We start from the raw sequence: 71304 nt of genomic DNA, 5'->3' as shown, positions 1-71304 counted from the left end.
TCTCTTACTTCCTCTGCCACAAAGGTAAAGCCATGATGTAATATTTCTTCTCGACCAGTCAAATATATTTAATTTTATTGGCTTAAAAAAGGAAATTGTGTATATATATATAGCAATAGAAAAAGAAGTGTATATCATCAATGTAATGATCATCATATATGACCATTTTTTTATCCCCTCTTTAAATGGAATTTACTGTGAAACAGGCTGCAAAAATGGAAAATCAAAGCTTGGTGTACTCGATGATTGTGTATTTGCTGACCTTCCAAGTTTTGATGAGAAGACAAAATTAAGCAAATGGATCAAGTTGATCATGATATATATTGTAAATACGTACCCCTTTTTTATTTTTTGGTAAGAAAAAATTAGGGCTTTCTTGCTATGGGTCTTTTTGCATTACTACCTCTAGTACTTGCAAAATAGAATCTCAACTATAAACACCAGCTTAAGTATCATTAATATTATTAAAGGTAATCAATTAACCTGTTTCGAGCAACTTGCCAAAATTGAAATGTATATCGAAAATAGGCCTAACAAGAAGTGATCATGATCTTAAGGTAATCAATTAACCTGTTTCACATCCTGATTAGGACTAACAAGAAGTGATCATCTTGATCTTATGTGTACGTGGTGGATATGGCCGGATCAGTGGGACAAACCGGCCATCCTATCTTAATTTATTGTCATATATTGTGGAATATCGATCATGTATATGATGATCTAGACTTATTCTTCAACTTTTGTCATTTTACTACGATATTTGTACGTGCATGTACAAATTATAATAGCAAATTGAGAAAAATCGTAATATATCATATACAAGGGATTCACCTCTCGATCTTCTTTGTCATCATATGTGTGTGAATATTTCTTGAGTTTTGCTTAATTTTCCTCTTCTCTCTCTTTCGAGAAAATCAAATAGCATACATACACACACACACACACATATATATATATACGTATGCATGTATGTATGAATGGGAAAGGTGAAGCTAGCTTTCTTGGTTTGTTTTTATTATCCGCAAGCGGACAATGCAGCTAGGGGCCGGGGTGGCACATACAGCTTTATTCCCCTGGCCGAAATAACCGTCAGCATTAGTCATTGCCAAGTTGCCAACCTTTTTGTAAAGGAGCTTTAATTATTAGCTTTTCTTTTCTGTATATTTGACATATGCATGTGTGTCTATATATATATATACACATATATAATATAAAACATCGATCAGACACTGTACGTACGTAAGCTCGGCCTTAGAAGTTAGAACTGGATCGATGATCATGAGAATTGTTCTACATGTTTGATATCAGGCAATGTGGTAGTGATGCACATGCTGCCCGGGAATTATACGGGACTACCCCACTCAAGAAATTAATTAAAGAATCAACTTTGAGGGAAATCAGGGTCATTATAAGAAAATGACTGCTTATTTGTGACCAGTTATTTTTAACGAAAATGATTATTTCTTATCAAAATGAGTCTGTTTTTATCGTAAATAGTCGTTATCATCTTAAATAATCCGCATCACACTTATTTTTCTTGTAGTGTACATATATATATACATATATATATTATATATATCGAATTATCGATCGTCTCCTAATTGATCTGAACCATCTACTGGAAATTAAGCAACGTATACGCCAAATAATGCTTGTGACTAAGCATGACTAGATATAAAATAAAGTGACATTCCCACTTGTATGAGTTGGGCAACGAAGAGAGACCAGCATGCATGACTTTTGGTAGCTTCATCATGAACTTGACATATACATATATATATATAAATATATATATCATGTGTCTCTTTGTTTGTGCTAGCTAGAGTCATGAGTTATGTTAGCTAGGTTTCATTTGTGTATGTAACTAGACATGAAATTCATTTGTCAAAACATGTCTTTGGGTTGTAAAGAAGTTTAGTACCAAGGGTTAAGACGTTAGTGATGAATTGGCCGACAAGATCTAGAAAATTCATTTGCGTTCAAATGATGCTTAGAATGATCAGTGACAAATCTAGGAGATCGAGGTCAATTATAAGGGTGCTTGAAATTTTAGAAATTTTAGAAATATTTAATATATATATATATATATCTATAAACAGAAATTCAAAGGGTTATTAATTTTTTTCCTATTTTCTTAAAAAAATGACTTCAATTTAAGTTTCGTTCATGCATGCTTTGAAGTTTGAGGGACTAGAAAGCTAGCACAGATCAGATTAATATTGCGTACTTTTCCCTGAATTTATAAAGTGGAAAAAATTAATACTTTGGCCCTTTGAGATCTAATCATGACATGGATATATATATATATATATACGGCTTTTTTTAATTAATTATATAATGATTTTACTGTAATAAATCCTTATATTATAAATACCGAATATCCCTGCATGCACCATCGAATTGAAGCCTTGAAGTTCACGTAAATGGGGTGGAAAGGAGAGGGTGGGGGCTGTTTCTATATATCTTTGATTACCCTGTATATATATTTAGAGGCAGACATGTTAACCAACATATATCATATAAAGTAGTAGTTGTGGGTTCTCTGCCGCAGGTTTTCGTCCATTAATTTTCAACGTCATCCTAAATAATATTGGTCTGTTCCATCCTCTAATGTTACATATATTGTTTGCTAGATCTTGCCATACACGAATTAAGTCACTGATCAGCTCACTCCATACACCCAAATATGTGGTCAAAAAGAGAGAGAAAAGGACAATATATATAAAAGTTTCTAGGATCTAAATATTGCTTATAAGGGAAAAGAATAAAGGTTATCTTTAGGATTTGTTTTTGGCCGGTGAGACGTACTTTAGAATATATCTTTTGAATCAATCTGTTATTTCACATGGTATCACAATAAATATTAATGTGTTAAACAGATTTTACAAGAGTAGCGAGAAAAACTTGGAGCACTAGCATTGGATTCATCAAATGAGTCCAATCTTTAAAATTTGATGATTTTAGCTTTAAAATCCTGGTATTGGATTCACCATATGCTCAAATATTAAGCTTTTAACTACAGTACATTTCTCTTCATCTTTAAATTTAAAGACTCACTATTCACACTCTATAACCATTATTTTATTTACTTAAATTATTGTTTCCTAATTTTGAGCCACAATATATTTAAGTTGGAAAATAATCATTTAAGTATCAAATTAAATTATTAATTAACATATAGTTAGTGTAATTGTAAAATATGAAAAAAATAAATTAAAATATTATTATTAACAAAATAATATTATATTATTATTTTGATAAATCTAATAGCTAATCCAATGTAGGGTTATAGATAGAAAAATTTTAGATTTATAAAAAATATATATTTTTCATTAAATTTTAAAGATAAAAATGATGAATCAATACTAATGTTTAAAGATATGACTATTAATACTTTTTATATGATGAGCCTTATAAGATGCTGACTTGGCAACGAACACCTCATCAAGTTAATAATTGCCTTAAAAAGTTGGGAAAAAAGTTTATTATAAAAAAAATAAATATTTGTGATGAATTATTTATGAATAATTAAAATGATTATTCACGATAAAAATATATTTATTTTAATAAAAAATAAATATTTTCGTAAGAAATAATTAACTATAAATAATTAATTTTTTTTGTAACGAGAGAACTAAATAATTCTTTTACATCATTATGTATAATGCGCTTAATTAATAAATAAAAATGATTTCCTAGGTGTGCGATTTGACACAGAGAATATTATGGCACTGGGAACATGATTGTCATCATCCTTGTTGAATTATTATCGGATTAATTGAGAGGTTGGCAATGGCAGCTTAGAATTATTGAAAGCGGGGGCGCCGAATTATTGGTCATGATCATGACAAGAAATTCTTTCCTTCAAAATGACTTGGATGTATGTATTCTTATGTTTGTTTATAGCATTTAAATATATATATATATATATATATATATATATTTTCCCACCAAAGCAACATGAGAGGGTGCTTTTCCATATAACTAATCATTCTTAGAGTTACATTGTATTTCCATCCCACTTTCATAATTATATATATATATATATATATATATATATACAATAATAAATTTGACTTTTAGGAACCAAATTATTGGACGAACTTTTTTGAGGTAAAATTTAAATTTTGTCTAAAAAAATTGATGACTTTATAAAATCGTTTGACCGGATAAATATCCATTCGAACATGATTTTCTGTGACGAATTAAATCATCTAAAAAAGTTTTGTCGATTCAGACAGACAAATATCCATTCGAATAGTAAAATCTTGGCGGGAAAGTAATTTATTATATCGGGAAAAGTTTAAAACCGTTCGAACGGAAAATTTTGTTGTTCGAACAAAAAAGATTTGATGGCAAAACTAGGTGTGAAGGTTTCAGACCATTTGAACGGAACATATTTAGTTCGAACATATTCAAACACCACATTTATACATTCGAACGTATAATATTAATCTCAGTACATAATTCAAAATATAAAAAATATATATCATATATATGAATTCATAAATTAATTTTATGTAATTAATTTAAAAATATTTTAATGATTTCTTTTATGTTAAATAAGATTTTTAGTTAAATAAATATTATTAGCCATACACCACATAATATAAATCAATAATTACTCTAGAAAAGATAAAATATTTAATTTATAACTAAAACAAATTATTAAAACACCGTATATACTGTCCATAACTATAACAAAAAAAAACTATAAATAAAAAATAGAAACTACTGTGATGTGAGGTTTCTGCACACATCTTCTACTGCAGCTAATTGTCTTTCTACCTGTGTCAGTCAAGTACTGAGCGTGACCTAAGTTGCATTACTAGCATGAATCTATGTACGTAATTCAGAGATACTAGCATTAATCTGTGTACGTAACTCAGAGGTGCTAGCAGTAATCTCTGTATGCAACTCAGCACGCAGTATGTTGGCCATCTCCTCGCAAGTAGATGTGCGTGATGCCTCATCTCTCGACTGTACATCTCTTAAAATATCAACCATGTCAGGAACAGGTCCACGAAAATGAAGTACTACTGCCAAGTACTACTGTCATTGTGTTAGAGAATGCGAATTCTAGGATCAAAAAATTGATTGTAAAACAGTATGAATTAGAGTCTCAATTGATGAAACAAGCAGATATAAAAATGATCATAAAATAACAAGAAGATCAACAAAGAAATATGTAACTCCAAATGCAAGATCAACAAAGACACAACTCCAAATACAGATGTTTATGCAACAATTCAGGCCTCCAAGCAATTGATTTTCGTGTTTTGCATATTAAAAAATTATGTACTGATAATATTATTAGTATTATTACTATGTTATTTATTTATTTCTAACTTATTAGATTAGTTTTATTTATATTGAACAATTTGTAATGTATTTTTGAAATATAAATATCTTTTTGGTTTTAAATTAGTATTCTTCATGAAAATACTAACCGTTCGAAAGATCATCAACCGTTTGAACATATATACATCGGACATAACCATTCGAACCTCACAAGTTAGAGTTCGAACGGTAAAACAAAGTTGCGCTTCATTCGAACACGTTCAAACAGACAATTCACTCTTTCCGTCTCAAACACGTTCAAACGGCTCAATTTACGTTCGATCATCAATTTGTTTGTTCGAATGTTTCTTCATGTGTATTTGGTCGAACGGACTGGTATCGGTTGACCAGCTATGAAGTACCCGTTTGAACAGACATATTGTTTAAACGTTTTTTTGGCCGTTTGAACTACTTTCTGAGACGAATTTCAATAAAAAAATTCCGTTCGACCGTGATTGAACGGTCTAGCTAAATTTCATCCCAAAAGATATCTCTTGGGACGAATTTGTAATTTTCGTCCCAAAATACCTTTTGAGACGGTTTTATTGGGACGATCTTGGAACTTTTTTTTTGTCTTAAAATATATTTTGGGACAAAATTTCAGTCTTTTGGAACAAAAATTTTCGTCCCAAAAGACTTATTTGTTGTAGTGATATATATATCGCATCCTTGACCACTTTTAGATAATCTTTTAATTTTTTTAAAAAATAATTTAAAAATTGATGAGCAATATCACCTCATCATTGACTTACTGATACTCTTATTAAAAACATTATTTCTTCTCTGTTATATCACCGAAGTGAACGATGGATACAAGTGTGGACACAAAACAGAAAGAAAAAAAAAAGGACAAAGAAATACCAAGTTGTCAAAGGTTGCATCGACAAAAGTATAAGATAGGATAGGATAGGATACACTTGAATACCCCTTTCACCTATTAAATGATTAATGGTGATGATAACCAAATTGCTTTTCTTCATGCTATAGAGCTAGAATACAATTATTTGGTTTTAAATGCAAAGGCAAAGCCGCAAAGGCATGCATGTGGAAATTGCAATTTTGAGATTTGTGATTTTAATATAAGGTTATGATGATGGGCTGATTAGCTTCCCACTATATCAAGGTAGGAATCATGATGACTGGGTTTTCTTTCTAAAGGTTACCTTTGGTTAGCATAATTTGAGGAACATGCTTCTCTCTCTCTATATATATTACCTTTGGTTAGAATAATTTGAGGAGCATGCTTCTCTCTCTCTCTCTCTATATATATATATATATATATTGGTTAGAAAGGAAAGATGATATGCTGATGAAGTGAGACCAGATGAAGGAGGACCAGATAACTGGAGTGATATTGTAGGTAGATAAATATTTACTAATAAAGGCAAAACCAGATAACTAGATTCAAATGGAAATAAAAGTAGGATCAGATAACTGGAATCAAATGGAATTAATAATAAAGAGAATGCCGAAAGTAAGTAGAAATAATAAATGCAAATGGAAATATGGATTCAAAATAACTTATAAAATTTTCCACCGGAACCAAATGGAGGTAAGGAACAAGTGGTATTCAAGAAAGATGGGAGGAAAAGATGAAGAAGAAGAAAGTGATGCTCCTTCTGGATCTAACATCCAAGTAGTTTATAAGTAAGTTTATAAACACTTATTGAAGTTTATAAGTAGTTTCAAGTAGCTAAAATTGTGTACTTTGTACTTTTGGACTATCAACCCAAACATGGCTAATGCTTTCCATAAAATTGCTACAATTTTAGATCTAAAACCCACTTTTTGGCTAGTCCCCTAAGAGCACTCCCAACAATTTATGTAAAACTCTTGTTTCTGTATAATTTGAAGAAAATGATAAAAAAGTGGCATCCAATGGATTATCTATTTCATCTTTAATTTCCAGTTCACTATACTATTACCGCTACATCTAGCGGTAACTATTCACAGTTGTAAATAATTTTTTAAACATTTCTCTCTCATCTACTCATCTTCCACGCAATCTGCACCTTTAAATATACTTGCGTGTCTCATTGTCTCCTATACTCTTCTCAGCAACTTTAATTTTAATATCAAATATATATATATATATATATATTCATATTAGAATTGCTACAGATTATATAAAAATATCAAATACTATATACTGTCATCTGGAAAGAAAGGACCCTCTAATTTGAATTAATTTCATTATAAAATTTCTTCTTCTTTTTAATTAATTTATATTTTGGTTTAACTTATAAATTTATATTAATTTAAAATAGAACCTAATTATATGACATTGTATATGAGGATATATTACAAATATTAAAAGATATGAGGATACTATTGATAGTTCAGAGAAAATATTTGAAATGAATAAAAAATATTAAAAAATATAATATTTAAATAATATGAAGAAAAAATAGATAAGTTGATGTATGATATATTGTAAAAGTCATTACGTAAAATAGAAAAAATGAGTTTTGATGATGTATTTTAAATGATAGAATGAAGAATCCATTGATAGTGCTCTAACAACAATCTCTTAGATCCTTTGAAAAGCTTTTCTATGTGTCTTAAGCCAAACTTGTGATCTCCAATCTAAGCTATCTCATCAGGAAATGTCAATAAAAGACTTTTGTTGCCTCAACAACCATCTATTGAGGTTTTAAGCAAAAGTCTCCCTAGTTTCCTCGCGACTCTAGAGTTCTCTAGTGAGGACGAAGAAAATCCTTCACCCTAGTGGAACGTTTTTTTGCCAAGGGCAAAGTTTGAGATCAGAGGTGCAGTGTTTGAGTCTTAAGTTACATACTTGAATTGACAAACAGAGACGGTTTCAAGATGACTAAGGAATTAGCTGAGTTATGGAACAAGTTTTCATTGACAGAGGAAGAAAAAGATGAAATTGTTATAATTGGAAATGATATCAAGGAAACCATGGAAAGAGGAAAGCTGTGTTTAGTGGGGAAACTCATAACAGATAAGAAAATTAATCGAGAGGCCTTCAAGAATACTATGAGTAAGATATGGAAATTTTGTACAGGTATTAAGATCATAGAAGTGGGCGAGAATTTGTATATTTTTGAATTCCAATCTGAATCTGACTTAAAAAGATTATGAGAAGGTCAGCCATGGATGTTTGATATGAACTTACTTTGTTTGAGAAAATTCGATGGCTATACACCACCTACTAAACTATCCTTCACTCATACTAATCTATGGGTCCAATTACACAATTTACCTTTGGGATGCATGAACAAAGAAGTTGGGAGTAGAATTGGATCTTCGATTGGTATTGATTTAAAGGTGGATTTTGATTTAAATGAGAATTGTTGGGGAAGATGGTTGAGGGTTCTGGTTGAAGTGGACTTAATGAGGCCTTTGGCAAGAGGGAAACTGATGGACTTGCTTGGTCATAAGGGTTATGTGCAGTTTAAATATGAAAAACTTTCTAAGTTCTATTTCACTTGTGGTGTAATTAAGCATGACTCGAGTGGCTGTGTAGGTCAAAATAATCAAAGAGATACATCCAAGATGACTGGTACTAATCAATATGGAGTATGGCTCAGGGCTACTAATTTTGGAACAAGTCCAACTAATTTTGGGACCAGTTCAAGTTATGGTAGCAGCTCAGGCAGACATCTTATTAGTGCTAATCAATCCAGGTCTGAAGAGAAGGATAAAGGGGAACAGAAGTTGACACAGTTTGGGGAAACTATTTATAAGGATGGTGAAAAGTTTGAGATGCAGATAGCAGCAAATGAAGATATACAAGAAAGCAGAACATAAATTCAAGCACAACATGATGCACGTAAGCTGGCTCTGGAGAAGGAAAACAATCTAATGAACAAATCTGTTATGGAATTGATACCAAAATTAACAACTAGCCAGTTGGAGACCACTTCAATTTCAGAAATGACTCCAAGTAATCCTAGTAATTCAAGTCAGTTGGTTGAGGTGATTGTTAATAAATGGAAAAGGAGGGCTAGGGGATAGATTAATAGTGAGATGGGGACCATGACTCCTTATGCTACAAGTAAAAGAAAAACAGAAAGAGAGAACACTTTTTTGAAAATAATCAAGAGGCTAGGGGCAAAAAACCAGCTTTGAGAGCTGTAGTGAATGAATCGGCAGAGGCTATTAATCATCCCTGTCGGGAGCAATGAAGCTTTTAAGTTGGAACTATCGAGGGCTTGGCAACCCTCGGACAGTTTGAGACCTTAGCCTTATGGTTAAGGCTTATAACCTAGCATCTTGTTTCTCATGAAAACCAAGATGCACAAAAATAAGTTAGAGGCTGTTAGAAACAAGTTGGGTTTTAAGAATGTTTTTTCAGTTGAGGGGATAGGAAAAAGTGGTGGTTTGGCTTTGTTTTGGGAGGATGATATAAAACTCAGGATTCAAAATTACACACAAAGACATATCAATTCCTGGGTTGATGAAAAGGACTTCTCTTGGATGCTAACATGCTTCTATGGCCATCCTGAAACAGAACATAGGCACAAGGGATGGAGTATCTTGAGACATCTTAAAATGCAGTATCCCAGAAGATGGCTTTGCATATGAGACTTTAATGAAATCCTCTATCAAGGTGAAAAGTTTGGAGGGGCAAGAAGAGATGAAAAGGGGATGGAGACTTTTAGAACAGTGCTGCAAGATTGTATGCTTACTGATTTGGGCTCGACAAAAGGTAAGTATACAAGGACTAATAATAGATTAGATCAAACCTTTACTAAAAAAAGGCTGGATAGAGCAACTGCAACTGCTGGATGGTGTGCAACATTTGGTGGTGGAGAGGTGCAAGTGTTAGCTAATTCTACCTCAGACCATAGTCCTATCATTATGTCAATAGGTTTGAACAATAACAAGATAAACAAAATCTCACAAGTGAGAAAATATGAAGACAGTTGGTCCACCTTTCCTGACTATGAAAATGTGATTAAAAAGGCATGGCAGAACGGAACAGGCAATTCTTGTGAGCTGTAGAAAATAAAAGATAAGCTAGCAAGGTGCATGAGAGAGTTAAGGTGGTGGAGCTGTAAAAAAGATTATGAAGCAAATGAAAGTTTAATGCAGAAGACAAACAGGTTGCAACAAATGCAACAATTTCTTACTCAGATACAATTCAACAGACAAAAAAACTTCAACAAGAAAGAAATGAGATGCTTGAGAGAGACCACCTGAAATGGAACAAAGAGCCAAGGTGACATGGCTACAACATGGGGATCGAAATACAAGTTATTACCGTCTGAGTGCAAGTCAAAAAAAGAAGAGAAATACAATAGAGCAAGTTATGGATGGCAATGGAGTATGTATAACAGAATCTGACCAAATTGGGAAGGCATTTACTCAGTTTTATAAAGAATTGTTCACATCCTCAAGGCCTACCAACATTGACAATTTTCTCAGTACAACAAGAACAAGAGTCATCCAACAAATGAATGACAGGTTGCTCACCTTTCAGCAAAGAGGAAATACAAGCGGCTGTTTTTCAAATGGGTCCCTATAAGGCTCTTGGCCCAGATGAATATGGAGCTTATTTTTATCAAAGGTTTTGGCCAGTGGTGGGGGAGGAGGTATGTGAGGCAATCTTAGCTTGTTTAAATTCTGAGCAAGATATGTCTAGCATAAACCACACTTATTTAGTGATGATTCCTAAGCATAATAGTCCAAAGAGTATCACAAAATACAGACCGATAAGCCTATGTAATGTGCTATACAAAATTATTACAAAGATGTTGGCCAATTGAATGAAGGATATTCTGCCTGCTATTATCTCTCAAAACCAATGTGCATTTGTCCTAGGAAGGTTAATTACAGACAACATATTGGCTGCATATGAGACTATTTACACAATGAAGACAAAATTGCATGGAAAAAATGGTTATATGACATTGAAACTACATATGAGCAAGGCTTATGATAGAGTTGAGTGGTGTTTTCTTAAGGAGGCAATGCTCAAGATGGGGTTTGATACAAAGTGGACTGATTTGATTCAAAGATGTATTTCTTCATCTACTTTCTCAGTTTTAATCAATGGACTGGCTCAGGAACTGTTTAAACCCTCTAGAGGGTTAAGACAAGGCTTTCATTGATCCCCTTTTCTTTTTATTATATGTGCTTAGGCTTTGACAACTAAGTTATATCAAGCAGAACATATGGGGCTTATTTCACGAGTACCAATAGCTAGGGGAAAGATTAAAATGAACCATGTTTTCTTTGTTGATGACAACCTACTGTTTTGCATGGCTTCTATGCAATAATGGGCTGAAATAAATCAAATCCTCCATAGTTATGAGCAGGCATCTAGACAGCTATTAAATAGAGAGAAAACTTCACTGTTTTTAAGCAAAAACACCAAGCAAATTACAAGAGACTATATCATGAAGATAGCAGGTTTAAGAGCTTCTTCTAACCTGGAAAAATACTTGGGATTGTCATCCCTAATGGGAAGATCAAAAGTAAGGAGATTTCATGGTATAGTGGAAAGGGTCAGCAAAAGATTAGAAAACTGGAAAAACAAGTTCATTTCACAGACTGGCAAAGAGTTTTGATCAAGACAGTTGTTCAAGCTATCCCAACATATAGTATGGGTGTGTTCTCTTTACCAAAAACGTTGTGTAACAAACATAATGCTTTAATGGAAAATTTTTGGTGGGGAGATCAAGAGAACCAATCGAAGATTCATTGAAAAAATTGGAATAGTTTGAGCTAAGCAAAACAAATGGGAGAATGAGTTTCAGAAATCTAGTTAGTTTCAACTTAGCTCTTCTAGCAAAACAAGTTTGGAGAATTCTTAAGTCTCCATCATCTCTGGCAGCTAGGATTTTGAAAGTAACTTATTTCTCCAACTCCTCTATTTTACAAGCCAAGATAAGTTCAAGACCCTCTTTTGCTTGGAGAAGCATATATTCAGCTATTGATCTAGTAAAAGAAGGAAGTATGTAGAGGGTGGGAAATGGGGAAAATATTAGTGTGTGGAAAGATAAGTGGATCCTAAGATCTGGACTGAGCAACATTCAATCACCAATACAAGTTTTATTAGAAAATGCAAAGGTAGCAGTTTTGATAGATTAGTCCAGTGGATGGTGGAACACACAATTGCTCAGAAATACTTTTTGTCAGGAAAAGGTTAAACAAATATTGAATATACCTGTCTCACAGTGTTCTACTGAGGATAAGATAATGTGGAAAGGCCCATCAAATGGGGACTTTTCAGTCAGAAGTGCATACCACTTGCATAATCAATAGCAAAGATGTAGTATGGGGGAGTGCTCATCAATAGAGGATCAAAGTAAACTTGGAAATTGGTATGGAATTTGCACACAAAGAATTCTGTTAAAGTGTTCATTTGTAGAGCATGTAAAGATGCATTACCTACAAAGTAGAACCTGTTCAAGAGGAAGGTCATTGTAGATCCACTTTGTCCCATTTGTCAAAGATCGAGTGAAACCCCAACTCATATTCTATGGTCTTGTCCATCTGCACATGATGTATGGAATTTGGGAAACAGAAAAATTTAAAAAGCAGCAATAACTGAGGAAGATTTTGGCTTTATGTTTCTCTCTATGTATAACAGAATTGGCAAGGAGGAAATATGTTTTTTTGCAGAAACAACAAGGGCATGGTGGTTTAGGAGAAACCATTGGATTTTTTAAGGGGATATTTTATCACCAGAATGTGTATTCACCAGATCCCAACATACACAACAAGAGTTCAAACAAGCACAACAGTTGGATTGAGTCCCACAAGGAGCACAACAGCAACATGTTAGAATATCATGGGAAGCTCCTCCTTCAGATTGGTTAAAAATAAATTGGGATGTAGCAGTCAGAGAAGCTGATCATAGAATTGGTATTGGAGTGGTGATCCGAGACAATGAAGGGGATGTTCTATTCACTCTAAGGCAACCACTTTATTTTTGTTCTCAACCATCTACTGCAGAAGCAATGGGTTTAGTAACTGCTGCATTGTTGTGTATGGAGCTAGAGCTGGAGCTGAAACAAGTCATCTTAGAGTCAAGCCAGGTTATTAATGCTATGAGACAATGTAAGGTACACAATGGGATGCTGAGTTGCTTGGCGGAGGATGCTAAGGCTGCCTTGAAGAAAACAAAATGGGAAATTCAACTTCTCAAAAGAGAAGCAAATAAGGTGGCACATTACTTGGCTCAGTCTCATTGGATTGAGAAATGCTTGATATTGATTATGTAATTCCAAACATTTTCTCTCTTGTAATGGCTGATGGCCAACATACAGTTTGATGAAATGGAAATCAAAAGTTAAGTTAAAAAAAAAAAAAAACCAACCATCTATCTTAATACCAGTCTTGGCATTCGAAAACAAAAAGTACGGTAGACTCGAGTATAGTGTAAGCTCAATAATGTGGACAATGGCTATTAGCGGTTATATATAGAAGTCAGAGAAATCATAATTTTCACTAAAGTTAGGTTTAGATAGTAAGTTGAGATGAAAATTGAAAGTTATATAAAATATTATTAGAATAATATTTTTTGATATTATTATTATTTTAGGATTTAAAAAGTTAAATTATTTATTATATTTTGTATGAAAATTTAAACAAGTTGTAATGATTAATTGACATGAGTTGAGATTAACTCTGAATCTAAACAGGACCTAAATATAACTATTTCCTTTTTTAGAAATTACAGGAAGGGATTCGGGCGCTTATACAAATTTGTGCATCAATAAATTGCACAAATTGACATGGCAGTCACATCACATTTATCATTTTTGCTATAAGTTCTTCTATGGAGTCACACATTGCACATCCTAAGTGATTTATTTTTATTTTTTATTTTTTATTTTTTATTTTTTATTTTTTATTTTTTTTTACCAAAACATGCATTTTGATTCAAAACAAAAGGTCAATTTTGAATGAGTAGTGCTACGGATTAGTCACTATACACGGCTGATCCATAGCACACGTGACGTGTCTATATATATATTATTGCAAAACACCAGTCTCTTTCCTCTCTCTCTCTCTCTCTCTCTCTCTCTCTCTCACACCCGATTCTCCTTCAGCCCAGCTCTGTGCCACCGTGCGCTGTGCGCCGCCCAGCCTCACCACCAACACCCACGACTTCCCTTCACGCAGGCGACCAAACCAGCCACCACTGATCTCCCTCATGCGCAACTCTCTCTCTCTCCCCCCTGTGGTAGCCCAACCGAAATGGGTTTCACCCATTTCTCTCTACTTGCGCCATCGTACGTGGCCACCCAGGCCACCGCACCTCCACCACCTCACACCGACGACCACCTCTCGCAGACCCAGCCACCACGAACCTCCCTTTCCCTTTCATTCGCACACACACAAACTACCCATAAAAGGTTTCACACGAGCTCGAGGCCACTGACTGCCCTATTGCCGCCGTGCGTCGGTTCTAGCCCCACCGAGCACCTCCCCTGACCACCGTGACTCCTCTAAGCCAGCCAAGCCCTTCACTTCTCTCTTGGTCTCTCTGTCTCGCCCTCGACCTCTCTCTCGCTCTTCACCTCTCATCCATCAACTCTCTCACTCCTTCATTAGCTCTCTCACTTCTTCATCAGCTCTCTCTTATAGCCTGCCTGGTAGTATTTTAAATTGGGGTGGGTGGGTGGGGAGGGAGGACGGGCGACGGGGGAGAAGAGAGAGGAAGTAAACATTTCAAGATGAAATGTGTGAAATGAGAGGGAAGTGGGTTTTGTTGTGAGAATATTTTTGTTATTTTACTTTAGTGTGTTTTGGATGACAAACAGCTTATGCCACTATTATTTCAATATATATATATATATCCCAAATTTCAAATTCTCTCAGCCTTTCATAGCATCTCGCTCGGCAATGGCGCTTTCCTCTGCATTCCGCGAACGGCTTGAGCACATGGAACACAGCAGAAACCAACGTATCTCTCTGCTTCAGGTCCCCAATGCAAACCCTAATCTTTCTCTCCTCCGTTTCGATTCCTAGAATCGCGGGAAACAAAATAAATCTAACGACGTTGTAGAATCTCGCCATCTTTCTTTCATGTTCCTTCAATTTCGTATATATTCCCCGAAACCTAGAACAGAGAGCAAAGCCTCGTTATGTCTCTATAGAAATCCCTAATTCTGGAAATTTCTGTTTACTGTGACGAAAATGCTTGCAGGCCGAGAAAGAATGGCAAGCGAACAAGTCCCAGGTCTTGGAGTGGAAGCACGCAAACATCAGGGCCATGGAACAAAGGTGCTTGGTGTTTGATCAAAAGATAGCGGCAGATAACTTCAAGATCTCGACACTCAAGTCCGAGATCGAGAGTCTCGATGCCAAAGACTGTACCGACTCGCAACAATTGAGGTAAAAACAAAAAAACAAAAATCGCTAACGTCTTCGTGCGGTCTAGCTCTTTGTGAACTGAATGTAATATTTTTCTAGATATATTGTTGGATTGTTTAGGATTTTGAGGTGGGAGGTAGAGGAGCTTGGGGAGTTGGAGAAGGAGAGGGATAAGTTTTACGAATTGAAGATTTGTGAGATGAAGGAATTCAGTGAAAGTGTGAAGAAGTTCGTCGTGGAATGTCGAATGTGTATTGAGGAATTGAGGAATTGCAAAAAAGAGGTAATAATTAGGGTAGCTCTGTCTGATCGTCTTGAATATTCCTCCCCGGAAGAATTGTGGAATACAGCGATTGTGAATTCATGCGAGTATAAATACAATTTAAGTGAAGAAAGTGTCAGTATCGAACAGTCTTAGTAGAAGAGCCGTCGTCTGTTTTTATGAATAAAAAGTTTCTAGGGTTTTTTTTTTCTCGGTTGAGAAGCTCATTGTTGTTTGTCTCTACTATTTGTGATCACTTAGCATCTCATATATATACGATTATTGCTTTCATGGCTCCTTCAAAGCTTGCAATTACCTGTCAAGGCGAGAAAGCAACACCGCCTTCTCAGTCTCTCTAGAAAGTTCTTCTTCACTGCCTCTATCATCTCTCTCTCCAGAAAACTCCTTACCCTGGCGAGAAATACTCCAGCCTCCTAAAAGCCGACTTGAACAAGTGGCTTTCTTAGCTTTGTTCCACCAATTATTTTGCCTATAAATGGCTATATGATCTCTTCCTTTGTGTGTCATGCTTCCATGACCAAAGTGTTTCATGTCCTTCAATATTTTCTATGTTTCTCAAAAAACAAAAAAAAAATGCATTGATTTCACGACATGGATCTCGATAATTTCACTCTAGGCACCATAAGAAATGATGTTGAACCAAACTACCGCCATGTCCATGGAGTTCTCAGATAGTCCTGAAGACTGGCACAATGGTGTGAAGGTCTTGAATAAATATATATTAACATGATTCTTACCAGGATAATATTAAGAGATAAATCTCTATTGTACAAGTTATTAATGGATTATTTAGAGGAAACTAAGACCACACCTTGCAGCAGCAGTCAACTATCACCAATCTCCAAGGAAACAATAAATACTTTAGCAATTCAGAGATAGCTGCAGCTGAAATGAGGAAGTCTGAGCTCATGGCTGTGAAAGAGAGTTTGGATAAAAGCATGGCTTCTAGTTACCGATTGAGAGCACAGTTGCAAAAGCAGCTCCAGAATATGTAGTTGTCCTAACTGCACCAAATCAAGAGAGAAGGAAAGCGTCTCAGTTGCTGGGAACAATGGAGTCAAATAGCTAGTTTTCTCCTCTGAAATGATGCGTGAGTATCAGAATTACACTACTTTTCTTTCAATTACGCCTTTGGTATGTGCAGTCTTTCCGTCTTGCTTATACTGAACAATTATTAGGTGACACTGGATCAAAGGGGGATTAGCCTTGAAACATTTGACTTGGACATTTGTTGCTATCAAAGGTGGAAATTTGCCCTGTTCTGAGAATTTATGACTTTGTATCATCTCCCATGATAATTGATTGAATCTTATCACACTTTGATGATATTTTAGTACGAGTAAGGTGCAAGTCCAAAAAATTGACAATTTTTTTTTTAAAAAAAATAGGCAGCCCATTAATTTAATCACTGGAGCTGAACAATTACTTAGTAATTTGGAAACAGGTCCGCTTTGGACCGGTCGGGCTGTCTTCATGGCCTTAACAGCCTTCAGTTAAAATTAAGACACATAAGCAAGTCTACCAAACTAGCTTGAAGCTTATTACACCAGATTGTTTGGATCCCTATTCACACCCGAAATACCTATCATTCAAGCTGCTGCAGGAGTGCACTTCAGCAGCCTTATCATCGTTGTCCGTCGCTGCTGTCTCTTCAGCCACTTTCATCGTAATTTTCAATTTGGGTTTTTTCCTATGGTTCTCGGGTAGGTGATGTGTTCGTAGATGCAGAAATCTCCCTCTCCATCTCTTTCTCATCAGTTGCAATCTATTATTTTTCTATTATGAAACCAAACACAAGACCATTAGAATATTAGAAGTCAATGGAATTTGTTCAAAGCCATGTTCTTTCAGTTTGTTGCCGATATTTTAGTTTTCAATTTATTTTCAGTTTTCAGTTTTCAATCATTTTCTTCTCCTGCCGATATTTCTTTTTTCAATTTAATTTCAGTTTTCTCCTGATTTTCTTCAAGCAATAAATTTGTTACTAGGAATTTTTCTGTTTGAATTTGTTGCTGCGAATTTTTCTTCAGGCCGATATCATGGTGCCGCTTTTGAGACTTTTTGAGTCTTATGCACAAAAAACATTTGTTGAAAGTTTGTCTAGTAGTCAAATGAATTTGGGAATAAAAGGGTAGGCACAAAGACAATTTCAAGTCTTATGCACAAAAAGCATTTGTTGAAAGCAGTAGTACGTAGAGGCTGAAAACTTGCTTGTTTGGATGAGAAATTCCTTATCTTTTAGATTAAATTGTTATTATCTAGTTTTTCTTTACAACTTTTCATTTCATAATGTAAATATCTTGTATATCATTACAGATGTATGGAGATTGTCAAGAAGTTGAGAATGTAGGACTTGAGGCTGAAAGTGTAGAAAAATAATGTAATGTGAATGGGGAAGAGGGATTGAATTTGGAAGATGGAGTGAATGTTGAAGATGGAGTGAGTATGGATAATGGAGTCAATGTGTTAAACCCATGTTCGAGTAGTGGGGTCCTATGGAGCCATTAATTGGTATGGTATTTGACCACGTGGAAGATGCCCAAACATTTTACAAGGCATATACAAGACGAAAAGGTTTTGCAATTCGGACCAACCATACTCGCTTGTCAAAATATGAGAAAAAACTAGTTGCAGTCGACTATGTTTGTTCAAGGGAATGATACTGGCGGGAAAGTTAGAAACAAAAAAAGCGAATAATTCCTGAACCTGCTGAGACAAAGATTGGATGTAAAACTTTAATGAGAATAAAAAAAAAATGGTGAAAAATGGATAGTTAACAAGTTTATACTTGAACATAACCATATTCTACTTACACCAAGAAGTACGAGTTTGCTCCGTGGACATAGGGGAGTTACTAAAATAAAAAAAAAAAAAAAACTTATTATGATTTTGAATGAGTTCGGTGTACCGACAAGGAAGATAATATTGGTGTTAAGTAAAGAATTAGGTGGAGACTTTAATATTGGTTGTATTGGCAAGGATGTTGAAAATTATTTGGGAAACAAAAGGAGAAAATTATATGAGGAAGGGGATGCACAAATGTTATATGCCTACTTCTTGATCGACAATGCAAAGAATCCAACTTTGTGTACTCCATGCAAGTTGATAATGATGGGTGCATGAGAAGCTGTTTTTGGGCAGATGCTCGATCTAAAGCTATATACCAATATTTTGGAGATGTTGTCACATTTGATGCCACCTACCTGACCAATATTTATAAGATACCATTTGTGCCATTTTTTGGAGTTAACCATCATCATCAAACCATAATGTTTGGTTGTGTTTTGTTAAGTAATGAAGCAGCCAAATCATATATATGGTTATTGAGAATATGACAAGAGACAATGTTTGGGCGTGCTCCTTCAACCATAATTACTGATAATAAAAAACCATGGTCAAAGACATTGCAAAGGTACTTCCAAATACAACTTACCAGTTGTGCTTGTGGCATATTTTACAGAAATTTTCAGAATACTTGTCTCATGTGTATAACAAGTTTCCAGACTTTCAAAAAGATTTTCGTCATTGTATACATGAGACAATTACAACTGATGAGTTTGAGGAGGAATGAAGTTCGATATTAGTGAAATATAGGCTAGGAGAAAATAATTGGCTGCAAAATCTTTACAATCGACTTGATAAGTGGGTTTCGGCCTACTTGCGTTCAACATTCTGTGCGAGTATGTCAAAAACTTAAAGAAGTGAAAGCATGTACAAGTTTTTCAAGGATTATGTTCGATCAAGTACTATGGTTAGTGACTTTGTACATCAATATGAGAAAGCTATATATGCACGTTATTTTAAAGAGAAAGAGAAGAATGTATAGACAAAATCTACACGGGCGATATTGAAAACATGTCATAAAATTGAAAAAGAGGCGGCTATAGTTTATACAAGAAAGTCTTTCGTGATATTCCAAGATGAGCTTTTTAATAGTCAATGGTACAAATCAACAAAAATTTTCAAAGAGGGTGGAAGAAAGACATATAGAGTGGCACCTCATGGCAAAAAAATACCATTTTATTATGTGACATTCGAGAGTGCATGTCACATGTTTGAGTTTATGGGGATTCTCTATAGCCATATCCTATATGTCCTTGCCACAAAATCGAAATTAGATAGACTGTCACATCAGTATGTTCTAAAAAAATGGACAGTTAATGCTAAGAGTCGACCTATTCCAGACATACCATATTTTGAAGGGTAAGTCCTAACATAAGATGATCAGCTTTTGAGAAAAAGCAAGTTGATGATGCAATTTTATGATATTGCAGAACTTGGGTCGCAGTCAACAAAAAAACTAGACCACCTTTCTCTTGCATTAGAGAAGGTTCACAAAGAGTTACTTCTAATGGAAGATCATGGAGACATTGAGGAAACAAATTTTCCATGTCGAGAGGTGTCAACCAATGATTCTCAGATGTTAAGAAGTCAAGTTATATTGACATTTTCACAGACGGTTCAAGATCCTCTACGAGTGCCAACAAAAGGACGACCAAAGTCTTTGAGAGCAAAAAATCTAAAAGAAACTCAAACAACAAAGAAAAGACGTTGTAGCATTTGCAAGAATGAGGGACATGTGAGGAACAATTGTCCTTCAGTGAGGTATAATACCTTATTAATATCTATAATTTATTTTTTGGTCTTTAATCGAAGAAGTTAGTTTTTTTTTTTTTTTTTTTTTTTTTGTGTTTTGTTGTGTTTTATGTAGGGATCTTGGAGTGCGGTTTGACAACATTGAGCTAAATTTGGATTCTAGTGAAGTTGCTTAAGTGCAGTATGAAATTTTGTTGTCTCCAGACTCCTTTGTTATGGATAGTTAATTTAAACAAATTTTACTGCAAAGTTAATTTAATCCCTTTTTATTTTGATATGACATGGAAGAACGCAGTAGATTGTGAGCTTTGAAGAGTATAGTGGATTGAAGGTTTTAAGAGTGGATTGAAGCTTTGTTATTTTTCTTTCATAGTCTTTAACTGAGAGTGGATTTATTATTCTATGTAATTCCGAATATTTTGAAACTATCTTTTTATGTGATTATGTCATGTCTTGATATGGTATTTTTAATGTTTTGAGGGTATCTTTTTATGGTTTGAAGCTTTGCTGTCCAAATTGGTAATCTTTGTATGAAACATCTATTACATAAAAATAAAAAGAACAACATTCACTATTTACATAAAAAAACAACATTCAACATTTTCATTACATTCAACACATGTCCATTACATTCCCACAACAGTCATCACATGTCCATTACATCCCCATATCAATCACCACATGTCCATTGCATTCACCACCACATGTTCATTACAATAAAAATAAACCATGACAACAACAATACTTTCAAGGTTTTACTATAATTCTTCTCCATTGTTTTAAATTTGGCTTACTCAATCGCAACACGTTCATGAAGTACCATCTCGTTCCAAAATAGCTGTCTTATCCTCTTGCAGTCCAAGAACTTGAACCGAATGAAAACCTGGAAACTATGGAAGAAATTAAACACTAAGTCTGAGAGCTAGTAGTGCATGCAGTAACAAGAAAATGGATTTACAGAAACAGGATTTCTTACTTAGAGATACCTCGTGAAACTAAGGTAATCTTGTTTGCATGATGCAGATTTGCATGTAGTTTGCTCCTATAGGTATGCGGGTGTTGGCATTAGTAGGGTCGAAGGTATGCAGGTTGGTAGGGGCATTCTTGTTTCCTATATTTGGTCTAGGTTACCAAAAGAGGGTTAGGGGCATTCAAGATGAGTTATATTTGGTCTCATATTTGACTTAACTCTAGTAGGTAGAGACATGAACATTGAGCAAAACCGAATGATGTGAAGGAAATTTGGGCACTAAGTCTAAGGATAGAAAAGGTAGCATTAAAACAATGAAACAAAGTTACTTATTAGTAAAAAAAAAAAACACAATGAAACAAAGTTTGAAGCACTAAATAATTAAGTAGCAGCTACAAGAAGCTAGACTTTTATGAGTTAGAAATGAAAAAAATTGGTTTTTCCTTCAATCTAAGGGAAAAAATTGTAAAATCATGGACTTTGGATAAAAGAACACATAAGCAGAAACGGAATATATGAGCTATTCCAGAAAGCTCCATTTTTAAACTTTTAGTTCCATTCTATGCCTAAATTTGTGAGGCTCTTGTCTTACTTATTATTTTTCAAGATCACCACTTTTATTGTCTATGGCATGCCAATTTTGCTAACTAATTGTCAATGATGACTTCTACCAAGAAAATGGGGACCATTTATGTTATTTATGTGAACAACACGGCCAATTCAGTTTGTGGCTCATTTGAGATTTTCTTCAAACATCTGTTGTGCTTTCATTTTAATTCAACCATTAATACAGTTTGAGGCTCATTTGTGCTTTCCTGAATACAAACATTCAATCCAAGAGAGTTCTAACAGAATCCAACCATTAATACAAGAAGAGAGTTCTAACAAATCCAACCATTAATACATGCAAGAGAGTTCTAATTTGCAGCCACAAATTCGAGATTACCCAATGAAATTGCAGAGCTCAAAGAGTGGTCTTCAATGGTGTGATTATGAGAATGTGCTGTCAATCTCCACTAGCTTACAATTCTGAGAGTTTTGCATCTAGTTTTGCCGAGAGGTGGCTGAGAGGGGGAGCTCGGGGGAACGATCGGATTTTGTTTTTTTTTTTTTGGTTTTGTGTTTGCCGATAAGTGGCCGATGGTGGGCAGGGCTGCGGGTGGGTGAGGGGTGAGGGGCTGCTGCGATTTTGTTCGGTGCTTGCCGAGATGTGACAGATGGTTGGTGAGGGGGCTGTGGGTGGGCAAGGGGCGAGGGTGCTGCGACTCATGCGAGGGGGAGCGAAGGAGAGAGGGGGAACGAAGGGGGACTGGGCTGCGAGTGGGCGAGGCGATCTTGTTTTGTATTTGTCGAGAGGTAGCTAATGGTGGGCAAGGGGCGAGGATGCTGCGGTTGAATGTCAAAGGGGGAGCAAAGGAGAGCGGGGAAACGAAGGTTTGAAGAGTGATGGGGATTCATGAGATTGGGATTCTGCTAGGGTCCAGTCACAACATAGCTACCATGGACAACGTATGTGGCATGTTTCTATTGGAAGGTTATTTTTTTGGAGTAAACAATCGGACTATTTATAAGATTTTCTCATTTGAAAATCCTAATATATGTCACTTTCGTCTTGTCCCAAGATGTCATGTTAATATATACAATGATAGATAACTATTTAGATTCTATCTCTTGAAATTTTTGTTCATTCATGTATTAATTGATAGAATTTCTAAATTCATCAATATATCCTACCCTTTCATATTCTTTATGCTCACATATTTAGCAAATGTTGTCTTGTAGATCATTTGCAAAACACGAAAGATTTGCAATAATATTGAACTTTTGAAGAGTTAATTCCGTTTGGATAGAAAGTAGAGATGAGATGAAATGAATTGAGATGAAAGTTAAAAATTAAATTAAATATTGTTAGAATATTATTTTTTAATATTATTATTGTTTTAAAATTTTAAAAATTTGAATTGTTTATTATATTTTATGTAAAAAATTAAAAAAATTATAATGATAATATGAGATGAAATGAATCGCTTCTTATATCCAAAGGGGGTCTTACTTCTATAAACTGAAATATTTTAATTTTTTTACTACCTTTTTTTTATTTTTGTCACTACAAATCAGTAAATGATAAAAAATAATTTATACGTATCTAGAATATTCAAGTTACATTGATTTTTTTTAAAAAATATTAGGAACTGTTATTATTATCATTGTTACCGAAGATAGGCCCAATGGACTCAGTCCTTTCACTAAGATTGCGTTTAGATGTTGAACTGAGTTGAGTTAAGATGATAAAATATTATTTTTTAATATTATTATTATTTTAGGATTTGAAAATTTTGAATTGTTTATTATATTTTATATTAGAATTTGAAAAAGTTGTAATGATGAGTTGAGATAGGTTTAGTAACCAAACCAATTACCCAATTCAGAGAGGTTTATGTTGTGTTTAAGTAATGAGATATTTTGTGAATGAAAAGCTCTACTTTCACCTGGGACGGGGATACCCTGCGTACTCGGATTCCACATCAGACTTAGTTAAATGGTGTGTTTGCACCTTTGATTTCCTTTTGAAATCAAACTCCACTCCCATTATGACAAATATCTTCACCTCCAGGATAGAACTCGCACCGAACACACCCAGAGGAGGAAAAAAAAAACATTTCCCTTCTCTCCAATGGCGTTCTCTGCAATTTCTACTCGTTGCCCATTTTTTCTTCCTCTACCCCAGAACCCCCAATCAAGTTCTTCACCTCAAAACTCAATTTCTTTTAGGTTTTCACAGTCAAAATTCAACGGTCATAAATCTAATTTGGTACAAAGAAGAGGGGCTTGATATATTTTGTAAAAAATTTGGATATTTCAGAATCTAAAATATGAGAAATTAGAATTTAAAATTTTGGTTTTAAGGATGGTATAACAGATTAAAAATAGATGAAGTAGTAGCAAATTGGAAAAAAATGAAGGGAAAGACGTCTCTTCGTATTTACAATCATAGGCTCAGGTACTTCCCTACCAGTGGTAAAAAGTCTCTTGTTAATTCTTACTAATTTTTATTTCTAATTTTTTGTTGAATCAGAGCATTCTTATTGGATTAGTTAAAATTAAAGTATATTTTTTATGAATGTGAGATGAATTTAATATTTAGCTATTACATTCACATAAGTTTCTACATTGGAATAGCTATTTTTTCATTATATGACAATAAAATAATATAAGATGAATTTAACTTTGACTATTTACATCAAATCTTCACATTGGATTATTCATTTATTCATTATATAGTAATGAGTAATTAATAATTTTAAAAAAATTTTAATTTTTTAATTATGAATTTATTTTATTTTATCATATTTTACTATTCATAATATTATATATTAATTAATAATTGTATTCTAATTATATTTTTTTCAATTGACATTTAAAATGGAGAGAGAAATAATTGATATTAAAGGGAGAGAGAAAAAAGAATATAAAATAGATTTGATGAATGAATAGTTCCTTTCAAATTTAAAAATAATTTTAGATATTACTGTAGTTATATTTCAAATATTTAGAATATAACTATTTCAATGTGAACTATTTTATGACTTAATAGCTAAATTCTCATTAGATTTAACTTTTAGCTAATCCAATAAAAATACTCTCTGTCGGTTATGAAAATAAGATTTTTACGAATATATTTTTGGAATGAGTTTGGCGCGTAGGTGAGATGGCTTTTTGAAATGAGTTTTTTTTTTTTTTAATAATATAAAAGTGACGTGACATTAATCCCGTTAGATGATTCCGTAATGGATATCCAATGACGGGTATTGTAACTGAATTGTTTGTAAATAATAATAAATAAATAAATAAATAATAATAATGATGATAGAATACTTGATACCCAAATTAGGCTGCCACGCTCTCATTAACATTTGAGAACTGCTACACTCACAGAAGATTTCCACCGAAATCTTCTACCGAAAGGCAAATGTTTTTTTTTTTTTTTTCTTTTTTTTCAATCATTTTTTTAAACACTTTAAATATTTTTAAAAAATATAAAAAAATTATAAATTCATTTAAAAACATTCTTTAATCACTAAGTAAAAATAAAAAAATAAAAAAAATATAAAATACATTTTCGGTAGAAATTTTCGGTGGAAATCTTCTGGAGGAATAGCATTTTCCTTAACATTTGTATGTGTCGATTTCTTATAGCCTAAGCAAATCCTCCACTAGTCCAGAACCTTCTCTAGTTCTCTGTTTCGAAAGGCCCTACAAAAAGGAGGGCCTCCGCAGAGAGCAGCGGAAGTGAGCTTTGAAAAGACCGAAGTTTTGAAAGTGTGATAGAAGAAATGGCGGACGAATTGGCTCTAGACTTGGAAGAGCTTCGTCACCTCCAAAGCATCGCCAAGAGGCCTCGAATCGTCTCTTTCATCTCCTCCGAGATCCGCAACCTCCAGATGGTCCTCCTCCTTTCTTCTTTCTTATTGAACCTAGTGTTTCTGCCATTTTGATGAGATTGTTGTTTAGGAACGCCCGGATTTTTGCTTCCTTTTCGTGAGTGTTTTGGAATTTAAATGTTTCGATTTGCTTTTACTGAAAGCAGTGAATTTCTTGTTTCTACTACAACTATGCGACTTTTATCAGTCTTATAGATATGCACGTATATATTTGATTTGGAGAGAACTATCGTTTATTGTTTCCCTACGTTTTCTTGATTTATACTTTTGTCAGTGGAAGTGGTAAAGATTAGCAATCTTCTAAGAAAGTGATTTGTTTTTTTCAAATATTTATTGGTCGAATTTACTGAACATGAAGGCAATCAGTGAGCGTCACTGATGCGCTTTGATCAGATAGATAGCGCATTCATCCCTTTTTGTTGTTATATGCGAGCAGCTTATGCTTGTACATGCCGTTTTCATATCCATCCCTGCGGCTTTGGTGAACTCTGACCTGCTCTTGATTCTCCCATTGCAGTTGTCAAAAGAGACTGTCTCCGCGCCGCTCTCGCAAATTCCAATTCCTATTTCAACTGCACCTAAGGTGTCCTCGGACCCGGCTTTGAAATATGTTACACTCGGATCATTCAGCTGGGATCAGGACAATGACAAAGTCAAGGTAATAACTGATTTTTTTATTTCTGAAAAGGGGTTTTAATAAAGCTACTAAATATTAGGTTCTCTATAACCTCGAAGCAAAATAGACATCAAAGCGTTGAAAGGCATCAAAACAAGTATAACATTGGTTGCTCTAATGTTGATTCTGCCGCCCTACAGATATATGTATCCCTTGAGGGAGCTGAGCATGAAAAAATCGAAACTGAGCTTAAGCCAACGTCCATTGATGTCAAATTTCATGATGTCCAAGGGAAGAACTACCGATGTGCCATAGCTAAATTGAACAAGGAGATTATTCCGGATAAGTGTAAGGTGGTAGTTAAGCCTACAAGGGTGATTATCACATTGTTCAAAGCTTCAAAAGGGAACTGGTTAGATTTGCAGTTTAAAGAGGACAAGGTAAATTAAATTGTTTGCTGTGAGAGGTACTTCAGCTGGATTATATATTTTGCCTTTGGAACATAGTCAACTAATTGCACTTTTATCTAACAGTTGAAACCAAATCTGGATAAAGATCGGGACCCCATGGCTGGAATCATGGATTTAATGAAAGTGAGTTTCTCCTTGCTTTGTTCATAGCAACGGATGTGCATGATCACCCACTTCATCCTTAAAATGCATAAGATTAGCATCCCAATTTGTCTAGTTCATGTTTACAGTATCTGGGGTTAGCCATGTCTCGAAACATCTGCGCATATATTATATGTTTCTGTTGTAAGAGTTCTTATTTTCTTTTCTTGTATCTTGATTTGAAAATTGCAGAATATGTACGAGGAAGGGGACGATGAAATGAAACGAACAATTGCAAAAGCATGGACTGATGCGAGGTCTGGCAAAACAGCCGACCCTTCAAAGGGATATCCTTGAGATTAGACTATAGACTATGGAGGGAAGTTTTGATAGTTATGACTGGATGGTGTTTTGTGTAACTTGGATGTTGGCGTATACATGGTTTCGTAATGGTTTGGTGGTCCACTCATGATGGTTATTATCTAGGGGGCTATAATCTCGTCTTCAGTGTGTACTAACATCGTGTTTTGGATTGTTTTCTTTCTTTGTTACCAAGTTCTATTGCATCATCTTTTGCTTTCTTTAAATTTTGTTTGTATAGCTGTAACGTCATGATCACGAGGGTCCGGAGAGTTAACTTATATCACCTAAAAATCATTTTTAAATAATACTTTTAAAATAAATCAGAGTCTCTATAACATATTAACTTATTCGTTCAACACAAATATTAATGTTCCTACATAAGGGCACATCAGTGGTGTCTCATTGATATACATAAAACTTTTCTACAAAGACTAGAAATATTCATTATTCAAAATATCAAAATCACATAAAATATCAACGTTACCAAAAGACTCTCCAAAAGTCATTGTACCCTAAGGCACTTAGTCTTCTATGATCCACAAAACTTTCAAGTATTTCTTATTCCTGATTCTCAGTTGTTGCATCAAAATTATCTGAAACACATTATGAATATAAGAGGTGAGTTATCAATAACTCAGTAAGCAGAGAATATATACTATTATGCAAACATGAGCATTTACAGATTTCAGAATGCAGAACAAAATACTTTATTTTCAGAATGCAGAGTCAGAACATGTTATAAAAATATCAGAGCGAAAGTTGAAAAATATTCTTATTCAAATTCTTTTGGCATAACATAACTGACTACCATCGTACCAGAGCATCATATCGCATCAGAGGCCATGTTTAACCCCCGTGGTAGGGTTGTGCAAATCCCGGTAGCTAACCGAGCAGAAACAGAATGTGAATATTCCCCTTATTTATTCTCGGAGCCCCGAGTGTGCACACAGGAAAGACCACCAGAAAATCATTTTGTTTTCAAAGTGGGTGCACCAGAAACAGAACAGTTGGTACCAACCCAAACAGAAGCCACTATTAGCACCCGTGGTAGGTCAAATAGGTCACCATCCACAAACCACATCCCGATTCAGAATGTCATGCCAGAAGCTTTTAGAAATTTCATCATTTTAAAGTACATAACATTTTCAGAACATAACAGAGTTTCCAGAAATCATATCATATTGGAGTACGGAACATCTTCGAAACAGAACAAAGTTTTTAGAAATCACAAAACATAATTTTATGCACAAATTTTCATATTTGCTCTCTTTTGCACAGTTCAGAAACAAAATGCAAAATAGCTCATGTCTACACCAGTCATGCCCGAAAATATTTTATTCTTGAACAAAATCTCATGAGTAACAAATAATTGAGGTAGTTCAAATATCTTTTCATAACAAAACATGCATATTTTCAAAAATCAATCTCAGTCCATTTTATTTTTATGCAAATCTAACATAGGAACCCCGCTTACCTAGACTTCTTAGCTTTTCGAGAATTCCTCAAAATGTCGAACAAATATTAATCGTCACCTATAAAAAATCACGTAATTCCCGTAAATTTTCAATCAATCGCATATTTCGATATTTAAACCTAAATTGCTAAAGGAACCTATTTTAAATTCTCAAAACCTAAAATTCTCATAATTCTCACAATACCATCATTTTCTAAACTCATCAATATCCAACATAATAACTCCAACTAAAACATTAAATTTCTAATTTATTTACAAAAGAGATCTTACTATAATTTATAATACAAAGTAACATAACTATAACAAAATCATTATAATTAGAAACTCATACTTTTGTTTAAATAATAATAAAACAAAGATATTCTTTTAAAAAGGATATTTTAAAAAAATATTTTAAAATATTCTTTTTAAGTGTTACTTATCAGTCTACTTACTAACTATTCCAATAAAATATTAGCCCTTTAAAAAATACCCATTTAACAAAATAAATCCACGCATCTATGTCTAAATAAAACATACTTTACAACCCACGCAATATACTCATGATTTCAAATTGAAGTACATAACATAAACTTAATTAAGCTAACACCCTAAACACTATCGCTAGAGACGTACTATAAGAGGATAGAAAAAATAAAAAGAAAACAAAATAATATTATTTCCCACTATTAAGTTAACATAAAATTACGTATACATTCGCATATATATATATATATATATATGTACACAGAAAGGAAAGCTTAACACAGTGCGGCGGAAGCACTTACGGAGAGGTGGGGGAGCACGACGGCGTGGAGCTGGGGGCTGGCTACGGCGGACGAGGGTGGCGCTTGGTCACTAGCTGCGAGAGCAAGAGAGAGAGACGAGAGAGGGACACACAGTGAGAGAACGAGGGAGAGACTGAAAGGCAAGGACCACCACTGGAAGTGGTGCGAGCTCACCGTAGGATGAGGCAGTGTGCGGCGGACCGGGGTGATGGAAGGTCCTTGCCGGCGGTTTTTGTGGGGGCACGGTACAGTGTAGCTCCCAATGGAGCGTGACTGCAGCGGCTTGGATGCTGCTCTGTTTTAGGCAACTAAAACAGAGTATTCTGAGGCTTCTAATGGAGGCTACGGGGCGTTGGGAGGCGGCTACAAGGCTGAGGTTCCGCGTGGGCTAGGTCCGAGGGAAAGGTGGCGACTCGTTTGCTGGCTGTTGCTCTGCTTTTCGGTGGTGCAACCAAGGTAAAGTTTACACGGAGAGGGTGGTGGTGCACGGCTTGAGGGGTGGACTTAGTGTGGCTGGGCACGGTTGGGGGGGTGGACTCAGAGTGGTTGAGGTACAGAGGCGGACGGTGCTTGGTGGCATCGCGGCACGCGGATTAGCTTTGGGGTGGCATTTACTGGAAGCAAACCGAGCCTTACGGTTTGGTGTTTTTCTGAGAAAAGGTTGTGGTTTGCACTGAGGTTGGGGGTGGAAGCTCAGATGAGTTTAAATGGCTGAAAGCATGAAGAGAGGGCAGCGGCGCTGAGGATGCTTAACACATATATATAAGATATATAAATAGTAAGGAGATAAGAAACCTAGAGGAGAGGATGAGAACACTGCATGAAAAAGGAAGATGGACACAAACTGAGCGATGGTGTCTAGAAAACAATTCCACGGACCGGTTTCTTACGTCTAAAAAGAAAAGAAAAGAAGATAAAATAAAATAACATAACATAACATAAAGTAAAAAAAATAAAAATAAAAAAATAAAATATATATACTTAGGACCACGTCTTGAACCCTTAACGAGATTATTGCATGGCTTTTATCTAAAGTTTTGGATCTTTACTCAACCTAAAATAAATACACTTATCCTATAAATTTTCTAATGAACATCCACTTGATCCATTAAAGACTTTAAAACCTAATTATCAACCTATTAAAAAAATTTTATACCACCAAAAATATCTTAGGTCTAAACTCTCTTCTAAAAAGTTTTATAAATCCAAAACATTCTGTAAAGTAGTTTGGCTGGACCGGGTGTTACAATAGCTTTCTAATCTTTCTTCTCTCGTAAGTTTGTTCCTTTTAACCTAAGTTGGCTCAAGCGGTACGGGCTTTTATGCCCCCTTCAGGCTTAAGGTTTGAATTTTTTTAAATACAAATAATTTCTAAAGTTCATTAGATTAGATGAACTTTCTCTTAAATTACTTTAATGCACTTGTGGAGAACTGTCACTGGAATTAGATGAGACTTTGTTCTTGGACCCATGTTGTCAATAATAAATAAATAAAGTTTGCTCCTTTTTACATCATCTTTACCTCTTCACATGGAATAGGCCCTTGGTTCAAATGTTAGGAACAATTTTTAAAATGACCGAAGTCTTTTTCAAAACAATTTTCATACTAATCATGGTTGTATTTTATTTTATATTTATTAAAAGATTTTATAAAGGAAAAAGAAAATCTCACAAAAACGCCACTCTAGTTTGGATTCGAATTCATTTCATCGTTATAAATTTTTTTTAATTTTTATATAAAATATAATAAATAATTTAATTTTTTTAAATCTTACAATAATAATAATGTTAAAAAATAATATTTTATTTAACTCATTTAAAATTATTCCAACTCATCTATGAATAAAGGGGTCGATAGGCAAAGATCACTTCCCATTATCTACGTAATATGCGAACGTTTAACATTAAACGGACATGATGCTTAAAACAAATGTTGAGTAAAACTATTTTAATTTGGAAAATAATCTTAGCAACAGTTATATAAGAACACTACGTGGTGAAGAGGTTCCCATAAATAACTCTGACCTCAAACACGTTCCATTTAAATTGTTGAATGAGGTTCTAGCTGTGTCTGAAATGATTAATAAAAGAGAGAGAAAGAAAGAAAAAGCCTCGTAAAACAGCTTCATTGAAACAAAAGAAGCCAAGGATGGAAAAGAAGAAAGGAAGCAGGGGTATATTCTTCAAATACACTCAAATATGTTTATTCTTTTTTTAGTCAAACATATTCACAATATGAAATATACGTATGGTCTAAGGGAATGCAAAGAATTGAGGTATGTGAATATTCAATGTCTACTCTGGCAACTATAAACAACACACTGCTTGAAAATTGAGGTTGTTAATGAAATGATAACCATCTGATAAAAGAAATAAACTTGGACATACACATTTCACGGTTGAAGGAGCAAGGTTATGGGGCCTTCATTGGAGAAGTTGACTACCATAATCGGCATTAAACTTTTCGTAACGATGAGCATGCAGATGAGCAGATGGTCTGGTGTTCCTTAAAGCTATCTCTATGTCTTCATGTCTGATTGGTCCCACTTTAGGCAACTCTGCAAGTCATAAATTGATCCTTCAGTTCCAAATGACATTTATAGAATAGGTAAAAGATCCAGATGTTCAAGAAAAGTGAATTAAAGAACAAATGAAATTAAACATGTCTTGTGTGTAGATGTTTTATCCAGGTTTATAACAAGAGAGAAAGGTTATACCATGTAGAGTCACAATACTCATGAATAGGGAATCTTAAAACCTTAGATGTAATGGCTTTGAACTTCTAAATATTTGTGTCCAATAACTTAAAAAAATAATACCCATCACAGCAAAAAGAAAAATAATTGTGTAAGACAACATTGATGGTACTTGAACTCGGATGTCTAACTTTCTTTGCTTACAAAGTAATTAATAATGAACAATTTCATAAGCTTATCCTATGCTGTTTAGGTTGCTCTCTTGGAAGTGTCAAACAGTTCAATAACATTGGGTTCACATCTTTCAAGACTCCCAGAAATGTAGAAAGGATATTGAAGCAATCCCCTTATTTTGTTGCCTTCAGCTCATGGAAATCCAGATGCCTAACATCAGTTTGGGTGAAATAAGATAGAAGTCATGGAAAATTCACATTCCCATGAATCTTGTTAAGCTCATATGAACAGCACATCATCAGGTGCTAGCACCATTGCACATCTAGGCATTTAAATTCCCGAACATTAAATTCCAGGAATCAGGATGTTGGGTAAGAATTTAGATCTCCCAAATCAAATGCCACATGAAAATATGTTTGGATGATTCGACACAATCTATCCTAGTTCTGAAGTTTGGAAAACCCAAAAATTAAGCCTAGAAAGCTATTGATTGCACTCTTCTATTGATGCACAAGCGGGAGGTCCCACCCAAATATGCCACCAGAAAAAGCTCAAGAAACAAGAAAGACAATAAAAGACGTTCATGATAGAGATTTATTAACTGTTATGTAAAGACTAGATTGATGGGGGGAAAAGAGTTAGATTTTGTTGAACACAAGTATCAGGTAGTAAGAGACGCTCTCTCATTCTGCTTAGTTAAATTTGATAGATTCTGGCATACTTTCACTCTGGTTTGGTCCCACATAAAATTTAAACCATTCACGTCATAACTCAGCACTGATCCCAGTTATGTGGGACTCTGGGAGCGGTGTAGATCGGATATTGGTTCTATCCTTTAAATTTTTTGCATGAATTGGTGACTCAAGCCATGAACCTGTGGATTTTAAGCCTGACAGCCCAAGACTTCTAGTATTACATAAATAATGATCACTTATCAAAGATTAAGAGCATCAGGGAACAAAAGCAACTCAGACATACAATTCAGAAGGAAAAATTAAAAACAAAAGCACATGGGAAAATATTATCTGGCAGGAGAAGATGTCTGACTATTAGCATGTGGAAGTGGACTTTTAGCCACAGTAATATGCTCTCTTTATTATTATTATTATTATTTTGATCAGAAATAAACACAGTAATATGTTTCTTGAGTGTAGGAAATCGTCAATGAGGTGATAAAGCAGAGAGCATTCCTCTGCTAGTTTATTCTAGAATGCACCTGAAGAGTAGTATAATGTATAATGTGCCCACATAATGCTCTACACATTCTTTCGCAAGTTTACAAATAAAACCATAAGAAATTTATGTACTCATCTTGTGTTCCTTGTATCAGACATTTTTATAACTGTAAAAAGTGCAAAAAGTTTGGAAGTCACATACCATCCTCAGGCACCAATTCCTGTCTCTCTTCAAGGAGTGCCATTAAACGTCTAAGGGGCTGCATTGCGACCTCTTTGCACAGTAACCGAATATCTGAACCTGAATAACCTTCTGTCCTTTCAACCAACAAATCATAAGGAAGCTTCTCCTCGTCAGGCTGTGATGACAGGAGTTCGTCAAACATGGCTCTTCTTGCTTCTGGCTCTGGAAGAGGCACTAGGATCTTATTTATCATGGTAAAAGAATAACCACTTAACTAATAACAGAGAAACCCTGAATTTTAGTTGCTAGATCTAGTTATTTTTCATCTGAGGTAAAACAATCATGACATCATACTTAACCTCTTTTTATGTGGGAGGAGGTGGCAATTGATCCAAGTACCATTGCCAAACACAATGAGAAGAGGAGTCAAGAGGAGAGAGATGATGTAGAACAACCTCAAGGCCTTTTAAAACGCATTTCTTTAATTATTATATAAAATTATCTTGAAGCATAATCATAACCACTGCCAAAAGCAGAATGACTTAAATATCTAGGTTTTTCAATGTCAAATTGTATAGATTTTTCTTTTTCTGCTTGATGGTAAGAAGACCATCAACTGACCAGCAGTCAACTAGCTCCCACTTCAAATTTGAACCAATAACCCGATTTTGTTACTTATAGAATAGGTTATGCAATAATAGCCACAAAAATTTAGGACCTCCAAGAGTATGATAATATGGCAACAATTAAGACTCTTGCATAATAAATATAGTTCACCATTATAGCCAAAATTACACAAATAGCCAATAGAACGCTATAACAACTTAACCTATTCCTTTTTTCCTATTGCATAAAATTGGACTGGATTTTCAAAAGGATACTCGCTTCTCAAGACGCCGGAGCATTGCTGCATCTAGTTCCCAGGGAAGATTTGTCGCCGCCAAAACAAAAACAAGTTCATCTGTCCGGGTTAAACCATCCATCTGCAATCTAATCCGGGTGATCAGTTTTTGAGAAAGCAGAAAAAGATTAAACATTATATTCCACAAGCAAATAAGGCCTCGTTTGGATGTTGAGATGATATGAGATAGGATGTAAAATCTGTTAATATTAGTGAAATAGTTTGTGAATAGTAGTAAAATGGTTTGACTTAAGATATTTTATGGGGATTTGGGAAAGGAGAGAGACAAAGTTGAATAAAAATATTATAAAATTAAAATATTGTTAGAATATAATTTTTTGATATTATTTTTGTTTTGGGATTTGAAAAAGTTGAATTTTTTTGTGTGTTTTGTTTGAAAGTTTGGGAAAGTTGTAATGATTAGGTAATGATTAGATGAAAAAGTTGAAAATTTGAAATTGAAAAGTGTTTGTGTTTGAGTGATGTTTGGATGTTGAGATGAGATGAGATGAGATTTATTTGAGGTACTGAGTTATCACAAACTGGAGCCAAAAATAAAAATTATGAATGGAGATTGACACAAGGACACAGGTGCCAATTCAGGATGCGACAACCTCAAAATAAACGGAAGAAAGTTAAGTTGCTGCTGCTTGGATCTGCCATGCATGTTAGTAATTTGACACAACAATAAACCGTCCTTGTTACATATTGTTCAACAGCTATAATTGTAATTACTTGGACAAAGATGGCTGATAACTAAAACTTTTGTTTTAAAATAATGCTCAATAGATATGCATCAAACAAATTATGTTAGCAACAAGAAGATTCAACGTCCAACATCCTTTTGAAAGATCTAGAAATTCTTTTATGTTTATGAGCCACATATGTTTGCATCTAAACGTCCAGTGACACATAAAGCAGATCATTTTAATACATCACCTGTATGAGCAGTTCAGTCTTCAATCGCCTACTTGCCTCATGCTCACTAAGTCCTTCACCACGATGACTAATAATAGCATCTATTTCATCAAGAAATATAGTTGATGGTGCATGGTGCCTTGCAAGATCAAATAACACCTTAACTAACTTCTCTGAGTCACCTGTAATGTCATACAACCATTTTGCAATTCATTTGCTGAATCACGCTGATAAAAAGAAAAAATGTACATCAGGAAGGGAGATTAGTGGATTGCTAAAAATAATAAAAACATCAGCAGTGGTATAAATACACAATGCGAAGGTCCCCACATCTTAATGATGAGGTTCCACCACTTTCTTATGAAATATAGTGGGCAAATATAGAATCACCCACTTTTTGAACTAAGAAAACCTTACGTAAAATTTGATATGGGAGAGGTGCCCCGCCACATGGTGAGCCACAAGAGGGGGGATATCTCCCCATCCTTGGTGTGCAACACAATGTTGCGAGCTGCAGGGGGGAGGTATCCCCACCACAGGGGAGGGGGATATCCACCTTGCTGGCAGCCACCTCACAGGCTGTGGCTGGGAGTAATTATTAGGTGTTTAGGAGCATGGACATGTGATACTCCCATGCTATCATAGGATGCCATGTCAATTAAAATTAGTGCTTATATAAGCAATTTTAATTACATGATGTATAATGATAGGATGGGAGTACCACCACATCCGTGTTCCGGGAGTACCTAATAATTTTCTTGCAGCTGGAGGGGACCCCTCTTGGCTCATGTCGGCTGCAGCTAGAGAGGGAGATCTCCCCCGATAGCCGTGTTGCCATGATGGAGAGGTGGATCCCCCCAGCCCCCCACCTAGTGAGGGAGATCCCTTCAACCACAAATCTGATGCTAGAGATCTCCCCCTCCAGCCATGTTGCCATGACAGAGGGGTGGATCCCCCACTGCACCTACTGAGGGAGATCCCTTCCACCGTGAATGGCTGCCAGAGATCTCCCTGCTGTGTGTGGCAGAGCATTCCCATGCATGGTGGGTTAGACCACCCACAGCGACCACAGGTGGTGGAGATCCTCAACCCTCTAAAAAAACTCTCCTTTTCAAAAGCCCCACCTAAAAATTACTTCAAACAAAAATGAAATACTCCCAAATAAATCACCCCAAAACACATTTCATGGTGCCAACGTGCCAAAAACACCCCAAAACACCAAAATTTTTCTTGAAAACACTTACCAAATGGACCCATATGTTCCCATTATTGTTTCACATTCTTTAGTTGAAACCAACTAGCTCAAGCATTTTACGACTGACTTAATCGTATCGTTGTTAAACATAGTTTGCTGCTCCTTTTTCTATGTCACATATTTTATGGAATACTTTGTCCAAATAGTTCTTCCATATGATAATCTTGTTTGTACGTTTTCAAAACCAATGCACTGAAAGAAACATGGAATTAACCACAGCAAAAACCAAGAAAAAAAGTGCTAGACACTGGCATACCACGCCATTTGCTGACAACAGAAGATGCTGAAATATTGAAAAATGTGGTGTTGCACTCTGTTGCAACAGCCTTTGCAAGCATTGTCTGCGGCAACACAATATGGTGATTCATTAAAGTTCTAGAATATTAATCATTAAAATAGAGAGACCAAAGATGTCATATTTGGCAAACCATTTCAAGTAAAAAGAAAAAGCAAAGCTATCACCCCTAAATTCCAAGGATGTTGATATTGGCAAGCCGATTTACAGATCATTGCACTTGATTTAATTAACTTAATATCTCAAAAGAAATGATAACAAGGACCTAGAATATTTGGTTCAACTTTTGGACAGGGTTTTTCGCAACGTGACTTAGTATTTACAGATTTTTTAAAGAGAGCTCATTTTTTGCTGTAAGTACCTTTTCTGCTAAGTAATATTTATATGGAAGCAAGAAAGTTCAAAGGGAACCACGAGGAAGAAAAGGGGGAAGCAAGGGGAGGGGACAAAATGAAAGCTGGACTTTACACAAGAATTGAAGGGAAAAAAAGAGAGAATATATGTCAGCCCCCAAAACCCGCACCCCAAAAAAAAAAAAAGAAAGAAGGAAAAAAGGGTGAGAAGTACCACCTCAGTGAAACATCAGTATGAAGACAAGTACAAAAGAAGTCCAAATAGCATCATTCTCTAGGGTAAGAGAATAATAAAAAAAAAAAAACAGCACACCTAATTACATAAAATTTCAAATAAAATAAAGTAAATAAAAGAAAATTTACAAACCTTTCCTGTCCCTGGAGGGCCAAAAAGGAGAATACCTTTCCATGGTGATAGAAGACCAGTAAAGTACCTCAAAAATTGAAAAGCTCGTTTTAACTTGGGGAACATAATTAACTTCTTATGATATTATGATCTACAAGATGTTCACGAACAAGGCATACTTGGGATATTTTATTGGCATAACAACTGCCTCCTTAAGTAAATGTTTGGCATTCTCTAACCCCTTGATGCTTTCCCAGCTAACATCTGGACTCCCACGGATGATATCTCTGCACAAGAAGTAATAAAGATAGTATGTGTGATTTACAATTCCAACATCTAACTTAAACAGAAAAACATCTTTGGCCAGCCAGATGGTGTGCGGATGGAATAATAATAACAGGTATTGCCTCGTAATTTTCTGTTTGCAATTACCTACTTAAACTTTCTGCCAGGGTACGCATTTCTGCAGACTCAAATGGAGGGAGAAGAGACTTCTGCCTGAAAAGGTGAATGTAAAATGTTAATAGGTTATATAAGAATTCAAAAAATAATTATTCCATCATATTCAATTTTCAGATTCAGAAAATCCTGTGTTAACCGAACATATATCAAAAGAGTCAGTAATGCTCCAATAACCCTAGGCTGCAGTGTTAGGCCTTGTTTGGATGTTGAGATGATGAGATGAGATGAAAAATTTGTGAATAGTAGTGAATGTTTGTGAATAGTAGTAAAATAATTTGAGTTAAGATATCTTATAGGGTTTTGGGAAAGGAGAGAGAAAAAGTTAAATAAAAATATTCTAAAGTTAAAATATTGTTAGAATATAATTTCTTAATATTATTTTTGTTTTGGGATTTGAAAAAGTTGAATTTTTTTTTGTGTTTTGTTTGGAAGTTTGGGAAAGTTGTAATGATTAGATGAAAAAATTGAAAAATTGAAATCGAAAAGTGTGTGTTTGTGTTTGAGTGATGTTTGGATGTCAACATCCAAACGGGGCATTAGACCATCTGCAGGCTATTTGCAGAGGATTTCTTTCCCTTGTTTAGTACCATCAAGAGAATAAATTGTTAATATCATCAAGAAAATTAAGAATGAATCGAGTTGATAATTCAGCACCATCAAACCACTTTTGACCAACTTCCAGTGTTTTTTTTTTATAGGCAATGATTAAAATTTCCAGTGTTTTAATCAATGCCAATCAATGTATTACTCACAAAATAGAAATATGTGATACCTGGTGATATAAATACAGTAGGAAAGGAAAGGGCTCACAACTTTTTCAAGTTCTTATAGAGTAAGATCCCAAATGCAATCCAAGGAACTCTCCCCTCCCCCAGCTGCCCGGTGGAGAAAAAAGGGGGAAAACTCCATAATATGTAGTGGTTTTCATAGCCAGTTATTAATGAAGTTATTTGAAGTTAAATTGTACACAAGTGCGTAGATCATAGGTGCTCAATACTGGCAGAAGCACACAATGTCACAAATGCTTACAAGATCACTTATGCCAATGAAGAGACGCTCAAGAAGAAAAACCCCTGAGATAGGGAAGGTTGACTCAACATTGTTGATAACTGCCTTTAGCACACTCTTAAAGCAAACCAATGGAAACATTAAAAAAAAAAACAAAACAAAACTACATGAAATATAGAAGCAAGGAATCATACGGTCTCTCATCAGTTTGATTAGACAAAATTCCATTTGTATGTGTCGAGCTCAGCGCCTGAAAACAAATAACTGAGTTAATTAAGTCCTGAAAAAGCCATACTACTATAAATTCCCCATAGGATGTATCAAATGCACCACCTGGCCCCGGAACTGTTCAAATATGGCCATGTCAGATGTGTTATTCACATGAGCGTTTCCATTTGACGTCCCAGCTGAAGAATTCACATTACTGGAAGGCTTATCAGCTGTTGGGCCATTCGCTGACTCTGGCAACCTCTTTCTACCGAACTTGGCATCATAAAACATTTTAAAATCCTATAGATACACATAATAGGTCTGATAAATGCACAATGCACAGGTCTCAGTAAAATCCTATCCCTTAAATTTTTTTTGTCATAATTCGCTCGATTAATCTGCAATTATAAGACAGTGATGAGCGTAATCCAAATATACCTACTCAAACATTCCTAAAACGGATAGGAAATATACTATAAATTCTGAATTTGATCAATGCAGATACAAAAAGCAAGATAGATTGATTTTACTTTTAGATGCTGAGAGATTTTGAGGAAAAAGAAGGAAACAAATTTTCTCCAAAAACTAACTGCTCCTTTCGGTTATTTTGATTCGTTTAAAAGAAAATGAAAAGGAAGTGAAAGAGTGAGACACGAATAAGCCGAGAGTTGTGCTACGCAAGTGAAGCTCCTAGTTCCGCGAAGTAGCGAAGAATATCAAATCCGAGATTCAGAATATCCAATTTTGTTTTCGGTTTTTCCGTAGTTATCTCCGCAAGCTGAGAGAGAGAGAGAGAGAGTACCGCAAATGACCATCGAGTGAGTGAAGGTTCGTCGGCCATGGAGTTAGATTTGAATCTGCGAGAGAACAAAACAGAAAGCTTTCTGAAATTCTCTCTGCTCTGTTCGCGGCGTCACTGGCGTGTAGCTAGCAACAGGCTGCAGCTAGCGCATAAACAAACAAGTAGAAAGGAGAGGAAGAAAGAAACAGGGGGACGCGCCTTGCACGTGATAGAAAACGGAATAAAAAAAGGGGAAGAAGAAGAAGAAGAAGAAGAAAAACGCGGTCAAGAAGACTCGAGATAGTTGGAAATTGGAATGCTGTGACTCGAGGACTGAGGAGTGACTAGTGAGGACCGAGGACGTGGACCAAACCACGTTGGACTAAAGGACTTGTTTCAATTTTAGACCATTCATTTCATTAAATTTATCTTTAAAATTTAATAAAAATATATATTTTTCAAAAATTTAAAACTTCCCTCATCATAACTCTATATTAAATTAAACATTAAATTAATCAAAATAATAATATAATACTATTTTTTAATAATAATATTTTTAATTTATTTTTTTCATATTTTTCAATTATACTAATTATATATTAATTAATAATTTAATTTGATACTTAAATTATTATTTTCCAACTTAAATATATTGTGACTCAAAATTGAGAAATAATAATTTAAGTAAATAAAATAATGGTTATAGAGTGTGAATAGTGAGTCTTCAAATTTGAAGATGAATTGTAATGTATTATAGCTCAAAGTTTCAAATTTTAGTGTTTGGTGAATCTAATGTAGTGATTTTAAATATAAATTCATCAAATTTTGAAAATTAGACTCATTTGATTAGTCCAATGCCAATGCTCTTATATGGACTTTTTCTAAGCCTCTCCTTTCATGTTTTGGTGTTTTGTTTCTCATTATTTTTTCCTCTAATCCAAAATATTTTATTTGCAATATTACATTATATTTAAAATAATACTAAATGCAGTCCTATAATATATAAATTCTGCGCACTACCTTTAAAAAAATGGGGTTCACCATTAAAAAAATTATTATTTTTATATGGATCTTATATTTATTCATTTTTTTCAAAAAAGATACGCAGAACTTGCATAGCCTAATACTGTAAATATCATTTCTCTTATATTTATACGTACGAAAATGATGAAGGCAACTCACTTTTATAATTCCTTTACAATTCTATTTTATAAAAACACATTCATTTAAAAAAAAATTCGTAAAAAAGTGGTAAAAGAAATGTCTCTCTATAGTTACTCTTATATATATTTTTTTTATATAAACGAGGGCGGCACCTCTGGAAATTTATTGATAAACCTCACTTGGTGGAGGGAAAACCATGTTTACAACATTCAAGATAAACATAACATAAAGAAAGAAACAACATCCTATCTAACGAGTTTGTCTAATATAGGGAAGTCCCAAACTATCTCTATGCAATAGTCCTTTGAGAAGATGTGGTATGTTCCTAGAAGACATCCATCTGTATGAGGAGCCTTTGGATCCCATTTGAGCAAGAAAATCTGCAGGTGCATTACCTTGTCTAAAAATATGTCAGAAAGTAACTTGAATCTGCCGAAAAGTAGCTTGAATCTCATCCCAATACTCCTCAAGATACCAAACTCCACAAGAGGAAGATTTTAGCCGGTTTACTACAACCAACGAGTCTATTTCTATTTCAACCCTTGCGATGCATAGGTTCTTTAGAAAACGTACCCCCATGAAGGAGTGCCAAGCATTCTGCATAATTGCTTGTGCCTTGACCTAGAGACTCCGAAAAGGCCATCACCAGTTTTCCTTGATCATTTTGAATCACACCACTAGCCCCGATTGTCCCGGATTCCCTTGGGAGCTCCCGTCTACATCCAACCATGTTGCGGTCTCAGCCATGTAACTACTTGAGTAGACTTCCTTGTTATCGAGTTATAGGGGATTTTCATGTCTTCAAGCACCTGTACATCACAGCTTGTCAAAGATTTTTTGGACTTAAGCTTTCCCACAACTTTGGCAATCTAGTACTTCAAGCTACGCCAAACATCCTCAGCTGATTCCACCACATCTTCGATCCGTACTTTGCAACGCCTAGTCCAGAGTTTCCATGTTAGAATGGAAGGGATTATAACAATAAGCTGCCCCATTGTTGATGATTTTATTGCCTTAGTAAACCAGGCTTCGACTGTGTCCCGCCAGCTCCTAGTTGGTACATGATTCATTCCTACAAATGCTACACATCTCGACCAAATGAGCTGAGCTACTTCCCCTGCCGCAAGCACATGGCTTTGATCCTCATATGCCCCTTGAGCGCAACAGTTGCACTGTGATACCACTGGGATTCCAACTTTCCGAATTTTTTCATCCACACTTAGAGCACTGTTCATAGCATTCCACATGGTTGTCACAATATTTTTTGGTAGACTTGCATGCCATATCTACGTAGCCCATGTTTGTTTCGGGGTTTTAACACGAATACACTCCCAGGCACTTCACGTGGAGAATTTCCCATCCTCCTTGGTAGTCCACACCAAAATGTCCTCCCCTTCCTTGCTTTTACTCAACCGATTTGCTATTTTCTCTGTTTTTACCGACCTCTACTAGACTGTTAAGCATGTCTAAATCACAACCCGACTCCAAGAAACATTCCTTCACTTGAAGCCTATGGGAGCCGTTAATAGGTAAAAGCTTCCCCAGTGCATCCTCGCCCAACCACTTATCATTCTAGAAGGACAACTCCTTATTTTTTACTTTCCATTTTGAATGTTCAATGATACTTGACATGCTTTTAATAACCATTTTCCAAAATCTTGTGCCTTTTGTCAGATTCACCAGAGATATATGGTTTGACTTCACATATTTTGCTTTGAAGAACCGAGACCACTGGGAATTCTCCATTAGAATCTTCCAAGCGAATTTCATGTGTAGTGCTTTCTGAGTTTCAGCAATGTTACGAATCCCAACTCCACCTTCTTGCACGGGTTTACACATCCTATCCCAAGCTCTCCAATGTTTCTTTGGTTTGCCTTCCTGCAAAATGGAGAGTAAATGGATAGGAATACTGCTAAGGACATGCTTAATAAGGAGAAGTCTTGCCCTGTTGGAAAGGAGTCTTGCCTTCCAACCATCAATCCTCTCCCGAATCTTTCCAACTACTTCATCCAAGTGAACCAATTTTAGTCTTCCATAAATAATTAGAACACCCAAATATTTAAAAGGGAGGGTTCCCTCAGAGAAACCGGTAATACGAAGCACGGATCTCTTTCTAGCAACTGTGATATGCTTTGAAAATATGATAGAGGACCTGTCTTTATTCACCTTCTGGCCAGACCATGTTTCATATATCTTCAACGTTCTGGCAATGGCTCTTACTGATGCTTTGCTACCATTTACAAAGTACAATATCATCCGCATACAAAAGGTGGGAGATAAGTGGTGCATCGCGCGGGTGGTTGAAAGACGTTATGTTTTTCTCCTGGAATTTTTTTTTTAGGAGCCTGGACAAGACTTCTTCCATCACGATAAAGAGGTACAGGGAAATAGGATACCCTTGACGTAAGCCCCAGTCTCCTTGGAAGAAGCCTTTTGGAGTTCCATTCATTACCACTAAGAACTATGGTGAAGAAATACACAGTTTGAAGATGGCACATACCAGTTCAAAAAAACCAAAAGCAGATAAAACGTGAAGTAAGAAATTCCAATCAACACTATCGTTTGCCTTAGCCATATCAATTTTAACACCACATTTCCACTCCGAACTGGTTTATTGATACTATGGATCATCTCCTGAGTGAGGCTTATGTTCTCAAAGATGCTTTTGCTTGGGATAAACTCTCCCTGTTCAGGAGAAATCATCCTGGAAAGCAAAGGGGATAGACACCCAACAAGAATCTTCGTGCGAACTTTATAAAACACGGAACAGAGACTGATGGGGCGAAACTTGTCAAACTCCTTTGGGTTGTCCACCTTCGGAATTAAGACTAAAAAAGACGTAGCAAAAAATTTCGGAAGGGGGGATCCTTTGAAGATTTCATGCACTGCCTCTACCACGTCCTTACTCACAATATCCCAGCAAGATTTATAGAAATCCGAACCAAAGCCATCCGGGCCGGGACTGTTATCACTTGGAATGGAGAGTAAGGCGGCTTTAACTTCTTGGATTGAAGGGAGCTTTAGAAAACTAGAGTTATCAACATCTAAAATTACCTTGATGAACTTCTTCCGGTGGGACTCCAGAATTTTTCGGGGCAAAGAAGGTTTGGAAGAAATCTGTCGCTCCTTGATGAACTTCTTCCGATGATTTTAGCCAAACCCCATCACTTTTCTTCATCTCACGGATGACCTTATGCTTTTTGGACGCTAAAGCCTTGAAGAAAATTGAGTTGGCTTCCCCTTGTTCTAACCAGGATTGTTTTGCTTGTTGGGCTAACCTGGTTTCTTCCTGACTCATCCAAGTATCTAGTTCCATTTTTGTCCCAAGAAAATTAAGCTTCGTGTCATTCGTGAAATCTTCTTGTAACTTAGTTTCCAGCAAAATGGCCCTTTCTTCAAGCCATTTGATGTGATCCGTAGTCCACCCAAACACTTCTTTGTTCTACACATGGAGGCAGCCTTTAAGGGTTTTTAATTTTGAGGCTAGCCGAACCATAACATGCCCATGAGCTTCCTTGTCCCAAGCTGAGCGCACACAGTCCCTAAAATAAGGATGGCTAGTCCACACTTGTTGGAATTTAAAAGGGGGAAAGCCATATTTTGTTGAGTCTTGTACAATGGCTACAACCAAAGGGGAGTGATCTGAGGTTGTTCTAGGAATATACAAAAGCGATGCCGTTTGAAAAGCCAAGTTCCATGAGGAGTTGACCAATGATATATCCAGCTGCACCCAACTCCGAGCAATTCCAAGGTGGCCATTACACCATGAAAGCTTATTTCCTTCACTATTCATCTCCGATAGCCCCGTAGCATCAATAAAGTTATTGAAATCCTCCATTACTGTCACTGACCTGGTCTTCCATCTCTGCGTTCACCATCCCTACAAATAATATTAAAGTCACCCAGCACAATCCATGGGACTGAAACAGGATTAATTCCCAGCAAATCTGACCACAAGCTCCTACGTTCTCCATATAGGCATTTAGTGTAAACACTAGTAATGAGCACTTGCTGAGATCCCACCTTTGCAAGAATGGAATGGACTGTTTATTCACACCTACTAGCGAAACATTTATCCTTTTATCCCAAAGCAAACAGAGCTTTCCACCACATTGGAAACACATCCCTCCAAGCGTATCCAATTTTGTAGTCTAACCATATGGATGTCAGAGCTGAAAGGTTCGACAATTGCCACTATGCTTGGCTTAAATTTCCTAACCAGTTTAATAAGTCTTCTCCTAGAGGTACCAAGACCTCTTAAATTCCAGTAGAGGATTGGATTCATCATAAATTCATTCTGAGAGGCCTGCTTTTTGCCCTGGAAGAGCTTCAAACTTTAGACCCCACTTCCCTCACAATATCAGGGCGATCTTCATCAGCATCTGAGAGGATTTATTTTTGTCTTTGTAAGTGCTTTGGGACCCTAAGTCTTCAGGGGCCAAAGCCTCATGCTCACAAGACATTACCCTCAAACCAATCTCAGCCATAAGTACTTCCTTTGTTCTCTCTACCATTCTCTCTTCAAGAGTCACATAACTATTAATTTGAGGAGCATCTAGATGTTTCTCCACAATGGCCTCTATGCTATACTCTTCCTGCACCTCCCAAAACACTCCAACATCATTCTGTATCTCTCCTTCCTCCACTTCCTCCACTCGCATAGCATTTTCATTTCTAGCAACTTCTCCATTCATCAATGTTAAACTCTGATGGTTACTTTCCCTCAAAATGCAAATACTTTCCACCTCTACATTAAATACAGGCATAGGAATTACATGTGGTTCTTCCACAATTTGTGTTGCCTTCACCTCCATGTTTTTCGAAACCCACTGCTACTTTGGTTTTCCCCCTTTAGCATTTTTCTTGCAAGTATAGACATTGTGGCCCTGCACTTGACAATTGCAGCAATAGGCAGGTAGCGTTTCATAGGAAATTTCTTGGAAGCGACTTCCTTCTTTTCTTGGTACTCCAATCCAGAAACCTTTAATAGGAACAGAGGTTGCATCCATCTCAATACACACGCACACCATTCGTTTTGGTAGCACATCGTGTGGCGTTATCTCGCCTAATGAACCAACCTATCGGTTGTGTTAGATTTCGTATGAAAGCTTCATGATAGTAGTTTGGGGGCAAACCCGGAAGAACAATCTAGACTGGAACCAAAGATGGTTCGTGCTCCTCATTAAACATGGTAGACTATTGAAACACACGGTAAGGGACACCCTCCACATCACAAGCTTCATGAGAGAAAGCCTTCAAGAAATCCTCGGCATTTGAAAACTTGAGGAACACATTCTGTGGTTTCCGCATGCTAGAGACCACGGGTTGGGATTGAAGGCCCCAACGGCTCCGAACAAAAGCTCGTATCATGTCCAACGATGTTTGGCGAAGGAACTTTAGCACATGAGAGTATCTAAATGGAAAAGCAGAGCTGAGTATTTCTTCCTTAGAGAAACTGACATACATTTCTACCTCCAGGACCTTAGGTGACCTCAAAAGAATATCAACTTCCGGAAAAGGCATCGGCGTCTAACAGACCATATCCACGAAGGATCACAGCCGGGCAAGTGGGGCCGGATTGCCCAAGATGGGCCCGGCGGCAGCCATCAGTGACGTTGAGCCATAGCCCTAGCAGAGCGTAAGAAAGGGCTTCTCCTATAAATGCTCTTATATGTATAGATCATAAAAGGCTTTAATTAATGTCAATTATCGCAATAAATTTACATCTAAGAGAAATTATGAATGTCTACAACACAGTAGTTTGATAAAAGTTAAAAAAAAAAAAGATTTGATCTTTATCATAACCTTGGGTGTGCGATTTTTGGACAATTGGGTCATTCACCTAATTGACGGAGATAGATTCAAGATTTAGGAATATGGAGTGAAGAGATGTTATGGTCCTGGTTATTCCTTGCTGTTTGTAATAAGGAAATGATATAAGAATGTATGATGGTTGTTGCGATCAGTAAGGGAAATGCCCATAAACTGTTTGATGAAATGATGAATAGACACAGGGATGAAGATGAAGGCTGAAATTCATAACATAAATCACGCTGGAATTTGTTCGAGACAATTCCTTTCTCCTGCTACAACTACTAACAACTTTTGATTCCACCTTTTTCCTCCCCCACTACACGTCCTTTTCTTTTTCTTTATACCAGTACCTCTAACAACCATAAAAGGTAAGATAAAATGACCTACTTGCTGAATGAAAGCTCACAGTAATTGAAAACGCACCGTTTTGGTTTATAACTACCAAAACGCTGCGTGTTACATAATGAAAACCAACTAAAACGCTGCACAGCTGCTTCCTCTTTTATTCCTCTTCAACGCTGCGTTGCACCATGATTTAACTCCAAACGTTGCCGTTTCTAGTTCCAGACTTCTCCCTTCAAGTTCACTTCGTAGGCTCCCCACTTCAGTTCCTTCAGTTCGTGTTTTCTTCTCTCCACTTTAGGGTTCCTAACATTCTCCCCTTTCTTTATAGCATCTTGCCCACAAGATGTGGGTAGTTCTGTTGAAGCTTCCACAGCCTTTCCCAGGTATTTTCTTCCTCTGTCATTCCTCTCCACTTGACTAACACTTCGGTAACTCCTCTGTTTCCTTCCTTTATCAAGCGTCGCCCCACAATGTCTTCCGGTTTTGGTTGGAGTTCCCCTTGCGCATCCACTGGAGGCAAGGTTGCCAGTGGCTGGATCGAACTTCCCACCTTTCTCTTGAGGCATGAGACATGGAAAGTGGGATGGATTCGGGAAGTCGACGGCAGCTTGAGACGGTATGCAACCTTACCGATTTTCTTCTCCACCTGAAAGGGCCCAAAAAATCGAGGAGACAGCTTCATGTTTCTGCGGTGGACAATGGATTTCTGTCGGAATGGCTGCAACCTCAGTTATACCCACTCTCCTTCTTCAAATGTTCTCTCTGATCTGTGTTTATCAGCGTGTAACTTCATGCGATTTCTTGCCTCTTCAAGATTTTCCTTCAATACCTTGAGAATCTGGTCCTTGCTTTGTAGTGTTTGGTCAACTGTCTGATTTGCTGAAGTTCCTGGTACATAGGATAGTAGCATCGGTGGTGGGTAACCATAGAGGGCTTGGAAGGGTGTCATTTTAGTGGCTGTGTGGTAAGATGTGTTGTACCACCATTCAGCAAATGGTAGCCACTGTGACCACCTTTGAGGCTTAGTTCCCGCGTAGCATCGTAGGTAACCCTCTAGGCATTTGTTTAGTGCTTCTGTTTGCCCATCTGATTGGGGATGATAGGCAGAACTGAGATTGAGTGCTGACCCCTGTAAGGAAAAAAAAGACTGCCAAAAAGAACTCACAAATATTGGGTCCCGATCTGTCACAATAGTGCGGGGTAGACCGTGTAACTTGAACACATGATTCAAAAACAAGTTGGCCACCCCAGCTGCTGTGTAAGGGTGGGACAAGGGTATGAAATGTCCAAATTTTGTGAACCTATCAACAACAACTAGGATCACATTAAAACCACTGGACATGGGCAATCCTTCTATGAAATCCATAGAAATATCTGTCCACGCTTGTTGAGGCACGGGTAAGGGTTGCAACAACCCTGCTGGTGGTGAGGTCTCATATTTCACTGCTTGACAAATCACACACTCCCTCACCACTTTTTTTATGTCTTTTTTCATGCCCTTCCAATAAAAATCTCGCTTCGCCCTTTGGTAGGTTCTTAAATAACCCGAGTGGCCTCCCATAGGATTATCATGTATATACTGCAGAACCTTCCCTTTAAATGAGAGTCTGCTGCGATGACAATTCTGCCCTTCTTTAATAACAAGCCCTGCTGTAGTTGATAACTTTTAGCTGGAACAGTACCCTCCTTTAGTTGTCCAAGGACCTGCTTAAGTTCGACTGACTCTTCGTAGCTGGCCTTAAGTTCCTCTACCCATTCGGGTGTTGGAAATGTTATCATTGCTAAGGATCCACCCTCTACTTCATTCTCATTCCCTTTCCTTGACAATGCATCCGCCACCACATTTTCCTTGCCTTGCTTATAAGCAATAACAAAATCATATCTCATTAATTTGCTCACCCACTTTTGCTGAGTTACGGTGCCCACACGTTGCTCTAATAAAAATTTCAGGGCCTGCTGGTCCGTTTTTATTACAAAAGACTGCCCTAGAAGATAGGGCCTCCATTTTCTTACCGCCGTTACTAACGCGAGGAGCTCCTTCTCATATGTGGAGAGAAGGAGTTCCTTTCCCTTCAAAGCCTTGCTCATATAAGCAAGTGGCTGTCCCCCCTGCATCAAAACCGCCCCCATTCCTCTTCCACTTGCATCGCACTCAATCGTGAATGGTTGGGTAAAATCCGGCAATCTAAGAACCGGAGGTTGTGTTACAGCCAATTTCAGCCCCTTAAAAAGCTTTTAAGGCAGCCTCATTCCACACAAAGGCATGCTTTTTAAGTAAATCCGTTAATGGTGCAGCAATTGTTCCATACCCCTTTATAAATTTCCAGTAGTATCCCGTCAACCCCAAAAATCCTCTTAAGGATTTGACATTCACTGGTACCGGCCAGTCCAGCATAGCAGCCACCTTCCGTGGGTCAGCCATCACTCCCTTTTCACTCACTATGTGTCCCAAATACTCTACTTCACTGACCCCAAATTGACACTTGGACAATTTAGCGAATAATTGGTTTTTTTGTAGTACTTCCAGTACCACACGTAAGTGCATTAAATGGTCTGTCCAGCAGCTGCTGTACACTAGAATGTCGTCAAAAAACACTAAAACAAACTTTCGCAAATAAGGTCGAAACACCTCATTCATCAGCCCTTGAAAAGTTGATGGGGCATTAGTCAAACCAAAGGGCATCACGAGGAACTCATAGTGCCCTTCGTGAGTTCTAAATGCTATTTTTGCCACATCCTCGGCTACCACCCGGATTTGGTGGTATCTGGACCTCAAATCCAGCTTTGAAAAAACCACCGACCCGTGCAACTCATCCAAGAGTTCATCAATAACGGGGATAGGGAACTTATCCTTTATGGTTTCTTGGTTAAGTGCTCGATAATCGACACACATACGCCAACTCCCATCCGCCTTACGGACCAAAAGTACAGGAGACGAGAAGGGGCTTGAACTGGGTCTTATTACACCTGATTCAAGTAACTCAGCCACTATCTTTTCAATTTCTGACTTTTGGTAGTGTGGGTAACGGTAAGGTCTAGCGGGAATGGGTTGGGTTCCTTCTTTAAGGGGTATTCTATGGTCTTGGGGTCTTGAGGGTGGAAGTCCCTTCGGAATGTCAAATACCTTTGCAAACTATGAAATCAGATTCTGCACCTCATCTCCTCCACCCGAGATCCTCAACACATTGGTTTCACTAACAAGCTGCAAAAATAACCCCTTCCCCCTTTGCATGGATGTAAGCATTGATTTTCCCCCCTTAGCAAGGGTCAACCCTTCCAATTTCAGTCCCAACAACTCAACATTCTTCCCAAGATATAGAAATTTCATGGACAACTCATGAAAATTCCAAGCAATGGTTCCAAGTGTCTCCAACCAATCCACGCCAAGAACGACATCACAACCCCCAAGAGGTAAAACATAAAAGGAGGGATAGAAGGATATACCTTGTACCTTGATCTTGGCGTTACTGCAGTAACCTAAGCCTTGCACTATCTGTCCGTTAGCAACTTTGACAGCAAGTCTCTTTGACTCATCAACCACCAGCTTGGCTGTTTGAGCAATAGAGGGGTCCACGAAGCTATGTGTTGACCCTGAATCCACCAAAAGGACCACTTGTGTCCTCCCTATCCACCCCATGAGTCGCATAGTCTTAGAACTAGGCGTTCCCGTAATTGCATTTAAGGATATCTCGGGTTCTACCACCACCCCTTTCTGTTTTGAGTCTCCTTCAATAAGTAAATCAGCAACCGTAATTTCCTCGTCACCTACCTCCCTCTCCTCCAAATCCTCCACTCCTTGTAGGAGGTACACTTTAGCTTTCTTGCAAATATGATTGGGGTTCCATTTTTCATCACAATGATAGCACAACCCTTTCTTACGCTTCTCATCCCATTCCGTGGAGAAAACTTTTTTGATAAGAGGGCTGTATTTCTGGTTGTTACTTCCTGTAGCACCACTACTCCCATACGAAACATAGTTGTTAGTGGGACTAAATTGCCCCTTTTCCCCCACGAACTTCATTGGTTTCTTAGCACTAATAAGGTATTCTTCTTGAATTCGTGTTAAGCCAAAGGCTGCTGTTAAGTTGTGTGGGTTAAACATGCGAAGAGGCAACCTTATTTCATCCTTAAGGCCGCTGAGAAAGCAGCTCAGCTTATGGTGGTCGGGTAAGCCTCTCACTCTATTCGAGAGTGACTCGAAACTAGCCTTATAGGCGGCTACTGTGGTGACTTGCTTCAACCTAGTCAAGGTTTCCATAGGATCATCATAGGCAGTTGGTCCAAAGCGAATCAACATAGCCCTCATCAAAGTTTCCCAACTCACAAACTGGGCTGTATCTAAGGCCTCTTGATACCATACTAATGCTTCTCCCTCCATGTGGTATGCAGCCAATAATAGTTTTTGGGCAGGGTTTGTTTGGTGGTATTCAAAGTACTGTGATGCCTTAAAGATCCAAGCAGATGGATTTTCTCCCGTAAAGTGAGGAAACTCCAAACGAATACCTCTTAGAGCTTGCCCCCTTTGCTGCACTTGCTCGTTCTCTTGATGGTTTTGCAGGTCCCGTGCCATATTCCCCTGGTGAGCAACCAAGGTTCGAACCATTTCATTGAGCTGGTCTAGCCTCTCATCAATGGTGTTGAAGCGTGTTTGGGTAGCGAGGTGGCTCTCCTCCAAGGCATCAATCTGCTGTTGCATTTGTTTGGATCTAGTAGCTTCAGCCATGGTTGCAAGATTCTGGGTTTTTGGATGGTAAATTTGTATGGCTGTTTGTGGCTTTTCTGGGTTATATTTTCTGGTTTTCTGGGCTGTCAATATGTTGGTTGTCTATGGTCATGGATGGGGGTGCGGAAGGGGATTGTGTCAGGATCGGTGCTCAAATGATACCACTTGTTATGGTCCTGGTTATTCCTTGCTGTTTGTAATAAGGAAATGATATAAGAATGTATGATGGCTGTTGCGATCAGTAAGGGAAATGCCCATAAACTGTTGATGAAATGATGAATAGACACAGGGATGAAGATGAAGGCTGAAATTCATAACATAAATCACGCTGGAATTTGTTTGAGACAATTCCTTTCTCCTGCTACAACTACTGACAACTTTTGATTCCACCTTTTTCCTCCCCCACTACACGTCCTTTTCTTTTTCTTTATACCAGTACCTCTAACAACCATAAAAGGTAAGATAAAATGACCTACTTGCTGAATGAAAACTCACAGTAATTGAAAATGCACCGTTTTGGTTTATAACTACCAAAACGCTGCGTGTTACATAATGAAAACCAACTAAAACGCTGCACATCTGCTTCCTCTTTTATTCCTCTTCAACGCTGCGTTGCACCATGATTTAACTCCAAACGTTGCCGTTTCTAGTTCCAGACTTCTCCCTTCAAGTTCACTTTGTAGGCTCCCCACTTCAGTTCCTTCAGTTCGTGTTTTCTTCTCTCCACTTTAAGGTTCCTAACAAGAGAGTTCTTTAAAGTCATATCAAGATTCTTTAGAGTTCAATTATAAATTGTAAAATTTAAAATATAAAAGTTTCGTATCTTATAATAGAGTAATGTTAAATGTAGGTCTAGAACGTATAAATTGTATACAATTATTGTAAGTTCTTTTTTTCTTTTTAAGTAAAACTAACCATAAAAGAATACATTTTCTAAAATAAATAAGACACTCTTTTCAAGAGACTTATACCAACTTGCACGATTTAAATATACCAACTTGCACGATTTAAATATACTCAAATCATTTTTTCATATAATATTCCTCGAGGTTTAGTAGCAATATAAGTGACAAGTCTTGTCAACTTGATTAAGTTGTTTGGAATTTCCGTAAGAGTTTTAAAAAGTATTTAAATAATCTTAAAATTATTTAATAAAAAATTAAATTGTTTAGATATTACATATTGAAGTACTTTTAATTTCAAATAAATTAAAAAATAAGTTTGAGAAAAAACATCATTTTGATGTTTTTCCTCAAATGTGATTTTCAGAATAATGCAGAACGTAATTTGAATTTTAAAAATAGTATCAATGGACGAAAATACACATATAACTTTTAGATAATTACAATTTCTAAATTTTCAATAATATGATTATAATCTTTAAAAATTCAAATAATCGTCATTTTTACCTTAAAAAATATATATTTTAATTTATTTTCAAACAAACGTAACATGTTTGAAAGTGTTTTAAACATATAGTTACCTCTTACCAAACAGTAAATAGTTTTTTAATAATAGAACTTATTACTTAACTTATAAATTATAAACTATAAATTCTAAAGTTATAAATTATATTTTCCACTGCAATCTCAAACATGCACTTTCTCTTATGAAGCCCAAGTTAAAAGCCTTAAATCTAGGCCCAAAGAATCTAAAAAGCTCCACACTATTTTTTTTTTAAATTTAAAAAAGGGGACATTTTTTTAAAGAGTAATGTTATATACCACACTCTCATCCTATTTTAATCATACTTAGTAATATGTGGCACATTTATTATCATTAGATGATAAAAATATGTAATAAATGATTATTTAATGGTGATAAATATGTCACATCTTATTTAATATGATTAAAGTGAAATGATAGTATGATGCTAAAGCGTTGGCAGTAGTTTAGGTTACTAGGTAAACCATAAAATTACCGTAGTCAAAATTTGTCTAAAATTGATCAAAATCAGCCTGCATTGGCCATACCATTTGGTTTTTGGCTTTTAGAAATAGTGACTAAACAAATTTGTAGTGATAGAGTGTTTAGGCATTCCTTTTTTTAATATTATTTTCTCTTTATGCACACCAAATGTAAAAGATAAAAAAACAAGAAGCTAATGTGGGATAGATGGACAAGAAATTGAAAATAAAGAAGTTATTTTATTATTATAGATAGATAAATGGACAAAGCAACGTGTGATTAACTTTTAAGTAGAATAGATAAAAGGCAAAAAGTGATATATTATATAAAATTTGTCCAACTTGGAGAATCCAATGCTAAAGCTTGTTTGGAACAAGTTTTCGTTTTAAAATTCACATCTTATTTTATTTTATTTTATCTTATCTCCTTTTTAAAAATCACTTAAATATAAATAATTTCGAACTAATTATTATAATTTTTTTAAACTAATCATTACAATTTTTCTAAACATTCAAATAAAAAATAATTCAACTTTTTCAAATTCATAAATAAAATAATATTAAAAAATTATACTCTAACAATATTTTAACTATATAATATTTTTTATTTAATTTTTTTTTCTCTCATTTCTCAAAGTCACATAAATCATTAAGGGTCGATTTAGATAATAAAATGAAATGAGATAATTTATGAATAATAGTAAAATTATTAATTAAAATTAAATGAGATGAAATGAAATAAAATAAGATTATCAACTCTATATCCAAATAGACCATTTAAAATATCTCATTATTATTCAAAACAATCCTACCATTATTCACAAAAATCCCATTTCATGTCACTCGCCACAGTTGTCCTACGGCTACACTATTGTAATTTGTCTTGAGTTTCACCGACTCTTTGCGGTATCCTACAACAAGCTATGTACTAGCCTTACCATCATTTCATTATCTTTCGAAGTGTCATTACATGATTATCTATTATCTTTTATTTATCTACTGATAATTTAATACAGAAATGATGAAAGGATGTTTGTACAAAGAAATATCATAAAACCAATGTTTAGAAATCTTCTTTGTCCTATTCTTTTCGGCAATGCAGTAACAAAGTAATATATATATATATATATATATATATATATATATATATATATATATAAGGGTATAATCGATTGGATTCAATCCGATTTTAAATAAATTTTAAAATCGAACCGGTATATATCGATTTTATATTTTTAAAAATTGATACCGTATCGTTTATCCTTCTAAATCGATAATTTCGATTTTTTCGATTCCAATCCGATTTTTCAGTTTAATATATAACTCTTATAATATTATATTAATATATATTAGTATTATATATTATACTATTATATTGTTACTACTACATATAGTGTTTATATATATATTATTGCGATATAGTGATACTAATACTATATGTTATACATTATGGAATATAATAATACGTACATTGATACTAAATTATTACTAATATTATATACTATACTAATAATGATATTAATTATATATATAGTTATGGTGATTAGTATAACTATATAATAGTATTAGTATTAGTATAGCTATATATTAGTACTAGCTATTAGTTTTAGTGATTTATAAGTATAATTATATTAGACTATTAGTATTAATATAAATATTAGTATTAGTTATAGTGATTTTAATTTAGTATTACTATATCACTATGGTATCATATAGTGATATAATATTAGTATAACTAATATTATAGTGATTTATATAGTAATTTATATATAGACTTAAAGTAGATTACTAATAATATCAGTATTAGGTTATAAAATGTAATTAATATATATACTTTATATTTAAAACATATGATCAAACAAATGTTCATATTTAAGATTTAAATTTTATGTTATAAATTATAATATAACATTATTTCATATATAATTATATATATTATATAAAAGTATATATAATATTAAAATATTATATATAATATTAAAAATTAATTAAAAATATATATATACGAACCGGTTCAGTCCGGTCTTAAAAAACTTAAAACTAGAACTGGATCAATTTTAACTGGTTTTTAAAATAAAAGAACCGATCTCAGACCGAACCAACCGGTTCGGGTTGATTTTTCAATTTATTTTTCAAGCCCTACATATATAGACAAATATTTTAGTCTAGATTACACAAAAATAAATGAGTAATATTAGATACAGTTATAAATTATGTAAGTATTATATATTTTATTTAAGAAAGAGTACGTTCATAGAATGTGTGATATTTACATATTTTAAGACTATAAATATAATTTATCATATATGTGCTACGCACTCATGATCAAGTTATATCAAACACTTTTGACAGTGGCGGAACCACGTTGAGGCTATCCTAGCCTCCCCCCAAAAAAAAAAATCATCATTATTATTTAAATTCAAATAAAATTTGATAAAAAATAATATTGATCTCTCAAAAATTTAAAAACTTATTAAAATCTTTTAAAAATATGAAAATTTTTAAAATTCTTGAGTCTTCTTAAAAGTATGAAAAAAATAGTTTCTATATTTTCTTAAAGTTCATAATTTTTTATCAGTAAATAATATTTTATTGATCAAAAGAATAATCTTTGCATCCAAAATATAAAAAATGAGTATATATACAAAAAAAAAAAAAAAAAAAACCAAAAATATGCCACTGAAAATTTAAAAACTTGAAAACATGAGTTAAAAAATATACAATCCAAAAATTATTTCTGATAAATTGAATGAATATAAAATTAAATTATGTCTATAACGTATTTTCTTATAATTATGAATAACAAAGTGTATAATATACACCTACACATAGGCATGTATGCAATCATCATCGTCATTGCATTGATCAATATGGGCCCCCCAAAGTAGAATTTCTGGTTTCGCCGCTGACCTTTGGCCTCGTGCAGTTATGTTAGAGTAATACTAGATATAATTATCGTGTAAATATCGAATATTTTTTTTGAAAAAAAATAGACTAATTATTAAAAAAATTATTTTTTTATTATATGAATCTCATATATATTTACTTATTTTTTTAAAAAAAAATACGTAATATTTACTCACTCTATGATTGTAAATATCATTTCTTTATATTATAAACTAACGCACGTGTCCTTTAGTCCAAGAAATTATGCGCGCCCCTTCACAAAAAGATACGTTAATTAGGTTCAAGTCACGAATCATTTTGACAAATGCAAAGTCATATATATATATATATATATGGCTATGTACGTAGTTCCGGATAATAAATCGGATAGCATGATCGATGCACGTATTTTTACAAAAAATTTCCTCATTTTTCAAACTTTTTTATAATTAAGATAAACAAGGCCAGAAATCATGTGGCTCGAAATATAAGTGCGACGGGATGCTATATGTGAATATATTCTTCAATGGAGTTATTGTATGTATTGCTTTTTGATTGTTATGCTATATATCCCTATAATATTCTTCAATGGACTTATATCATCGATGGCTTTTTTTAGTACTACTTTACGCTGTCACAATATGACTTTGTGGCTGTCAAAACTCAAATCCACTATGCTTGCGGCATGATTAAGATAGAATTGAGGCCAGCGCCTGCTCAATCACCAGTTCTTCCTTTGTTTGGTTTCGCCAAAAGGCAGCACTACTCTTTTTCTAAAATGATGATGAAATGCCACGTCAGAAAACTGGGGAGATTGAGTTTAGTTTGAATATTAAAAAAATAAAAATAAATTTATAAATTAAAATATTTTGATATGATACGTTATATAATATAATTATTTTTATATTATAAATCATATTAAATCACGTCAGTTTGTAAGATATTTGTGTCGGTAACATTGAATAACAATACTTGTGTGAGAGAGAGAGTGATGGCTGGGATTGGATATTATATTTACAGTCAAATAGAAACTAGTAGATGAGAGTGATCGCGCTCTATCCCTATCATGAGAATCTTCTCTCTGCATCCCTTTCATTTTTGTGGGGGAAGGGCGGACTGATATAATCCAAATTAATTGGTGTATCTACTCAAATCCTTTCCAAACTCAAGCAAGAAAAATAGAAAAAGAAAAGGAAAACGTACGGATTATTGTTGGTATAAAGCAATAAGCATGCAATATCCGATAAAGTTTGATGGCATTTAGAAGCAAATAACATATGTTTTTATTTGTGTGGTGATCTTTATTTTCACACTACTGAAAATGATGGTTCTGGAGATTACTTCCTCTCATCAATCTGATATATTACGAGTCCAATCTCGTAGATGTGGGGCCGTAAGTTCAGAATAATACCCTTTCCTTCTTTTTGGCATTATCTGACATAATAAAATTACCTGCAGAAATATTTATTCTCAGACACACACATACATGTGTGTGTATATAATGTGCCTAATTAATTGCTGTGCAATTATACAGCAGATTAATCCTATTTTTAGGAGAAGTGACACTGTAATTCAAATAATAGTAGGTGATGTATGAGATTCTATATTTTTTAAAAAGGAGAAAATTTTATTTTTTATAATATTTTAATGAGACTAATCTAATTGTATCATTGATTAATCCTAATTTTGAAATGTAAGTCAAGTGGTTTGGAATTTCTATTGTGACGTTAATAAATGATATCAAAATATATCTCAATTAGAAATGTGAGACTTGAACTGTACCATTTATGATGGATTGACCTGATGAGGACGTCGGGAGTCGGGAATTTAAGAAGGCAAAATTGTTATATTTCATATGATAAGGATAAGGGTAGGAGGTGTATAAGATTTTATATTGATTGAGAATGAGAAATTCTTGCTCTCTATAATATTTTAATGAAATTCTAATTGTATAAATGACTAGTTTTTTTAAAATATAAACTAAGTGGTTTGGACATTCCTTCCAGTGGAGCGTTATAGATATAACCACAAAAAAATTATAAAAATAAATTCATAAATTAAAATGATTTGATGTGATATATTATATCTATTTTAAATTAAAAATAATTTTATAATATGACTTATTGATATCAAACTATACAAATTTGTGAGTTTATCTTCTGAAATCTTTATATGGATTGAAAATGTTTTTTTTCACAAAGCTCTACTATTCCTTTCCTTTTTTATGTTCTGTTGACGGTGCTAACATTATGAAAAACAAATATTGCAGACTCGACGTATGTATATTTAATTTCTTTTATGTCCACTCGATGATGGATTTCAAGAAAAGAAACTTATGGTCGTTGTGAGTTGCTTACATAAAAGCCACACAAACTTCGTAGTAACTGCTGATGAAGTAATTTCCCGGCTCCAGCTGGTATGGATAAGGATAACCACCACTGTTAATTAATAAATATCAACGATTCAACTGCTTGAGGTCCGTCCTTTAGAGTTGAATTCCACATTTTTTTTGCTATGTGTTAAAAGATATGACCGACGACGACGATGATAACCTTGCATTAATGGTAGAAGAAAGGTTTAGAAGTAAATTATACATATATATATATATATATATATATATATATATTCTCTTTAATTGTTTGATCGAATTAGATGATTTGATTTTATAGAGACAGATAGAATATGTTTATCTTACAACATTTAATTGTATAAAATGATGGTTTAATTCGATTAAGTAATTTGAAATTTTTGTTTTAGACAAAGTGTGAGACGGTTTGTCTGTAAAGAGTTATAAAATTTAAGACCATATCGGTTATAAATGAATTTATATACTGGTGGAGTCTCAACTATAAATAGTTAACTTGTAATATGAGATTTTTCTTGTATATATCAAATTATAGCTATAACTTCACTTTTATGAATGAATGAAGTCTATTTTTTTTAAAAAAAAAAAAAAAAAAAATTCGATCAAGTAAATAGAGTATAGAAGACGAATTCAAAGTGAAGATACTGAAGAAAAAATTAACATTAAAGAACATTGTATTCGTTTTCCATCTTTGGCAAGTTGAATAACTTTTCGAGCCTATTTTTAGCTTCGAAAAAAAAACATAATCTTTTGCATAAACGAGGGGAAATAGACCGCGCGCATCATTGGCTGGCAGATTTCTCAAATAGACCTAGTCTATGATCACCCAACCTTGACTTATAGGCAGACCTTTTGTATTCGCACCATGAGAACTCTTTGTACAAGCTTTCCTCACCTTCTGCCATGAGTGAGGCTAAAGGTGCTATCTTTTCATTCAAAGGTGGCCCTCCGAAGAAGATCATTGAAAGCCTTGATTTTGAATGGTGAGCCAAAACCCTATGCTTCACACTCTTGAACCTCCCATTAGTCATTACCTGCATCAATCCCATATCCAAATTAGTATATTTCTAAAAAAGAAAAAGAAAAAGTTGAAGAAACCCATAAAGAAAACGAGAGACAGATAGACAGACAGGCTTGATGAAAACCAAGAAAAATCCAGAATGATGGCATAAGAAGTCACTTAATTATAGCAGGAATAATTATAAAGTTAGGTTTTGCTGGTGTACATGTGATTTCTTTGTTTTAATTTGCACATTTAAAAAAAAGCAAGAAAATTTGGTTAAATATTCACCTGAAAGGAATCGCCGACATTGATGAAAAAGGAGGTCTGATCAGGTGGGACTGAAACCCAAGTTCCATCTCTCAGACAGATTTGCAGGCCTGAGGTGTTGTTTGATCTTAGGACAGAAATGATCTGAGGGTCTGTGTGCTCTCCAAACCCAATCAAGTTTCTTCCACTGAATGTTTGGAGGTCTAAGCATGGCGGATAGTGGTTTATTCTGAAACAAGAGTCACTTTCCTCATCCCTCAAAAGCCTGCTCAACATATTCCTAGGCTCAATCTCCAGCCCATCAGCAATCAATTCCAACAATTCACCAGCCATCTTCTTCACTGCTGAAACATAATGATCCACATCAGCCCTACATCAGGAAAAAGGAAAAGAAACTGTCAAATATTATATTAAGATAGAGCCAGAGGGAGAAACAGAGGTCTCTGTTTTAGTTTTACCGGAACATTTCTGGGTTTTCCAGGAAAGTGAAGAATGATTTCTGGGAGATGTCATCGAGATTATTGGTGTGGAGGAGAATATATTCAATCCAACCCACGTCACCGTTGGGGCCAATTCTCTTGTTGCCATAGCCAAATGGCTGGGGAGGGCCAGACCTATCCTTTTCACACTGGGGCAAGTTGAAGAACCTGAGTGCTTCAGCTTCCAACTTGGTTATGAACTCCATTGGAACTCCATGATTGACCACCTTGAAGACCCCAAATTCACAGGCCTTCACTACGAGGGTCTTGGCCTCAGGGTCTGAGAGGTCCACCACTGGAATTCCGTTGAACATGCTGCCGGTGGGCTTGCATGTTTTCATAAGAGTGTAGTCCTCTAATGCTGCCTGAGAAAGAACCACCATGGTTGTCTCTGTCACTGAAATTGAATTTTAGAGAGAAAAAGAAGGAGAGAGAAATATTGTTAGTGCATGAGAGGAAAGCTGGAGAGTGCAGAGGCGTTACTAACTATAGAGAGGATCCATCTGGCTGTGTGCGCCTGCTCGGCACTTTATATGCAATCGAGGGTCAAAATTGCTTTCAGTTTTTTCTTCCCTTTCTACAAACAGAAAACTAACACAAAAGTTTATGCAATCATAAAAATACTTTTTTAAAAAAATGGAAAAGATATCGTACGGATTTACTATCTTTTAAGAATAATTTTTTGGGATCAATACGTACCCTACCTCTAGCATTATTAGAAGTTGTACTTCCAACCTTTTTTTTAATCTCATATTTTAATTTTTCATTAATCTTGCACTCTTACTTTGCGTAGTAATTTAAATTTTAAAAAGAAATTCTACATGCTGCACTATTATCTTACTATGATAAAATGTCATTATTTATTTATTTTTATATATTTTTTATATATAAGAATAAAATAAAAGACAATTCAAGGACGATAGAAAGTGTTACATTTATAAAAAGGAATGAAAGTAAGATAATGATGTAGTATATATATAATATGATGAGAAAATCTATTCATCATCCATTTTCTTATCATTCTCTCATCATCCCATGACGTGGCATTAGATGATAAGTTTACAAGTGAGATAGAATAAATAGTCACCAATCATATAATGCTACATCATGAGATGATGAGAGGATGATGAGAATTGAGATGATGAGTAACATTACTCATGATCATATTGTTAAGAAATTTAGATGTATGGATGGATATCATTCAGAATTGTTGGTCTATTTTAGGATAAGTTTCTAAAATCCTAGTTATAGGTTTCGAATTATATGGTTTTGATTTCATAACGTCACATTTATCATTTTTTTTTTAAATCTAGGTAATGTTAATCCCAATAGAGAGAGAAATGGAAGAGCATTTAATACCATCCATATTGCATTCAACATCAACATTTGATGTGTGTTACCCGCGTGATCTTTGAGATCACGCCATGATTGTAATCAATCTTTTACGTGGAAAAACATATAAATTACTTGAAAGTGGAATATTATTGATTGTGGCATTCAAGCATGCATCATCAAAGAAAATAGAGATCAGTTGCATATCTAATAACTCCATATGTATGTATTTCTAAGATCGAATATTATTTGGAAGCCTTAGAGAATGTATGCTTGGAGAATGAGATGATATGAGAATTCTATGAATAGTAGTGAAATAATTTGTGAATTGTAGTTAGAATATAATTTTTAAAAAAATGGGAGATAAAAAGTTAAATCAAAATATATTGTTAGAATATAATTATTTAATATTATTTTTGTTTTGAAATTTGAATTATTTTTTGTGTTTTGTTTGAAAATTTGAGAAAGATATAACGATTAAGTAGTGATTTGATAAAAAGTTAAAAATTTAAAATTGAAAAATGTTTATATTTGAATGATATTTAAGAAGGAAATGAGATGAGATGATCAAACAATCCCATCTTCCAAACAAGCCCTTGATCAATATTATTTAATTTCCAAGGAATAGTCAATATTATTATTTCAAAACTTCTTATGATCTATGGATCGTAGGGTAGATCGTAGGGCTGTGCAGATTACCCGAAAACCCGTTGGACCCGTTTAAAATGACCCGACCTGACTTTTATCGGTTCGTTATCTGATCGGTTTCCAACCCGACTAGTTACTCGGGTTGTTTACGTTAGTGTCAACCCGTCCGAATATAAATACAAACTTATCAAACCAGAGCCACCCCCAACTCCAAGTCCTGAGCGAAAAACCATTCCCTTATCTCTTGTGTCTGTGGAGTGAAGAATCATAGTGAAAATGAGTCGCGGGGCAACAACGGTGGGACCGAAGGGGAAGAAGAAGGGAGCCACATTCGTGATTGACAACGCAAAGCCGGTTGAGGAAAAGATCATGGATCTTGCCTCACTTGAGAAGTTCCTCCAGGGATCAAGGTCGGAGGCAAGGCCGACGTTCTCTGTGAATCCATCACCGTCGTCCGCAAAAAGAGCAAAATCTCTATTACCTCTGACAACAACTTCTCTAAAATGTATCTCAAGTACTTGAAGAAGCGCAATGTGAGGGATTGGTTTCGGGTGATTGCTTTCAACAAGGACAAGAATGTTTACTTCAACATTGTCGAGAATGAGGGCGAGGAGGAAGACTGAATATCTACTATTCTTGTTTGCTACTACCGCTTTTGCAAACGACTGCATCCAAATGACTTCTACAAAGTTTGCTCTTTTCATTTTTTTTTTTTTGGGATTTTTTCTTGAGATTGAGAAGAATCTGAGATCAATGGAGATTGATATTGTAATTTGAGGTTTAGATCTGAGACAAATCAATGTGCAAAAAGTTAGGTGTTTTTTTGTTTGGTAAACGTTGGGTCATACGGGTTCGACCCAAATCTATTTTAATCGGGTCGGGTCGATTCGGTTTGGCACCATAAATAGAGCGGGTCGGATCGGATCGGGTGTAAACTTGATTGTGACGGGCCGGGTTGCAGCCCTAATGGATCATATGGGACTGCAACTAAAATAATGCTCCTTTGCGACTTGTACCATAAAATAGTTGGAGAGAAATATAATTAGTTCAAGCATGAAGAAGGTGAAATCTTCGTGCTATACCCACGTGATGATGTGTCACATTTTAAGTAATTTCTTCTATCATTCACTTAAATGACACGCACTTAAATTTTGCCACATGATCTCCAAGTGTGTTGCAGATATTAATTTTAAAGATTAGAATGAAAAAGAGTATAATAATACCCTTTATGTAAATTTCGTTTTCTTTCTTATTTTTCCCACCCTACAGTAGAAAGTTTGGGATGTTGCACACCTTTCGTTAGTCTTGTACAAAACACTTGATGAGTATAGTGGGAATCTGATCATTCTCCCGAGAGGAAGTGTAGATCCCTTTGAAAAGTAGCCAAGTACAAGTGTGTGGGGTTGAATAATTCTGCCCATATTTAAGACCTTTGTCCACTACTAATTAGAAGATAAGAAATAGTACATGTTTTCATTATTAGAAAATTAAAAAAATGAGTCATTTTATTTATTATCTTTACATCACACACCACGTACACTTGATTTTTTATTTTATTTTGTTTTATTCTTGCTAAATTAAATGAATTCTTCTACTCATCATCTATACAAGACATATTTGATAAATAAAAAAAAAAAAAATCATGTTTGGTGTGTGCATGGTATAGGGATGATGAGTAAAATTTTCTGGGAAAAAAATAGCCATGAACGTCCACATTATCTTGATTTTTCATGTCAATGTCATCTCTCCACTATGCTCCTCTCAACACACATTGACTTCTATTATGGTGGAAATCAAGATGGATTATTTGACTATAATTAGCCTCCTCCTAGCTATAAGGTGACCTTTTGGTTATGGTGTACACTGTACATCATCAAGACATGCATGGAAGCCCATACAAATAAAGGACATCATATTTCGTTTGAGAATCCACTCCCTCGATCTTGAAGATGGTATCAAATTGGCACGTGAAAAAAAATAAACCGTTGAAGCGCGCGAAGACTTCAATGACGTCCTAGTTAACCTAGCAAAATGAGATACTAATTAACAAGACGTACGTCCATACATGGAGACTTGGAGTACTCATTCCCATGCTCTAGTACTACCCCACTCGATCCAATGTAATAATTAAGGGAGGTGGCCGTTATCTTCAAGCAAACATTTATAGTTGAAAACCTTGGAAGTCTAACAATTCCTTAGAAAAAGGGTGGTCTTGATCAATTGATTAATATTAATATATGTTTTGTCGTAATGTTTGAGTGTTGGCTAATTATATATATTATGAGATCAATGATGAAATCCAAGCATTTTCAAAACAAGTTTAGCAACTCATCATACGACTTGAGCTTCAAGAAGCTTGGATGGAGTGAAATTCAAGGCGTGTAATGCAATGTAGTTAGACTTTCATGTCGATGAAATCATGTTTTTCGCATAGGTACTAAATCTTTTTATAAAAAGAATAGAGGGAATGACAGCATTAAATATGTGTCATTTTCAAATTTCACAATAATGATAATGCATGTCCTACTAATTAATTAATTAGTAGGACATGCATTATCATTATTGTGAAATTTGAAAATGACATATTTAATGCTGCCATTCCCTCTATTCTTTTTATAGTGACAGGTCTTGTATATGTTCCTATAAGAAAATAAAATGAACAAGTTCATTTTTTATGGGTCGTAAGGGGGCAAGCAGAAACATATAAGAACTTTTGAATGAAAATCTAAACGGGTGTAATCGATCCAACTTCTTTGAAAATAGTAAGATATTTGGCAAAAGAAGAATAGGTTGAACCATATCATCTTAACTTGGTTATGATTTCTCTAATTTTTTTATCAATGTCGAATTGGGTTCTTCTCCTACCTTTATCAAATTAAACATGATGAACTAAATCTTCTTTATATAAAATCTACCTACTTCATTTAGGTTGAACAAATTATCGTTTTGTCTAATGAAACCATGTGCTATGACTCAAATATGCCATCAATCCTTTTTTTTAATTGGACAACTTAGAGTTAGACCTTCCTTCTTTTTACCTTATTAGAGATATAAAAATAATAGAAAGAATTGGATTCAATTGTCAACCAACACATGACTGATCATCATGATGAGAGGTTGTTGTTAAAGTTGATTTAGCAAAATTTCATTATATATAGTGTTCAATCGGAATAATTTCTTGAATGGCTGATGATCAGTTCTACTATTCGAGAAATTATTTGAGTACGAAGATATATAAGCCATAAACCAACTGGTGAAGTTGGTTATCCCTGCAAGATTGTGTGGATATATATGCTCCAATACAGTATGAAGGTACCAAATGATGAGAAGGCCATATAATAATATCAAGATCAAGTACTAGTGCTGCAGTGATCAGAAGAAACTCGAGTACATTAATTATTGTCAAGTACTGAGGCAGATCTGAAAAGAAGACATTAGATAATTAGAAATCTATATTGAAGAAGAACATGGACTTAACCTTTTGTTAATATCTACATCTATAGGTAAATTACCTAAAGACAACTTTCTTTAAATCCTTATATATATATATATATATGATCATGTTTAGCCTGGCAAGGAACATTTTGTGGAGGTAAGTTCCATGCCATATGGTCGGGGAAACTAATCAAAAATCATGATTTATACCTAAAATTCTCGACAACATCGTTGGTTGGAACACTCCTCGAGAAATTATTGTCCACATGAACAGTAATAAAATTTCCCGCTTCGACGTGTTTTCTTAAGTTATTTCACCTGTGAACCCATTATTAATTCCATATTCAAATTCCAATAATTTGTTGAAAATCGGGGATAAATCCAAGAAAAAGGTTGTAGTTTACAAGGCTAGTTGTAATGGTTATACTACTGATAATTCTGATGACAATTAGTGGGTGAGTTATTTCTGACCTAGGGATTATATCAATATCGATATCTATATATATATATGATATGGTTACAATAAATAAGGGGTAGAGAGGTGAGATTCTATTTGCAGACATTTTGTATGCATCTATGTATGATCAGTCATTATCGGAGTAATGGTTAATTAAGCAAAACTTCCTTTTATCTATCTCCTAATGATCTCTTGTATCTTTCAATCTTTTAAATCTATCCCTTTCTCATTCTTTTCTCCTGCATTATTGTCCTGCCTACTACCTATTGATCAGAATGGCAATTCAAACACCAGGTCTGAATTTGGTAATTTCATCGCTTTATTTTTCTGCATAAATTTGTAGTTAAAAATTGAATTACTTCATGGTATATATAATTATATTGTAAGCTTTCAAAAAAAATGAAAAGTAACGGGTTTTCCACAGGAAATTTTCTACAATATATGGCATTTATATTTTGCTCCAAAGAAATGATTTAGTCACAAAGAAATTTAATAAAAGTAAATCTACAAGTTGAAGTGACTTGATATCATATGTTAAATTATAAAACTATTTTTATTATAAAATAGATCTAATGTATCATATGAAGTCATGTCAATATGTGAGTTTAGTTTTATGGAATCTTTTTGTGGTTGTAGCAATTTCACTTCAAAGAGTTAGACTACTCTACCTCCCAAGGTAGCCCGCTTATTTTGACCGATAGTGTTTTTTCAATTTTTTTTTCATTTTTATATTCAAATTTTTTTAATATTTTTTAAAAATAAAAAAATATATCAATACACTTAAAATCACTTTTTTAATCACTAAGTAAAAACAAATTTCGTCAAACAATCATGAGCGGTCAAATTAAACTTCACACCAAAATATTACTGCACCTCTTGTTTAAAGTATTCACTTTACTTGCTATATATAGGTACTATATAATTAATATGCTTGTTGATGATAAATTAATGGGACATGAAGATTTATATATATTTACTTTAAATTTGTTTATTAATCTTCCAATAAGATAAAAAAAAAAGAAAAAGAAAATGTTCCTTTAAAGTGTGAGTACATTGTATATATAATCTGGCCTAGCTAGCTAGCTACCTTCCTGCAGAAATTAAACATGGAAATGATGTGGAACTAAATAAAGTAGAGAAATTAAAGTGATCAGACTGCAGTGAAGCAGCTAGCAGTACCGCATGTTGAGCGGTCCACATAAACCGTGTGTAAGATTGAGTACTGGCTCTGAAATAATAGAGACATCTTTGATTCCCCCGAAAGTACTCGTGATCTGCTGTTTTTCTATGATAAGAGAAAGACATGTTTGAACATGCTTGGGTATCATGAATGAAATGCCTGTCCATTTAGGCTTGGTTATTTTTTTTTTCCCGCCTGAAAGCATGATTTAGGAGACGTTTAGATTCGAAGATGATTTGAGATGACTTGAGATGGATTGTGAATAGTAATGAAATGAATTGTGAATAGTAATGAAATGAATTATGAATAGTAGTGAGATTTGTGAGTTAAAGTTGTTGAATAGTAATGAATAGTAGTAAGATGAGTTGAAATAAGTTGAGATAAGCGGAAATGAGCTGAAATGTCTTATTTAGTTTAATTAATTACAAGCTTATATTTTTGGTACGGAAGTTCGAAGATCTACAAATTAAGATCGAGCTAATTAATTATTAGTAATATCGAGCATATGAGCATGTTTATTAAAGAACATTTCCCTGTTCATTCATGCAGGTTATTCTCTAACAAACGAACTTCCAGCATCGGTTACCAACTTCCCATATTGATAATGCAGTACTATAGCTAGCCATTTGCATGTGTAATATGCCTGTGTATGCGCAAAGAAAAATGTAAAAGATTAATGAGTTGATCTCAATTGATCATTTCATCTAATCATTAAAATTTTTTCAAACTTTTAAATAAAATATAATAAATAATTTAATTTTTTTAAATCTAAAAATAAAAATAATATTAAAAATAATATTCTATTAATAATATTTTATTTAATTTTTAATTTTTATATTTTCTTATCTCAACTTACTATCTAAATCTCATGTTCATTTTGCAACAACACACTACTTTTATAAAACATACATATAAGAAGTTTATATGAACATGAAACTCGATTAATTTATTTAATAATTGAGTTTTGTTACCTATAATGATTTTAACGTATTCTTTACTAAATTCACTGATTTAAGTGATTAAAATAATTATTTTATATTTTATATTAAAAAAGTGATACAAACAATTATATTAATAGCTTAGTACACAAGTGACGATACATAAAATTTTTGAATTAATAATGCGTGCGTGCCTGCTGCAACAAAGGTACTTGTCCCTCTTTCCTGCTAGGAAACCTGAAAGTCCCACTTTCGTTATAAGGTACGCACACGTGCTACAATTTCATGCCCTATTCCCCGGCTCCCTCTATTGCGGAGCTTATGACACGTGTACAGACAGGGTGTATCACGATCATAAAGTTGTTTAATTTGATGGTGACATGGCCATCCTTCATTCGGTGCTTTCCTTGTCGGTTGAATAATTGTTTCTTTTTTCTTAAAATCAATTTTCTGACAGAGTTAGCTAGGATGGGTACAGTACTATTGGCCAGTTCAAGGATGGGTTTACAGGTTGGCTGAGAACTGAGAATCGAGAAAGGTCTTCCTTCTCAAATGAGTAATATTAGAGAAAAATTATTATAATAGTATATATTTTATATTTATTATATAACTATTTTTAATTAATTATTTTTAATATTTATTTAAAAAATATATGATTTAGATAATATCACATTATGAGTACAAAATAAATATTTTTAATAATAACTTCTATCTATATTTATTCTTCTCAAATTACCTCTCTCAAATTTCTGAAATATTTATTATGAGGCTTTTCGTTGAAAATGAACGTCGATGATAAAGATGCATGTGGTCCTGCTAGCTGCTGTTCAGTGAACAGTGTTCACGTAGCTATTGTGTTTTGTATGATTTGCATTAGTGTTACTTAAGCAGTCTAAAAGAAACAAGAAATTAAAGATATTTGTATTACTTACGTTCATAAACATTTATTTGGTGCAAGCTACTCAAATTTTGCTTTGAAACTTAGGTACTAATACTAAATTTGTCTGTTCATTTCAAAGAAAATTGAATTTATTTACGATAAAAATAATTATTTACAACGAGAATAGACGTACTGATCAACTTGCATGGCAAGAAGTAAACAGCTTTCTTGCCGTGGTTCAATCAAACTATAATTGAATCATACATGATGTATAATTTTGTTTAATGAAAGAACTAAATGATCAGTTACAATAAGATGAAAAATAAAATAATTTAAAATTTTAAGGGAAAGTACATAATTTCTCAGAAATGGGGTATTATAAAATGACAAAAATTAACATGCATCGATCTTTATTTATGTTTATCCAGTCAACTTAGGGAATGTTATTTACAAAATGTTAGGTTAGGATTGAAAAATGATCAGCGTAGATGTATAAATTAATAGGTCCTTTTTATATATGTATATATATATATATATATATATATCATGATCTATAATGTTTATTTAAGATTGACTTCGTATATTAATTATCTCTCCATTAAAATCCTTAAGTTTAGATAATACTGACGTTATAAGACGACCATGATTTAGAAGAATCACGTGAATGGAGACCTTATTGAGCAAAGACTAACAGCAAATGGTCTATTCTTTGTTTCATTGTTATATATTATATACAGTAGTCGGTCGGGAGGTGACGCCGGCAAAGCGTGACTGAAGTGGGACATATTAATGCTAAAACGAAGTTATTTATAGTAGGAATTTAATAAAGGGCAACATGAGATACAGATGAAGACGATGTAAGTAAGTAGGTGATATGAGATGAGAGGATAAGATATCGAAATAAATAACACATCCAGCAAGTCAGGTCTCGTCAATTTGATAACAATTGCAAAAACAATAAAAAAAAAAGAACAAAATATCTGATTCCATGCCAACGTTGTCGGACACTGCTGGACCAAACTTCAT

The 71304-nt window shown here is 34.7% G+C and overlaps 7 protein-coding genes and 1 pseudogene across 11 annotated transcripts in view; 4 read left to right on the top strand and 4 right to left on the bottom strand.

Annotated features, from left to right (window-relative positions):
* The window catches only part of LOC108990193 (glucan endo-1,3-beta-glucosidase 14), a 1409-nt gene extending 1243 nt beyond the window's left edge, over nucleotides 1-166 (top strand). The window contains exon 2 of the mRNA XM_035689777.1: nucleotides 1-166. This exon is cut by the window's left edge and continues 1028 nt beyond it. Coding sequence (XP_035545670.1) covers nucleotides 1-36 — 36 coding nt within the window. The 3' untranslated portion in view covers nucleotides 37-166.
* Nucleotides 167-15157: 14991 nt separating this feature from the next.
* LOC108990194 lies at nucleotides 15158-18623 on the top strand. 5 transcript variants are annotated; one of them, XR_004801394.1, is made up of 5 exons: nucleotides 15158-15243; nucleotides 15470-15657; nucleotides 15757-15919; nucleotides 16738-17009; nucleotides 18236-18623. XR_004801394.1 is itself a non-coding variant. In XM_035689762.1 (4 exons), exons 1-4 carry the CDS (start codon nucleotides 15166-15168, stop codon nucleotides 16912-16914), a joined length of 600 nt encoding a protein of 199 aa, XP_035545655.1. In that variant the 5' UTR covers nucleotides 15158-15165; the 3' UTR covers nucleotides 16915-17221. The 5 variants fall into 5 exon arrangements, 3 of the variants coding, with proteins under 3 accessions (XP_035545655.1, XP_035545654.1, XP_018819629.1); XR_004801393.1 differs by lacking the exon at nucleotides 18236-18623 and adding an exon at nucleotides 17098-17221; XM_035689762.1 differs by lacking the exon at nucleotides 18236-18623 and having other exon boundaries at nucleotides 16744-17221.
* Nucleotides 18624-25690: 7067 nt separating this feature from the next.
* Nucleotides 25691-27681, top strand: LOC108990276 (calcyclin-binding protein-like). The gene is made up of 5 exons (XM_018964193.2): nucleotides 25691-25930; nucleotides 26445-26585; nucleotides 26744-26983; nucleotides 27077-27136; nucleotides 27347-27681. Exons 1-5 carry the CDS (start codon nucleotides 25820-25822, stop codon nucleotides 27449-27451), a joined length of 657 nt encoding a protein of 218 aa, XP_018819738.1. The 5' UTR covers nucleotides 25691-25819; the 3' UTR covers nucleotides 27452-27681.
* Nucleotides 27682-31849: 4168 nt separating this feature from the next.
* Nucleotides 31850-40776, bottom strand: LOC108990268 (katanin p60 ATPase-containing subunit A-like 2). Its single transcript, XM_035689811.1, has 11 exons — nucleotides 40477-40776; nucleotides 39798-39974; nucleotides 39659-39714; nucleotides 38427-38492; nucleotides 38174-38281; nucleotides 38016-38082; nucleotides 37257-37341; nucleotides 35767-35927; nucleotides 34808-34909; nucleotides 33945-34167; nucleotides 31850-32255 (listed from the first exon to the last, which is right to left on the bottom strand). Exons 1-11 carry the CDS (start codon nucleotides 40513-40515, stop codon nucleotides 32122-32124), a joined length of 1218 nt encoding a protein of 405 aa, XP_035545704.1. The 5' UTR covers nucleotides 40516-40776; the 3' UTR covers nucleotides 31850-32121.
* Nucleotides 40777-43023: 2247 nt separating this feature from the next.
* On the bottom strand, nucleotides 43024-44935 carry LOC108990210. The gene is made up of 6 exons (XM_018964096.1): nucleotides 44674-44935; nucleotides 44530-44621; nucleotides 44120-44433; nucleotides 43585-43849; nucleotides 43300-43497; nucleotides 43024-43191 (listed from the first exon to the last, which is right to left on the bottom strand). Exons 1-6 carry the CDS (start codon nucleotides 44933-44935, stop codon nucleotides 43024-43026), a joined length of 1299 nt encoding a protein of 432 aa, XP_018819641.1.
* A 5067-nt stretch (nucleotides 44936-50002) lies between these two features.
* Nucleotides 50003-52501, bottom strand: LOC108990211. The gene is made up of 2 exons (XM_018964098.2): nucleotides 50933-52501; nucleotides 50003-50884 (listed from the first exon to the last, which is right to left on the bottom strand). The coding sequence occupies exons 1-2, from the start codon at nucleotides 52499-52501 to the stop codon at nucleotides 50003-50005; spliced, it is 2451 nt and encodes an 816-aa protein (XP_018819643.2).
* Nucleotides 52502-60399: 7898 nt separating this feature from the next.
* Nucleotides 60400-61881, bottom strand: LOC108990230 (gibberellin 2-beta-dioxygenase-like). The gene is made up of 3 exons (XM_018964121.2): nucleotides 61388-61881; nucleotides 60951-61299; nucleotides 60400-60693 (listed from the first exon to the last, which is right to left on the bottom strand). Exons 1-3 carry the CDS (start codon nucleotides 61789-61791, stop codon nucleotides 60442-60444), a joined length of 1005 nt encoding a protein of 334 aa, XP_018819666.1. The 5' UTR covers nucleotides 61792-61881; the 3' UTR covers nucleotides 60400-60441.
* A 1783-nt stretch (nucleotides 61882-63664) lies between these two features.
* On the top strand, nucleotides 63665-64011 carry LOC108990239 (annotated as a pseudogene).
* The last annotated feature ends 7293 nt before the right edge of the window (nucleotides 64012-71304 follow it).

The sequence above is a fragment of the Juglans regia genome, chromosome 4 (genome assembly GCF_001411555.2).
Source record: "Juglans regia cultivar Chandler chromosome 4, Walnut 2.0, whole genome shotgun sequence".
Taxonomy (NCBI): domain Eukaryota; kingdom Viridiplantae; phylum Streptophyta; class Magnoliopsida; order Fagales; family Juglandaceae; genus Juglans; species Juglans regia.
Note: the sequence above shows the minus strand (reverse complement) of the source record. Positions and strands in the feature narration are given on the sequence as shown.

What these genes read in the sequence shown, in the direction of transcription:
- LOC108990268 (XM_035689811.1), bottom strand. Translation starts at nt 40,515, where the DNA reads ATGGCCGACGAACCTTCACTCACTCGATGGTCATTTGCG. An exon ending in TCACTCGATGGTCATTTGCG is followed by an intron (nt 39,975 to 40,476) that starts GTACTCTCTCTC and finishes GTGTATCTATAG; the next exon opens with GATTTTAAAATGTTTTATGA. An exon ending in AGACTGAACTGCTCATACAG is followed by an intron (nt 34,910 to 35,766) that starts GTGATGTATTAA and finishes ATTAGATTGCAG; the next exon opens with ATGGATGGTTTAACCCGGAC.
- LOC108990276 (XM_018964193.2), top strand. Translation starts at nt 25,820, where the DNA reads ATGGCGGACGAATTGGCTCTAGACTTGGAAGAGCTTCGTCACCTCCAA. An exon ending in TGCAGTTTAAAGAGGACAAG is followed by an intron (nt 26,984 to 27,076) that starts GTAAATTAAATT and finishes TTTATCTAACAG; the next exon opens with TTGAAACCAAATCTGGATAA. An exon ending in GAATCATGGATTTAATGAAA is followed by an intron (nt 27,137 to 27,346) that starts GTGAGTTTCTCC and finishes TGAAAATTGCAG; the next exon opens with AATATGTACGAGGAAGGGGA.
- LOC108990210 (XM_018964096.1), bottom strand. Translation starts at nt 44,935, where the DNA reads ATGGAACTAGATACTTGGATGAGTCAGGAAGAAACCAGGTTAGCCCAA. An exon ending in ACCGGAAGAAGTTCATCAAG is followed by an intron (nt 44,622 to 44,673) that starts GTAATTTTAGAT and finishes CTTCAATCCAAG; the next exon opens with AAGTTAAAGCCGCCTTACTC. An exon ending in ATAAATCTTGCTGGGATATT is followed by an intron (nt 44,434 to 44,529) that starts GTGAGTAAGGAC and finishes TTAATTCCGAAG; the next exon opens with GTGGACAACCCAAAGGAGTT.
- LOC108990230 (XM_018964121.2), bottom strand. Translation starts at nt 61,791, where the DNA reads ATGGTGGTTCTTTCTCAGGCAGCATTAGAGGACTACACTCTTATGAAA. An exon ending in GAAAACCCAGAAATGTTCCG is followed by an intron (nt 61,300 to 61,387) that starts GTAAAACTAAAA and finishes TTCCTGATGTAG; the next exon opens with GGCTGATGTGGATCATTATG. An exon ending in ATGTCGGCGATTCCTTTCAG is followed by an intron (nt 60,694 to 60,950) that starts GTGAATATTTAA and finishes GGATTGATGCAG; the next exon opens with GTAATGACTAATGGGAGGTT.
- LOC108990194 (XM_018964084.2), top strand. Translation starts at nt 15,166, where the DNA reads ATGGCGCTTTCCTCTGCATTCCGCGAACGGCTTGAGCACATGGAACAC. An exon ending in AACGTATCTCTCTGCTTCAG is followed by an intron (nt 15,244 to 15,469) that starts GTCCCCAATGCA and finishes AAATGCTTGCAG; the next exon opens with GCCGAGAAAGAATGGCAAGC. An exon ending in ACCGACTCGCAACAATTGAG is followed by an intron (nt 15,658 to 15,756) that starts GTAAAAACAAAA and finishes TGGATTGTTTAG; the next exon opens with GATTTTGAGGTGGGAGGTAG.
- LOC108990211 (XM_018964098.2), bottom strand. Translation starts at nt 52,501, where the DNA reads ATGGCTGAAGCTACTAGATCCAAACAAATGCAACAGCAGATTGATGCC. An exon ending in TCTCGGGTGGAGGAGATGAG is followed by an intron (nt 50,885 to 50,932) that starts GTGCAGAATCTG and finishes GACATTCCGAAG; the next exon opens with GGACTTCCACCCTCAAGACC.